The 63,509-nt window shown below is 47.8% G+C and overlaps 21 protein-coding genes across 21 annotated transcripts; 10 read left to right on the forward strand and 11 right to left on the reverse strand.

The window, feature by feature from the left end:
- Positions 1-6,326: 6,326 nt before the first annotated feature.
- F5J12DRAFT_781660 (uncharacterized protein) lies at positions 6,327-7,423 on the reverse strand (the record flags this gene model as incomplete). Its single annotated transcript, XM_051742581.1, has 4 exons — positions 6,327-6,589; positions 6,631-6,844; positions 6,909-7,189; positions 7,291-7,423. 4 exons carry the CDS (start codon positions 7,421-7,423, stop codon positions 6,327-6,329), a joined length of 891 nt encoding a protein of 296 aa, XP_051601992.1.
- Positions 7,424-8,530: 1,107 nt separating this feature from the next.
- Positions 8,531-9,410, forward strand: F5J12DRAFT_781661 (uncharacterized protein; the record flags this gene model as incomplete). Its single annotated transcript, XM_051742582.1, has 4 exons — positions 8,531-8,752; positions 8,805-9,122; positions 9,154-9,231; positions 9,333-9,410. 4 exons carry the CDS (start codon positions 8,531-8,533, stop codon positions 9,408-9,410), a joined length of 696 nt encoding a protein of 231 aa, XP_051601993.1.
- A 274-nt stretch (positions 9,411-9,684) lies between these two features.
- Positions 9,685-11,075, reverse strand: F5J12DRAFT_781662 (uncharacterized protein; the record flags this gene model as incomplete). Its single annotated transcript, XM_051742583.1, has 6 exons — positions 9,685-9,851; positions 9,873-10,245; positions 10,298-10,390; positions 10,508-10,656; positions 10,703-10,729; positions 11,048-11,075. 6 exons carry the CDS (start codon positions 11,073-11,075, stop codon positions 9,685-9,687), a joined length of 837 nt encoding a protein of 278 aa, XP_051601994.1.
- A 2,069-nt stretch (positions 11,076-13,144) lies between these two features.
- F5J12DRAFT_717904 (uncharacterized protein) lies at positions 13,145-13,579 on the reverse strand (the record flags this gene model as incomplete). The annotated part of the gene is made up of 1 exon (XM_051741093.1): positions 13,145-13,579. A coding segment is annotated over one exon (435 nt), but the record flags the coding sequence as incomplete, so codon positions are not given.
- Positions 13,580-14,102: 523 nt separating this feature from the next.
- On the forward strand, positions 14,103-14,693 carry F5J12DRAFT_820845 (uncharacterized protein). The gene is made up of 2 exons (XM_051745279.1): positions 14,103-14,325; positions 14,439-14,693. Exons 1-2 carry the CDS (start codon positions 14,319-14,321, stop codon positions 14,654-14,656), a joined length of 225 nt encoding a protein of 74 aa, XP_051601996.1. The 5' UTR covers positions 14,103-14,318; the 3' UTR covers positions 14,657-14,693.
- A 492-nt stretch (positions 14,694-15,185) lies between these two features.
- On the forward strand, positions 15,186-16,643 carry F5J12DRAFT_820847 (uncharacterized protein). Its single transcript, XM_051745280.1, is given in 6 exon segments — positions 15,186-15,428; positions 15,480-15,707; positions 15,765-15,797; positions 15,877-15,957; positions 15,970-16,017; positions 16,068-16,643. 6 exon segments carry the CDS (start codon positions 15,412-15,414, stop codon positions 16,252-16,254), a joined length of 594 nt encoding a protein of 197 aa, XP_051601997.1. The 5' UTR covers positions 15,186-15,411; the 3' UTR covers positions 16,255-16,643.
- Positions 16,644-16,880: 237 nt separating this feature from the next.
- F5J12DRAFT_690392 (uncharacterized protein) lies at positions 16,881-18,960 on the reverse strand (the record flags this gene model as incomplete). Its single annotated transcript, XM_051740371.1, has 8 exons — positions 16,881-17,399; positions 17,454-17,717; positions 17,770-17,848; positions 17,903-18,262; positions 18,318-18,369; positions 18,424-18,722; positions 18,781-18,871; positions 18,927-18,960. Coding segments are annotated over 8 exons (1,698 nt in total), but the record flags the coding sequence as incomplete, so codon positions are not given.
- A 59-nt stretch (positions 18,961-19,019) lies between these two features.
- F5J12DRAFT_820854 (uncharacterized protein) lies at positions 19,020-19,784 on the reverse strand. The gene is made up of 2 exons (XM_051745281.1): positions 19,120-19,784; positions 19,020-19,042 (listed from the first exon to the last, which is right to left on the reverse strand). Exon 1 carries the CDS (start codon positions 19,445-19,447, stop codon positions 19,232-19,234), a length of 216 nt encoding a protein of 71 aa, XP_051601999.1. The 5' UTR covers positions 19,448-19,784; the 3' UTR covers positions 19,020-19,042; positions 19,120-19,231.
- Positions 19,785-19,913: 129 nt separating this feature from the next.
- F5J12DRAFT_820855 (uncharacterized protein) lies at positions 19,914-24,541 on the reverse strand. Its single transcript, XM_051745282.1, has 9 exons — positions 24,457-24,541; positions 24,252-24,390; positions 24,059-24,195; positions 23,798-24,003; positions 23,700-23,750; positions 23,452-23,650; positions 23,249-23,395; positions 21,690-23,203; positions 19,914-21,632 (listed from the first exon to the last, which is right to left on the reverse strand). Exons 1-9 carry the CDS (start codon positions 24,473-24,475, stop codon positions 20,016-20,018), a joined length of 4,029 nt encoding a protein of 1,342 aa, XP_051602000.1. The 5' UTR covers positions 24,476-24,541; the 3' UTR covers positions 19,914-20,015.
- Positions 24,542-24,807: 266 nt separating this feature from the next.
- On the forward strand, positions 24,808-25,104 carry F5J12DRAFT_717855 (uncharacterized protein; the record flags this gene model as incomplete). The annotated part of the gene is made up of 1 exon (XM_051741091.1): positions 24,808-25,104. A coding segment is annotated over one exon (297 nt), but the record flags the coding sequence as incomplete, so codon positions are not given.
- Positions 25,105-26,141: 1,037 nt separating this feature from the next.
- Positions 26,142-26,583, forward strand: F5J12DRAFT_766712 (uncharacterized protein; the record flags this gene model as incomplete). Its single annotated transcript, XM_051742197.1, has 2 exons — positions 26,142-26,265; positions 26,329-26,583. Exons 1-2 carry the CDS (start codon positions 26,161-26,163, stop codon positions 26,581-26,583), a joined length of 360 nt encoding a protein of 119 aa, XP_051602002.1. The 5' UTR covers positions 26,142-26,160.
- Positions 26,584-27,149: 566 nt separating this feature from the next.
- F5J12DRAFT_781666 (uncharacterized protein) lies at positions 27,150-29,147 on the reverse strand (the record flags this gene model as incomplete). The annotated part of the gene is made up of 5 exons (XM_051742584.1): positions 27,150-27,729; positions 27,852-28,038; positions 28,095-28,367; positions 28,617-28,742; positions 28,808-29,147. 5 exons carry the CDS (start codon positions 29,145-29,147, stop codon positions 27,150-27,152), a joined length of 1,506 nt encoding a protein of 501 aa, XP_051602003.1.
- Positions 29,148-29,383: 236 nt separating this feature from the next.
- F5J12DRAFT_972210 (uncharacterized protein) lies at positions 29,384-30,071 on the forward strand (the record flags this gene model as incomplete). The annotated part of the gene is made up of 1 exon (XM_051750106.1): positions 29,384-30,071. A coding segment is annotated over one exon (684 nt), but the record flags the coding sequence as incomplete, so codon positions are not given.
- Positions 30,072-30,168: 97 nt separating this feature from the next.
- On the forward strand, positions 30,169-33,293 carry F5J12DRAFT_820877 (uncharacterized protein). The gene is made up of 6 exons (XM_051745283.1): positions 30,169-30,605; positions 30,808-31,614; positions 31,679-31,880; positions 31,938-32,053; positions 32,169-32,874; positions 32,964-33,293. The coding sequence occupies exons 1-6, from the start codon at positions 30,201-30,203 to the stop codon at positions 33,062-33,064; spliced, it is 2,337 nt and encodes a 778-aa protein (XP_051602005.1). The 5' UTR covers positions 30,169-30,200; the 3' UTR covers positions 33,065-33,293.
- Positions 33,294-35,020: 1,727 nt separating this feature from the next.
- Positions 35,021-36,048, forward strand: F5J12DRAFT_972215 (GTP-binding protein; the record flags this gene model as incomplete). The annotated part of the gene is made up of 5 exons (XM_051750107.1): positions 35,021-35,176; positions 35,266-35,438; positions 35,500-35,582; positions 35,640-35,809; positions 35,896-36,048. Coding segments are annotated over 5 exons (735 nt in total), but the record flags the coding sequence as incomplete, so codon positions are not given.
- A 7,278-nt stretch (positions 36,049-43,326) lies between these two features.
- On the forward strand, positions 43,327-44,447 carry F5J12DRAFT_781669 (uncharacterized protein; the record flags this gene model as incomplete). Its single annotated transcript, XM_051742585.1, has 6 exons — positions 43,327-43,381; positions 43,460-43,588; positions 43,807-44,000; positions 44,079-44,181; positions 44,244-44,305; positions 44,358-44,447. The coding sequence occupies 6 exons, from the start codon at positions 43,327-43,329 to the stop codon at positions 44,445-44,447; spliced, it is 633 nt and encodes a 210-aa protein (XP_051602007.1).
- A 3,332-nt stretch (positions 44,448-47,779) lies between these two features.
- Positions 47,780-48,139, reverse strand: F5J12DRAFT_717832 (uncharacterized protein; the record flags this gene model as incomplete). Its single annotated transcript, XM_051741087.1, has 1 exon — positions 47,780-48,139. A coding segment is annotated over one exon (360 nt), but the record flags the coding sequence as incomplete, so codon positions are not given.
- A 988-nt stretch (positions 48,140-49,127) lies between these two features.
- F5J12DRAFT_904852 (uncharacterized protein) lies at positions 49,128-51,410 on the reverse strand (the record flags this gene model as incomplete). Its single annotated transcript, XM_051748585.1, has 4 exons — positions 49,128-49,367; positions 49,416-49,544; positions 51,107-51,209; positions 51,376-51,410. The coding sequence occupies 4 exons, from the start codon at positions 51,408-51,410 to the stop codon at positions 49,128-49,130; spliced, it is 507 nt and encodes a 168-aa protein (XP_051602009.1).
- A 6,270-nt stretch (positions 51,411-57,680) lies between these two features.
- On the reverse strand, positions 57,681-58,891 carry F5J12DRAFT_781672 (uncharacterized protein; the record flags this gene model as incomplete). The annotated part of the gene is made up of 5 exons (XM_051742586.1): positions 57,681-57,925; positions 57,990-58,407; positions 58,468-58,545; positions 58,593-58,846; positions 58,876-58,891. 5 exons carry the CDS (start codon positions 58,889-58,891, stop codon positions 57,681-57,683), a joined length of 1,011 nt encoding a protein of 336 aa, XP_051602010.1.
- Positions 58,892-59,780: 889 nt separating this feature from the next.
- F5J12DRAFT_781673 (uncharacterized protein) lies at positions 59,781-60,674 on the forward strand (the record flags this gene model as incomplete). The annotated part of the gene is made up of 3 exons (XM_051742587.1): positions 59,781-59,827; positions 60,156-60,244; positions 60,271-60,674. 3 exons carry the CDS (start codon positions 59,781-59,783, stop codon positions 60,672-60,674), a joined length of 540 nt encoding a protein of 179 aa, XP_051602011.1.
- Positions 60,675-62,455: 1,781 nt separating this feature from the next.
- Positions 62,456-63,469, reverse strand: F5J12DRAFT_891126 (uncharacterized protein; the record flags this gene model as incomplete). The annotated part of the gene is made up of 4 exons (XM_051747455.1): positions 62,456-62,643; positions 62,693-62,705; positions 62,750-63,291; positions 63,349-63,469. 4 exons carry the CDS (start codon positions 63,467-63,469, stop codon positions 62,456-62,458), a joined length of 864 nt encoding a protein of 287 aa, XP_051602012.1.
- Between the last annotated feature and the right edge of the window lie 40 nt (positions 63,470-63,509).

The following is a 63,509-nucleotide window of genomic DNA, read 5'->3' on the forward strand; positions in this document are numbered from 1 at the left end:
AGAAGTAATGAATTGGGACTAGAGAGAGGGATGCATTGAGTTGGATGTCCAGTTGTGCACAGTTGGGGTCAATGCTTCCCCCAGGCTGTGCAAGCTCCCTGGAGGAGTGGACTAATTTTTTGGCTCTGCCTTCTCCATGGGCAGAGGAGGCAGAGTTCCAGCTGTAGCCACATGCACTTTAGCTGTGTGAGAGGTAGACTTGGGACAGTCCTTAGTGGAGTGGCCAGCCTCGCCACAGAAGAGGCAGAGGTTGTTCTTCATCCTACACTGGCATTCAGTGGAGGTGAATTTGCCATCCTTGCCCAGAAGATGGGCAATATCAGACTTGGGCAGATCTTTCTGTTTGACCTTGCCCTTGGCATCGGACTTCAGAGTGGAGGCAGAGGATGATGATTTAGACTTGTTGTTGGAGCTGGAAGGCTGTGACTTGTCAGTGGTGGACCTGGTGGTGTGTGAGATCTCCACTTTATGCTCCAAGTAGTGTGCATTGATGGTCTGAGCAAGCTTGCAGAGTTGTGCAAGGGTAGAAGGTTTTCCTACATGGGCAATCTCATCCTTGATGCAGTCTGGAAGTCTGCTATAAAAGTGGTGGCAGAGTGCACCAACACCATAGTCTTTGACCTGTGAAGCCCAGTGATTGAACTCCACAACATATTTGGTAATTCAAGAACTGTCTTTCATAGTGAGGTTTTTGAGTTGTTGGACAGCATCCGCTATGGCATCATGCAGACCAAAATTAGTTGTGAGCTCTTATAAGAACTCATGATGGTCATCCATCCAGAGTGGGCAGTCATAATTGTTGGGGTTTAGTAGGTCTGGCTCAAACCAAGCCAAAGCCATACCCTTAAGACTGAGCAAAAGTAACCTTCACTCTGTTGGAGCAGAATGTGTGGGGGTGGTCTTGGAAGTTCAGCTTCCATTGTATGAGGAACTCACAGAGTTTCTTAGGGTCAGAGCCACTGAAAGTGTCAGGCTCACAGACTTTGGTTTTTGGAGCAGAGTCCCCAGTGTGTGAACTAGACCATGCAAGTGCATGGACAGCTCTAGCAAGAGCTATGAGGGGATCCTCTGGTGGCTCAGCTGGGTCTTTGGGGATATCCCCATCACCACTGCCCCTGCCATTGGGATCACCATCAGGGTCATCAAGGTCGGGGTCAGGTCCATCATCTCAGTCACAAGGAGACAGAGTATGGACAGTGGTTGGGTGGAGGTCAGAGTGACCAGCTTGCAAAGCACTTTCACCTTCAGCACAAGAGCAGCATTGAGTGGAGAATGATTGGAACTGTTCAATGATGGAAGGGAGTTGATGCAGATTAGCTAGTGCAACAGCGAGGTTCTCAGTGACCTCTCTCTGGGATTGAGCTCAAGTTCTCATAATGGTGTAAGTTTGTTGGAAGACAGAAAACAAGATTGTACAAGTGCAAGTACAAATATACTGTCAAGTCCAGGCCTACTCTGACCAACTCTGATGCTAGGCAAGGGCTGGGGAGAGGTTCAGAAGCAAGTCTGACAGAAAGAACTGAACTCTGACTGGCAGAGTGTTGGCAGGAACAAAGTCTGCCAAGATAAAGGCAGAGCAGAGTGAGGGCATTGGGTTTAGCTTGTGTGCTACCCCCTTGCATGATCTCAGCCCTCATATTTCAGAGGGAGAGTACAGATGGACAGATGGAGGTAACTCCAACAGACAGAAGATGGAGACAGAGGGAGTAGGAACTAAGTCAATATTCATACCAAGGAACAGCAGAGTATGGTACATGCTTTTATACTACTATGGAGGTACAGTAATCAGAATCAGAACTGACATATGGAGACCCAGAAATTTTCAAATAAAACTTCCTAGATGACAATTGAAGGGTAGATGGAGGACATACAAATGGGTAACATAGAAGATCCAGAAAAGGAAACAGTCCAGGTGCTGGACCATGCAGTGCACACACTGTGGAGTACCTGACTGCATGCTGTCAGGGAGGAGTCTGAAGGTAGTCACATGACCCCTCAGAGAATGGTCCATTCAGTCCAGTAGGAGAGCAACACAAGTCCAACAGCCATTGGAGTGGAGATGGTTTGTAACCGACAGAAGTTGGGTGAGTTGGTGTGGAGTGAGTGAATGACCAGTGGAAGAGGGTGCAGAGTGAGTAAGGACTTAGAGTGAACACATGGTTATGACACCCATGACCTCACCACCTTTGGTACCCTGCTCAGACTGCATCAGCTTACTACTCTGCTGCAAGGTCATGCAAATGCAGTCTAGGTATACCAGGGAGCTGCCACATTCATGCTTCAGGATGAGATCCCACATCATACCTTACCCTTTATAGATGATGTCCCCATAAAATCCAAGACCACCTGCTATCAGTGCACAGATGGTTCCTATGAGACTATCCCAGAGAACCCTGGGATTCAGAAATTTATCTGGAATCACTGTATAGTCATTAACCACATCCTTCAGCATTTGCAGAACATCAGAGCTACCATCTCAGCAAAGAAGTTCATCCTAGCCACTCCCTCTGCTGTGATCATTGGCCACAAGTGCACCTTTGAAGGTTGTGTTCCTGAAGAAAGCAAAGTGCAGAAGATCCATGACTGGCCCAAGTGCTGCAACCTGACTCAGGTTCACAGTTTCCTCAGTGTCTGCAGTGTCCTCTGCATCTTCATCAAAGACTCTGCCAAGATTGCCTGGCCACTAGTTGCTCTCACTTGGAAAGACATACCATTCACATGGGACAAGCCACAATGCACTGCCATGCAATGACTCAAGGATGAAATCATAAAGTCCCCTGCACTCCAGCAGATTGACTATGAGTGCAGTCACAAAGTAATTTTAGCAGTTGACACTTCAGTCATTGTAGTTGGCTACATCCTCTACCAGCTTGGCAAAGATGGTAAATGGTACCCTAGTTGCTTCAGATCCATCACCCTCAACAAAGTGGAAAGCCACTACTCCCAGGCAAAGCTTGAGTTGTACAGCCTCTTCTGTGCATTGCGTGCAGTACACATATACATCTTCAGTCTCACTAACTTCACCATGGAGGTGGATGCAAAGTATATTAAGGGCATGATAAATAACCCAGATCCACAGCCTAACATGACAATCAATTGCTGGATTGCTGGCATCCTCCTCTTTTCATTCAAACTTGTACACATTCCCATGGATAGGCATGCCAGCCCTGACAGCTTGTCCTGCCATCCATGGCTGGAACTCAACCCACCCAAGGATGACAACCACAAGGATTGGTTAGACCCTTTTTACTCTTTCTCTACAGAGACTGTCAATGACTGCCTACCTCCTACATCTTTTTCTAATCAAGATCATCATTACTTGCCACCACCTGCTTTCCATCAGGCAAGCCTCCTGCCACCTACATCCTTCTACCTCACATTCTCTGTGACTGTCCATGCTGATAACCCTTCCAATACCCCTGATGACCCTGCCATCCTGCAGTCTGCAAAAGCTTGGGCACATGAGGCAAAGATAGAAATGATCTGCACATTCCTCATGACCCACAAATGGCCTCCTGACTTTACTGATGCACAGTACTCCTCCTTCTTTAATTCTGCCAGCCACTTCTTCCTTCTAGATGGCAACTTATGGCATAGGGAACTGCATGGATGGCACCAGCTAGTTGTCAATGAGTCCAAGCAGTATCACCTCATCAAAGAAGCACATGATGACCTCAGACACAAAGGTGTTTTCATGGTCCATACCCACCTTCTCCTCTGCTTTTGGTGGCCTCTGCTTGTTGAGGATGTGAAATGGTATGTTTGCACTTGTCACAAATGTCAGATCTGCCAGACACAAAAGCTTCACATACCTCCCACTGTGCCCATGATAGGGGGCCTCTTTCATAGAGCTCACATTGACATGATGCTAATGCCCAAAGCTGGCAGCTACCACTATGTAGTACAGGCTAGATGCGCACTCACCTCATATCCAGAGTGGTGCATGTTGTGTGCGGAAAATAGTACCATGCTCACATCCTTCATCTTTGAGGACATCCTATGCCACTGGGGTCTGCTCACCAAAATCATCACTGACAATGGTCCAGCATTCATTCAAGCCTTGGATGCCCTAGCCATGCAATATCATATCTGTCACATCTGAATCTCTCCCTACAACTCTCAGGCTAATGGCATTGTAGAGTGTTGCCACTATGATGTCCCCAAGGCTATCATGAAGAGCTGCAAGAACAACAACTGCCACTGGCACACTGTTGCACACTCTGTGTTCTGGGCCAAGTGAGTCACAATCCTGAAGTCCACAGGTTTATCCCTTTACTTCATGGTGCATGGTGTTGAGCCACTATTCCCATTCGACCTCACTGAGGCCACTTTCCTTTTGCCACTATCCCACAATGATGCAACACTGCTGACTACCACAGAACTGATTGCCTGGCATGCACACCAGTTGCAGAAGTGTCAGGATGACCTAGACAAGGTCCTCTGTGCACATTTCCAGTCTGTCCAGCAGTTCAAAGCTGCCTTCTCCACTCACATCAAAGACTATAACTTTGCTCCCAGTACCCTCATACTTGTTTGCAACTCCCACATAGAGAAAGAACTGAACTGGAAGACAAAGCCACAGTACACTGGTCCCATGGTCATTCTTTGTCAGACCACTGGGGGCTTGTACCTGCTGGCTGAGTTGGATGGCTCCATCTCCAAGCTCCACTTTGCTGCATTCTGCCTCCTTCCATATCACCTGCAGTCTCAAACCCATGCAACTGTCACTCACATTACTGGGTTGGACAATGAAGAACTAGACCACCTTCTTGAGGAGGCTGAGGATGACCCCACTGATGACAAGGTAGAGGCTTTTGCCTCAGACAGCTGACTTTCCACCCTTTCCAGCACCCACAGCCTGTCCATTGTGCCCTCCCCTTCTTTCCTTCCTACTTGCCTCCATACCCTCTCCCTTGATACCCCTACCTCCTTCTGCAGCTTCACCCTCCTCTCTGCAGCTTCTTCCACTGCCCTTGTTCCTTCTCCTGTGCTGACTGGGGACAGTCAGCATTCAAAGTCCCCCACAGGGGTGACCCACATACCACTCAATACCAAACATAGTTCATTTCTCCTTATTTGTTTTACCCTGTGTTTCATCTGGAGACCTCTGTTCCACCCTGGGTTTCATCCAGTGATCCTACTGATAGCTATTCCTCACTCAAAAAAACATAAAAACTGCTAACAAACAGTCAAAAACCATCCAGAAAAATAACAAAAATAAGTATATAGCTAAAATAATGTTTCTCCTATCTCTCTTACTAGTCTTGCTGATACCATCCTTGGCCACTCTATACTGCAGATACTCACAACTAAGCCATGCATTCCCTCTTTGATTGCACAGTCAGTGTGCACCCCTTGATCCTTTTTCCTTTCAGTTTATTCTCCATCTCTGTCATGACCATGTCCAGACTACTCTAGACTGGCTCTACCCTGGTCTCAACCAGTCTCATCCAATCCTTGCCCTGGTCCCAGCCTTTACCCTTAGACCCAGAAATGTGTTAGCTTGTGAGGCACTGCAAGGCAGTGCCCAGTCAAGTTGTCTGCTCAGTTGATACCAGACCAGTGTAACACCTGGCCCAGCCACAAGTCCTGCCCTGGTTCCTGGTAATCCCTTTGTTCATACTTTTGCTTGATAATATTCTTTGTAACATTACTTACCAGTCAGTTTACCAATCATCACTGTACTGGTGCAAACTGGTCTCTGGTGCTATGTTACACCCAGGTTACTTCTAGTATTTAAGCCATAGGGTAATCTGTTTTAGCCTCAGTCTGAAATCAACTTAGTCTTGTCTAGCCCAGTCTCTCTAATCTCTGACTTCTGCCTCTCAACCAGACTACAGTCCACACAAGGGAATAGCACTGCAACCCCAGTCACTAAGTCCAGCAGTCCAACCTCCTAGTTCCTAGTCTACCCCCCTGACCCCAGACCAGACTCCAGACCAGCCTTGGACCAGTGAAGACCCAGACTTAACAGTCTCCTTACATTTAATACCCAAAGACTGTCCCAGTTACCCAATAAACAGTCCTTTTGTTCTCTCTTCAAGACATTGTCACATCTTACTGTCAACACCATACTATGAGGACTCATCACTAAGAGAAGTTGAAAGTTGCACAAAGAAGACAAGTTGGGCAGTACCCCATGCACTCTATGATACCACAGCCAGTCCAAGGCCAGTTCTTCACTAAGTGAACACCAGTTGTTTACAGTTCCTTACATTGCAACCACATGGGACAAGAGCAGGTGTGACATTCTCCCATGCATAAGGTGCAAGGCAGATGGAGTACAAAGGTGGATGCAGAAACAAATGAGTATACTATGCAATTAGCTATTCTACCCCCAGCTTTGCCAAGGCCTCTGCCAGCTGCTCAACATGGACCTGCAGATGGAGGTTGGCCACATGTGCAGCCATGGCCTCAGCCCTTACCAACCCAAGTGCCTGTGACAGACCTGTGGCAGTCTTCTCATCTACCCCACCATGCATGGGGGCCTTACCCTTCCCACATGCATGGGTCTCAACCACCTCCACATCATTGTCATGGGCCCATTTGGATGGACTGGCCTTCAGTACCTTGGTTGATTGTGCTGCACCTTGTTAACATTGGATGTGTCAAAATGAGGTCACTACCCACCTGTTGATGCACCGGCCTGCAACCTTTTGCCAGCTCCCTTGCTGGACTTCTCACATCCTTGCTTCATCTTTGTGCATCTGTCACACATCTTGCTGCTTGGCCCAATGCATGGCATTCCCTTAATGGTACACTGTGCACAGGGCACCACATGCAGTACTGACCCAGGGGGGATGGATATCTTTGGCCTGTCATCATCATCACCCCCAGCAACAGCCTGCTGAGATCACTATATTGCCATAGTGTCAGTAAAACTATCCAGTGAACCTGCAGAGACCTACCTTGTGTGCCAGCTGAGGGACCTCCACATGCATCATCCTTTCCATTGCAACTGGCACAGCAGCACTAACCCCCTGCCCCTCAATGCCCTGCGAAGTCTCCTCCTTCATCCACACATCCTTGTCAACCCTGAGCCACATGACCTCCTCTGCCACCCACCACTCATATGCCTCATCTGCCTCTGCTACCACTGGCCCATCTGCCACATCTATCTTCATGTCGATGTCAAGCTCTCTGCTGCACTCAACAAGTGGGAACACCTCACCCTGGAAAATGATCAATGCTGTGAGTCTCCATCAAACTGAGCACTTACTGATCACTTCTCCCACCATTGCAGCCACATTATTTTCTCCTCTCACAGGTCCTTTCTGTCATCTGGCATACATTTGGCCTTGGTGACCAGTGCCATGGATGCAGCAACAAACTTCACCTTCAGAGCAGCCTTCTCTGCTTCAATTGGGTTGGGGGTGGCTGCACATATGAGTTGGGAGAGACAAGGGGCACAGTTGGCAGACATGATGAGAGTAAGAAAGACAATTGATGGGGGGGGAAGAATCAAATCAATGCAAAGGTTTGAGCCATGCACTACCAATTATATACTTAGCAGCCATGAGGCACTTATGTCACCAGTCTGGACACCTATACATGGCACTCAATGGTCTTCTCATGTTCCTTGGCTCCATGCTTCCTTTGCTTCTACATGGAATCCTCTGGTGTCCTCAAACCCTCAGCACCACACCTTTGCTATCACCATGCAGCAAAGCTATTTACATCCTCCACACCATGTGGCTGACCAGGGACAGTCAGCATCTAAGTCCCCCACAGGTGTAAGGAATCTGCATTCCTTGGACATGTAAGCCCCTATCATTGACCAATCTGTGACTATCATTATGTCCCCAGACCACTCACATCCACTGCTGTTTGCATGCTGTCTTTCTGCTTACCTCACTACCTTCCCACACCCTCACTCCCTCCTGCACAATGCTATACCTGCAGCCACTATGCTCCAGTCACTTCCTTTCCTTCAGACTCTTTCTTTTACCATGGTCTTTGTTCCTTTTGCACTTGTAGTATACCTTTGGCCTCTGTTCCAGCCTGTCTTATGTGTATGCACTGTTGCACAGTTTTCCCTTACTCATACTCTGTCTTACTTAGGTTCCAGGTTTGCCTGGACTGTAAAGCCCTGTACTTAGGTACAGAATGATACCTTTTGGCACTTGGAAGGTCACTATGAGTTTCTCTTTCACTTTGTCTACACCACATGCCTCACAACAATCATGCACAAACTACATATACCACTCACAACTCTTGCACTGCCAGTACTACACTGCAGACCATGCCACACATGTCACAAATCGCTACTGCTACAAAGTGCTGAGTCCTGCCTTCTAGTTTCAACAGTCCAGAATCCCTTGGGATGAGCAATTCATTCCCTTCATTTTATTGTTGTTTCCTAAAGCCATCTAGCTCATATCATACAGCTACTTGGACTTTTCCTACACTGCTGTTTGATCCCACCCTCAATAGGCACCTTGTGTGGGCTGCAAATTCCATTGCAAGAGAATCAGGAACAGCTGCAAGGGACCAGTATGATGCAGCCTCCCAGGGCCTTTGACTCATCAATATGCTTGATTTGATGGAAGTCATTCAATATCTGCATTCTGCCTTTGAAAATTGTCCCAAGCCATTCATTTCCAGCCAATCACACCCATCTCACCAGTGTGTGGTAGAGATGGGTATCCTCTACTTGGGGTGCCAGATTGAGGTGGCCTCTGTACATCTGAAGCAGACTGCCAATATCACAGGATGGCCTGCACATTGGTTCACAAACCTAGCAATGGACTTGGTAGGTTTTACATTGATTTTTCACAATGTGGGACTGATACATATTCCTTCAGAATCAGCTTAATACCTTGATCCTGGTGATGGTGTCATGTGCCAATTATACTCCTCCCCTCCCAGCATGTTACCATGCATACCTCAGACACCAACATGATGAGGATAGCTTCCACAATCAAATGCAGCTAATTCCCCTTAGTGCATTTTGCATAATCAACAATATCAGTGCCATCATCCTGCATTGGACCCCACATGCAGCTGATCCCAATTCTGGCTTTGCATTCCCTTGGTGGCTATATTGTTCTGAGGAATACAAAGCAGATTCCCAAAGATTGCAAGGCAAGGGATTGTTTTCCATGGCCTGGGATTTTTTTAAGGTATGCCACTTATTCTTGTCACTGAAAATAGTTGATGATGGCCCAGGGCTTATGGCCATTGCCTGAGGTGCCAATTGCAGACTGGCTCAATGGCCATATCAAGGAGCAGGTAAACTACTGCATTGAAAATATTTGGAAATATGCTGATGTTGTCAATGGTTGGGGTCAACAAATTGACCATTTCTATGCTATGTGGTGGTTATTGCACAGGTTGTTGGGTATGCCACTTCAATAGTTTACATGTTTTTGACTGTGGAATACATTGCTGTGAATGTTGATCATTTATGAGATCCCACCCATTTGCATGATGTCTGAACTCCCACCCATCTGCATGATTTCTGAAAACCTGCCCATTGGCATGATGGTATGTGTGGTTTTGCTTTTGTTTTTGTTTCTGATACACACCCTTTAGCTCTGAGTATCCATCCATCTATAATGTCTAAGCACCTGCCCATCTGCAAAATCTCACAAATGCTGCCTGTCCAAAGCTTGAGAGCAAGCATATCCTAATAAAATATGCAATCTGCATTGCCTAATAAATTTTACATTAAATTTTGCAGTGTCAAATTAACAGCTCTCCAGTTGGAACTGGTGTAGGTAGTAGGTCATCCATCCACAGTGATTGACACATAGGAACATGCACTGACTGATGTACATTGGCATGCATGTAGTACACCAGGCATGCTCTGTCACTGTCTACAGCACCCACCCCATGCTCCAATGCTGAACCTGAAAATGCAATGATCATACCAGGGTTGTAGTGCAGCTGCAGATTCAATGTTGGAATGACAAAGTCCAAGGGCATGTAGTTGCCCACAGTTACCAGCATGTCATACCATGGATCCTGTCCATTGATATCCCTGTGATAACAAGTTGCCTGATTCACCATCATGGACATGCTGCTATACATGGAGCTCATATCTGAATCTGCCTGCTGTTCCACCTGTTTGCCAAGGCAGATCAATGCTTCCCTGCCACCTGCATACATTTGTGGATGGATGACATGCAGGATCACAGATAACAGGGCATTGGTGTCAGAGATTTGGTTGACCCATTCCCTTGCAGAAGTGTTTTCCATCCTGGATTTGAGCAGCCATGAGACCTCCAGGAAGCCATTTTGGAGCTTCAAGACAGATATGAGTGCTTTATTCACAAGGCAGGAAATGATCACCCACCCCATGACCCTGTTGAAACCATGTGGGTGACAGGTTGATGGCACCCTTCAACTGAGCAGTATTGTGGAAATATGACTTGTCAGTCTGCCATACCTGTGGGGAAGCCTTTATGCTCTCTCACAGTGGTTCCCTCAGAAGATGAAGGCAGTTCCATATGTCAGCCTACCATTCCATTAAGTCAGTAAAATATGAGATTCTGCATTTCCTTACCCTTCTTTTTGGGCTGAGAGCATCCAGCAAATACCATATGCAGATGGTGTTTGAGTTGATCACCAGAATGGATGGCTCAGTCACTTCTGTGTATCTCTCTGCAGCTTCTGCATTGCAGGTTTTTCCACCCCAATTTTTCCTGATGTTGACTGCAGAAAGATGAAAATTTCCATTGGACCATTATGATGGACTTACTTGGGCAACAATAGGTCTGTGAGATCACTGACAATATGTGATCCACTTCACATAACACTGGAAATGGAATTGATATATCTGGAAGGGTGCAAGGTCCACTGAATACCTCTTCTTAAAATCTGGCTTTCATGTATGATGCAATGCAATCTGTTAGTTCCACTCTCTATCCATGGGGGGGTTTAGATGTGTCTTGTGTAGTGTTCATGCTTGGGGTGGATGAGGTGGGAGTTGTATAGTGGTGTAGGGAACAAGTTCAAATTCCCTATGAGAAGTCATCTTGGTCAGAAGAAAATAGGGGTTGGGGGACTTGTGTTTTATTTCTTGCTTTTGTTTTTGTGTTTGTACCACTGGACTTAGTGGCAAGCAGCTGCATTGCTGACTAAGCATGCATGCTGTGTTCATGTGAGTTCAGTTTACCATGGAAGCAATTCATGTCAGAGGCCCTCAGTAGTAGGGTGATTTCATCTTGCATTTTCAGTGGGTTTTTGAAGTTAGAATTATTACTTCAGGGAGTACCCAAAGGGCCAGGAGGACTGGCAAGAAGTATTGGACAAACAGAGCTAAGTATTCTTTTCAGTTCGCATTTTTCACCTTTTTACTACACTTCTTTTCTCCAGTGAGAACCTCCCTTTTGGGTCAAGCACAAATCTTGTCCATCACTGACAATTACTAATTCTAGGAAACATCTATTACCTATTCCTACAGTGGGCAAGCTGCTTGCAGCTTGTTGGAAAATTATGGCATATCAGGAAGCTTGTGGCAATATTTTACTGTGATCTGAGTGTGAGTGGATTATCATATTATGTTTGGGCTTGTCTATATGTTGTGATGCTATAAGTGCTATTGCTGATGGGCCCATCTTATGTTGTGATGGGGGTGCATCTTACCAGATGGACCTGTCCATGTGTTGTGGCAATATAAAAGACATTGCTGAAGGGCCTGTCCATACTTTGTGACCATATAAATGATACTGCTGAAGGGCCCTTCCATATGTTGTGACACTATAAATGATATTACTGACAGGCCCATGTTCAGGTTGTGACAGGGGTGTATCTTACTAGATGGGCCTGTCCATGCATCGCAATGCCATAAATGATATTACTGACTGGCCTGTCTTTATGTTGTGACAGGCATGCATCTTGCTATGGATGAGCCAGTCCATGTGTTGTGATGATGCAATTGATATTACTGACAGGCCCATCTTTATGTTGTGACAGGGGTACATCTTGCTAGACAGGCCCATCTATGTGTTGTGATGATGTAATTGATATTACTAACAGGCCCATCTTTATGTTGTGACAAGGGTGTATCTTACTAGACAGGCCCATCCATCTGTTGTGACAATGTAATTGATATTACTGACAGGCCCACCTTTATGTTGTGAAAAGGGTATATTATCCCATAGATGGGCCTGTCCATATGTTGCCAACTCTGTAATCTATCATAGAGGGGCCCCTCTTTATGTTGTGACCCTATACAGCATATGATGGATGGGCCCATCCATATATTGTGACCTTCTTCATGATACAATAGGCAGGCCTGTCCTGATATTGTGACTGGGGTGCACCCTACCATGGACAGGCCCATCCATGTTTTACAGTAGCTCAGCATACTTACTTGGTCATGGGCCCATCTATATGTTGCAGCATCCTTACCCTCCACAGGCCCTCACATATGTTGTGGCATTGCACTTATGGGCCCATACATATGTTGCTCTCACTATAGGCCCTCAGGCCTGTCCATGTGTCACAGCTAATCTATTTAGACAGGCCCATCTTGGGGTCTATATAAGTGTTGGCATTTTGGTGTGCAGGCTACCTATATGTTGTGACTAAATGGACTACATGGGGTCCATACACAGTGTGGTGCCCCCAGCACAACCCACCCCAGTCTGGTCCAGTGTGCACAGCTCATGCACCTCTCCAGACTCCCAGGGTTCCAGAACTTCCCTGTGCATACAGTCAGGAACAGCCTGGCTGAGCTTGACCCAGCTCCCACAGCCTAGAGACTTCTTTGCAAACAATAACTGGTTCCACACATTATGTATGCAGGCACTCTATGGTGGTGGCTGCTACATTCATGCCCAGGCTTGAGCTCTTAGAAATACCATCCACCGGGTTAAAATCACCGTATGATTCGAAGTTGCATAGCTCCCCCTGTGGAGAAGAAAGGTACGCCACTTGTTCCCTGCGAAGATGCCCGTTACACTCGTGTCATATCACCACCGATGATAAGTATTGCACCAATACCCCTGATGGATGCTTGAACTGCGTGAGTTCACGGCGGCGTTGGTTCTTTCTTACAGATCCAGCGCAGCACAAGGCAGACCAAATCCGATGGAAAACAACCGTTCTCTCCGACTAACTGGTGGTTGCTGTGGTCTTCAGAGCTGAATGTTGCCTACATTGTCTTTTGACGCTGTCGTTGTAGTCATCGTCCCACTCATTCCGCCCTGGGTGACCTCCGTCTCAGCGTTAACGACCAGTCATCGCGATACACCGCGTCTTGAGAAGGGGAGCCCACGGCTTCTCTGGCTAACGTAACGTGATAGAGCAGGCGTGTGATGCCGCTCTGGGATGAAGGGAGACCTAGGTTCCCCTCTGTCCCGTCTCTCTCCCTTCCGCATCCCGTGCTCTCGGTCGAAACTGGAGCCAAATGGACCTCGTATACTGAAACCACTTGCCAAGAAATCGTAGATCCTGCCTCTGGCAGAATCAAGAGTAGCGGGTGGGCTGTTACGCTCATGCTCATCGCTGCCAGCTTTAGAAGCGAGGCTTGAGGCGGGTTGGCGGGCGTGAGCGAGCAGAGGGGTTTGAAGATGGGTGGATGGTAGGAGATGACAAAGGCTGTGGATGGATGGAGGGCTTCTTCTAACACGAGATTGATGCGTACGGGTGTACGGAGGGATGAAAAGGAACAAGTAGCAAGTCGGAAGTATGAACAAGTCAGTTAGAAGGTTGAAAACCAAACCGAGAGACGCACTCGATAGTCAGCAGGACTCTGTTTGCTCCACGGCATGCAACAGGGATTCTCGAATAACTAGTCACCACACAGGTGTGTGTTCGCGTTCGTTTGCCCCCGCATATGTACGCACCATGAGCAGTGGGAGCACTTGCTATAATTCAAGTCAATGTCAATGTTCAAATTTCAGAGTCTTCGACCACGTTACGGTCACAGAAGCCCGAGGACGAGATGGCCACTCGGTGGATTATCAGTATCCTAGTAGCGGCACTAGCATTATCCCACTTCTCTGCCAGTCGTACGGTCGCACACCCAATTGCTCCCACAATCGGCTCCAGCAACGAGCCCTTTCGAGCTTCACGCGTCTCGAAGGCGGCTCAAAAAAGCATCTCTCGTTACTAGTCTTGGGCTGACCCCGGAAGAACGCGACATTATTACCTTGAGGAACAAACACACGCTCGCTGCGAGAAATGGCAGACCGAGCTTCCGGACCCGAACTACAGTCTGTTCGTCTCATTGCTTCTGCGTGTATGACACCTTTATCTGATTGTTCCCCCCTTTAGGCTTTGGCGCTTTCACTGGTTGACGCCGTGTCGTGAATTGACTGCTGAGCTCCTGAACTATAGTCTCCGACTGTCTCGTTGTTTCCGCGTGTATGATACGTATGTCTGATATTTCCTTCTTTGGTGCTTTCACTGATAGACACCGCGGTATCGTGAACATCGGGTGGTTATGACCCACTACTTCATTGTGCCGAACGTGCGGACGCATGCAGGCCTTTCTGTCTTGTTCATGACGCTCAAACATCTTCGGCTATCCGGCTGGCATGTACCGCCCTCCAATATCGTGTTTGGTCTATGCGATTCCACACGTTCCAGTGGATTCCATTTTTCTAGTGTAATCGTTTTATGTCAAGACATTCCGGGAGCAAGCGACGCATACAGGATACCTGGCACACAAGCTGATACACATGTATGGCCATTGCAAATTTAGCTTTGATAGGTATGATTTGAGACACTATGCGTGCAGCGAGGTAAGTGCACCCCTTGAAATTAAGGATGAATGTGGTGGAGGGACTTTTGCTGACAAATGACTGTCTCTTGCAAGAATCGTGCCGATAGCCTGAGTGTGGACTGCAGGGTCGTGCGTGGAATAGGAAGAAGAAACGTGTCCTATTCGGAACAGTTCCTCTGAGTGGGTCTGATCCGTGGAGAACTCGTGCTCGCTTCTTTTCTTTTTCCTAGCGAGGCATGCGTACGGCGAACCGCTATACTGTCCGTACGGGAGAATCCGAAGTGTCCGCACGAAGCTGTAGCGGAAAGTGAAAGTGCAGTGAATGAGGTCTGGGAGAGCTGTTTTAATGACGTGAGGCCGTTCTATGAGCCGAGCATTTCGGCTGCCTGGATATGTGGCAGAGAGCTGGTCAAAAGCGTTCCAGATCTAGGCGCGTTTATGGGCGGTAGACTTTCCTTGCATGGAAAGAAAGATAAAGTTCAAGCGCTCAAATCAACGTTCCATCCTGTGGTGGTGGTGGCAGAGGCGCTCATCCTCGTTCCCCATCTATTCTAGCGTACTCATGCTAGAGGTTGGCAGCCGAATGGAATGGAAGATCAAGGAGAGATCATGTAGCCCTTCCAGGGCCCAGCTGGGGTCTGTGCAGTATTTCGACCGATAAATTGAAAGAAAAAGTGTTGGGACCCGCAGGTTCATTTTCGTCCTCATTCCCCTCTGTTTCCCTCTCCTCGGCCATGTTCGCCCAGATTCTGTGTGTTATTTTCTTTCCTTCTAGTCCAACTCTTTGTTGACGCGTTTCTAGTGCCGTTGCCGTTGCTCTTCCTTTTGTTTCCGCACTCTCCCTTGACGCTCTGACCGATGCTGTAACTGGCGGAGATGTCACATTGAACTGGCAGACTGAATCCTCAGACCCTTCGTACTTCTCTGTCCTACTGGCCAACCCCATCTTCCACGACACGTTTGCCATCGCGAACAACGTTGGGAGTGCCTTGACTACGCTGACGCTCCAGCTTCCTCAAGTCCCTGTCGGGTAAGTATTCCTCATGTTGCGTGTTTTTCCATGCATAATTCTGATGTCGTTGCGCAGTACCAGCTACCAGCTTCAAGGCATCAACGTAAGGTACTGCTTTGCATTTTTTCTTCACAACACCCCACAAAACAGTAACCCTAACAATCGCCCTTCCCGTTTCGTACCGTAGTGACGTGAACGACGTGTACGCTACCAGCCCATCATTCAGCATCGGACCTGCCCCCTCTTCGAACACGACAACAACCACGACAACAACCACGACAACAACCACGACTACGCCTGGTGCTACGACTTCCTCTTCTTCCTCAATGTGAGTTATTTTTAGCCGCTGAATTCGACCATTGATGGCGCTATGTTAAGCGCTTCTGGCACCGTCACACCTGTCGGTACGGCCACTACACCTGCTCCTGCTGGAGCTACCACGACCGCATCCTCCACGACGTCATCTACCAGCTCCAATGGCGTTCCCTACAAGTTCAACTTCGCTGCAGCTCCCGCTGCCGTTGTTGTACTCTCTGCCGTTGCTGGTGTTGCTATGCTTTTCTAAGCAGGACCTTCGTCCTCGCCGTGGATCGATATCCTGTCCTTTCCCGGCAGATTGAAGTTTCCGACTTGGTGGTGTTGGTGGGGTATGAGTGTTACTCTACTTCAAACAGCGATTTTTGTTTTGTCATTGTCATCATGCTCGATTTGTTTACCCGCTATAGGGATCATGTTGGATGGAAAACTTGGGAAAGATATTTGGAAGAGTGTATGAGCACGAAAAGAATGGGACCATATCGATGAGCCTTGCCCGTAACAGCTAAATGCCTGATAGGAAACTGTTTAGGTTTGGAAGAAGACCACGAACCTGTGGCCCTGGCAAGCAATGCAGATGTGTGTGCACGTCGGTCAATCGACTTGGCGCACCAGGTTCTTGTACTCCTCGGCACCACGGTCAAGCGCGGTTTGAACCTCGTACGTTCGTAAGCAGTATTGTAACTTGGATTGATGATCATGGGAGAAGTGAGGAACGACTCGCGGTGCCATTAACCAAGGTAGGTTCTGAGAAATAAGTATTATTATGGCTTAGCTTCATCAGTCGATTGAATACATGAAGCTACTCGTGCAAGGCAGTACCTCGCAAGCAGAGTTGTACAGCACCCCATATCGAGCTTATTATTTCATCGAAGAATGGCCCTTCACAATCATATCTGCGCATTTCTCTGCGACCGCATAAACGAGCGCCTGAGGATGCGTAGCAGGGACTGCAGGGAAGATGCTGGCATCAACAATCCGTAAGTTGGTTGTTCCGTGTACCCGAAGATCGTTGTCGACCACCCCTGGGAGAGTATCATCCAGAGGTGCCATGCGACACGTGCTGGAGTAATGATACATCGAGTCCGCCCTTTCCTGAATGAAAACATCGAGATCGGCATCTTCCAAAGATTTCGGAACATAAGTCTCTTTGAGGGGGTATCCGGCATCGCACATCTTCCGCGCAATTTCTGCTGAGAGTCGTAACGCTGCACGCATTGCATTTCGGTCCTCTGGAGTGTTTAGGTAATTCAGGTTACAAAGCGGAGCGTCCTTTGGGTCCAGTGAGCGCAGACGGAGGGAACCACGCGAGGTCACTTTAAGCAAGGCTGGGTTTAAACCGAACAGCCCCTGCCACTTGTTAGCCCCCTCTACCCGTGGGTCTGAGAGAGGGGACTTTGTCATCGTTCCTCAGAAGGATCTAGTCAAACAGATATCTGATCCACTTACAGGCAGAACTGCGATGTCCGGGATATTCTCGGGATTGAAAGGGTCCTCGCGTTCCTTCGAGATGGGTTTCACTCGACCGTCTTTCTCGACCAGGGAAGAGAGAAAGAAAATCTCCAATTCTACCAGCGTTCCCAAGAACCAGCCAGTTCCGTACCGCAAGTAATTGTACAGTTCTCGTATCAAGACAGTCGGTCGCACGAGCATGGCCCAGATTGAGTCGATTAAAGGGCAGTTGTAACCTGTAAGCACTATCAGGTGGTCTTGCTACAAAACATAAATGAGGTGTTTGCATGGGCAAGTCAATGTATTCGCGTACCAGGTGCTCTCCCACACCAGGCGAATCCAAGACGACGTCGACGTTCATCTCCTGAAGGTGTTTCCTAGGGCCAACCCCGCTATGGTCCAAGACGTTAGCTCGGGGTCAAATGCACCAGATCGCAAACACGCACCTGAGCAGTAAAAGCTGCGGCGTTCGCAGAGCACCACAACACAATATCACTTCGCATTTAGCTCGTACATTGACAGAGATGCTATCGGAGTTGGTTCCTTGTATCTCAACGCCACGTACACATATTGGTCCGTCACCATTCCTATCAAAAATCAGTTTGCGAGCCAGGGCGCCTGTGTATACGTGAAGCCTATCCTTCCTAGAAGCAAGGATTTCCATGGGCAGGTAAGCTCTATACGAGGACGAACGACATCCAGAGGAGTCCATCGTATATTGCATTTTGCACCATCCGATGCTAGGGTCAGTCGGAGAATGCATGTCTTCGATAGTGGGGAGAATGCGTCGGCAAGTCTTTTCAACCCTGAAGAAAGGTGGCATCGGGGGAAGGGAGAGATAGTCGGTGTTCTACGACTTACGCTTCGAAAGACTTGAAGTAATACCCTTCATAAGACTCTACGTAGAGAGGACCTGAGCAAAACTCTAGTGAGCAACATCAAAAGGGCACCTCTGTTAACCACGCACCGCTATAGCCGTGGTATTCTCGTCGATCTCGCCCCAGCCATGTCTCTGATTTTTTGAAAAACGGTTTCAACTCTGCATAAGACCAACCGTGTCTACCATCTCGACTCCAAGAGTCAAACTCGGCAGGTGCCCCGCAAGTATACTGACAACCGTTGATGCGGGTGCAGCCACCGAGGCCCAAACCAGTTACACAGGTGACTGAACGGCCAATGTGTTCTTCGTACACGCTTGAAAATACATTGCTATGTTTTCCGTCCGAAAATTGGTACGTCGATGTGAGTGGGACGCGTGTTAACCAACTGTATAATGCTATAAGCCAAGGAGAGCAAGTGGGATGTGCAACGTAACATGACTTACGAGTCGTCGCCATCACCCCGTTCGACGAGCAACACGGTCTTGGATGGGTCTTCACTCAGACGGCGTGCAAGCACGCACCCTGCGTTGCCACCTATCGGTATTGGTTCAACTTCTCACCGATTACTTGTTTAGCTAGTGTGGCTCACCACCAATTACGATGAAGTCATACTCAGCGCTCAGGTCTTCCAGGGCTACGAATGGAGAAGGCGCAGTGGTGAAAGGCCACATCTTGTATCGAGTTTTGAGGCGACAGGACTCGTTACTTAAATATTCCGCAGTAGGTGACCGGTGAAGGCTGTGAGTGAGCCATGGCGAATAAGGAAGCGAAACAACATGTACAGAATGATAGGAACACCAACCAATCAATTAGTTGGTGGCTGGGAGAGCCTCCTCACAGACACGTTCACCCCGTACAGATTGATCCAATTTGTGCTGCTACTAGCATACTCTATCATACATGTGCCCTCGTACACCGTGTTGAGAAGCTTGTATAGGGACCAAAATAGTTGCGTGGGTGGAAGGGTGTCAAACTGGTAGGCAACTTGTTCCGGCCATATGGTGGTGGATAGCGGACGTTGACAGAAGCGGCGACAGCGAGGTGGCAGGCCAAAGTCCCAACGTGAGCTTGAAAAACAAGCGGAGTTCGGACTCTGTGGCAGAAGTACATTAGTCGAGAGGGAACGTCTTCCTTCGAGGCTTCGGTTTGTCTAGAGGAGACTGGAAATACATGCCGTTGGCATCCATTCCGGTGTTGTTAGCTCTTTACCATCCCCGTTTACATGCACTGTATTTGTTTCTGGAACTTGCGCTGAGAGCTTCTTTCTTTTTTCGATGATGGATGCCGCTACCGCATTGCTCTGCATCGTCCTTATTTTCCATCTGGTGGTCAGTACACTTCCGACACATACCCCTTCCATAAAGCCGCTTGCTGGGCGCTGTGGTTACCAATCATCATGCGCCTTCTTACCGGAATCCCACCGCTGCATGTTCTTGGGTCCCTTACAAGCACAGCTCACTCGGGCGAAGGCCGACGAGTCTCCATCGGAAAGGTATAGAACACGAATACTGCTGCGACGTGATGGGAGAGCTTGTAATACCGTTTGGGCTTGCGAGTTTTGGATTACGAATAGAGGATCGCTTAACGAGATATTTCTTTCTTTTCCGGTACTATTCTGCGAAATGCAAGTACAAGCTGGTAAGTGATTGTTCGCAGAATTCCAAAGGTATAGCAAACGTCAAAGTTTACGTTCAGCCTCCACGCCATGAAATCTCACAATGACGACACCGCCGTTCGCCGTCCCAACTGCAAACCTATGTCCACACGATGCTTTCGCCATGATAGGCGACATGTTTGGGAACATCAACAGCACCTCCTCTGTCCGTGCATTGACAATCCACTGATTCCTGATGATGGAAAGAGGCCCCCTATACCCTTCCAGTCGCGGCGCATCGCCAGGAGTGGCCATTAATGGTTCATGGGTGTCTGACTTCCAAGCGAATACCGCCCTCGCATCGTCCAAAGCTAAAATTTTCGAACCATCCGTAGAGAACCCCACCCGGTAAACCTCACGCTCCAAAAAAAGTTCCGCAGTCATCGCCCCTGTCTCCGCGTCCCACACTCGCACCCGACAGTCTTTCCCCCCCGATACGAGCCGTTGCCCATCAGATGAAAATGACACATATCCAACGAGGCCCTTATGACGTCGCGTAATACCCATGCTCCCAGTAGATTCAGTGTCCCAGAGACGCAGAATGGGATCGTTAAAAGAGCTCGTTACGATGCGTCGGCCGTCGGCCGTAAACGTGGCACAGCGTACCGGAAGACGATGCTGCCGCACCAGAGCGGGGAGTTCCATACCTGCTTGGATGTCCCAGAGGCGTGCGGTGGTATCCCTGGATGCCGACACGAGCAATGTGCTATCAGGTGAGATAGAAAGAGAGTAAATGGCGCTACTGTGTCCGCGAAGAATGAAAGGTACATTGAGCGTTCCAGGCAATCGTTGCAGTGTACCGCTGTTCGCGTCCCAGACACAGATTACTTTGTCATCAGAAGCAGAGATCAGTCGCCGTCCATCTGGGGTATAAACTAGTGCATTAACCGCTCCGGCATGATATAGTATGGGTGGCAGGACTTCCTTGCCGGTCCCTGCGTCCCAAATCCGTATGAATCGGTCACGAGAACCTGAGGCGAATCGGGTTCCACTGTGTGCGAAGCAGAGACAAAGAACCGTTTTCGTGTGTCCACTCAATGGTTCCCGATGCATTTCGCCCGTCCGTACATCCCACAGGACGATATTTTTGTCCTGCCCAGCAGACACCAGTTGTGTGCCGTCTTCGGAGAAATCGAGCGCATACACACTCCCACCGTGACCTTTCATTGTTGGTAATATCTCCTCCCCCGAGAGTGCGTCCCATAGTCGCACAGATCCGTCCATATGGCCGCTTGCAATGTGCTGACTATCCCGTGAGAACTTGACAACGTTGGTGGTGTTGCGAGCGCCAGGCAGCATAGTCGTAACCAGTTCGTAAGAGGTATGATCCCACAGAGAAATCGAGCGAGTGCCGGAGGACACGATGTAACGTCCGTCTTTGGAACAGGAAACAGACGTTACGTCCTCTCCTGGTTTGCTAAACTCGGTGAGCAGGGGTGACCACTGGTCGCGGAACCCGTCAACCTGCGGCAGAGTGGGTTCGTTGAAAGTTTTGTATATCACAGACGAAGTAGGGGTGAATGGGAGTGCGCTCTGGTAGACGAGGAGTGGATGTCGTTCGAATACGTGTGCATATGCTTGGCAGAAGCGTTCAGCGTCCTTGACAAACGAACGCAACGAGTCATCATGGTTGTAATTGGCCTGAAAGAAACATTTTTAGAACACGAAGAAAACACACGTATGAAGGACGACACTGACATCAACCCATTCCCTGAGTTTATCCATTAACGTGATCGTCTGCCTTGGCCGCCCAATTGCTGACATCGCTTCCACCCAATGCAAGAAATGCTGGCGCAAGAAACCATCAATCTCCCGGCTAAGTGAGTGCTCGCTGCGCTGGACCTCACATAGATGGTCGATCCAATGTGTGCAGGGATAAGCAGTGGCATCCGGGAGGTTTTGCACCTCGAAAGACCGCGACAACGTTATTTGGCAGATATTCTTCTGCAGGGCTACGGCCAGGCGAGCGATGCATTGGCGTGCGAGACGGAGGTGATGATGCGATTTATTGATATGCCAAGCATCACGCCCACACCGCCTACGCTCTGTGATGAAATCTGCGAACGAAGGGTGGAAAACACGAACGGGCTTATCAGCTGCCCACTGCAAAAGGCAGCTCAAGTGCTGGATGGTATGCAAACAGGGCCGCTTCTTTCTCCCGCCCGTAAAATCGGCATTAAGGATATCGATCGTTGGGGGTGTCAATGGGTTCTCGGCTACGATTACGATACCCAAAATTTCCTGGAAGTCAGCAGCGAACGCACTGTCGTTCCACTTCCCTGCAGATTCCAGGGCAGTGATGTAGATATTATCAAGGGCGGACTCAGAATCTGCTTGTACCTCGGAGCGCAGGAGCTGGGAAAGGCGTTCCTCAGGATCCTGTGCGTTCTCCACGTACCTGCAGGCAGTCGCAGCCCAGACAAATAGCCCGGATGCACGCAAGGTCAGTGCATCCACCCTAGACGCACCTGGCCAGTCAGGTGGGAGATCGAGGTATTCATTCTGAAGACGGATGGCTACCATCTTGTGGTGAATATACGTTTTGACATCACGCTCGTTAGTTTCAGATGCAAGGTCGAGCTCGCGTGAGATTATGTGTGAATGTGTTGAAATGGCGCTGTGGATGTCCTTCTCTGTACGGCTAGTGATGAAGATGCGCAGTGTTGGTGGGAGGAGCATGCTCTCTCTGACAAGGGCAGTCAAGAGGTCATTCCGTGCACCAGTGCGACCACATTCGTCAAGGGCGTCGATGACCACGAGGACAGGTCCCTCGTGTTGGATATCTTCCAGAGATCGAAACGGGTCGGCAAGCAATCGTTGAAACTGCCAGTGCAAAGGTGCTTGCTTGATGCTAGGGGTCTCTTCAATGACCTGAGAGATTGCATCGCAGATTCGAGGGTCAAATTCTCCAAGTTGATATGCGATCGTCCGAATGAGCGACGCTGGATCGCTCCGAGCTTCTACTCCGCGTGTGAAAAAGGTGAAAGCACCGAGGCGGCGTTGTTGCCTAAACAGATTTGCAACAGAAGTGGCTATTGTGCTCTTGCCAGCTCCGGGGAAACCATGAAGCCAAAAGACATTGGATCTAGTCGGGGTCGCTGCCCAATCATATATATCACCTATGACGTCCATGCGTGTGTTTGGCAGGCACTCTGGTCGCGATGGGTCGTCCATGTCAACCGGGTTAAGCTTCATCAAGTTTTGGATGTTGACTAGCACGATTGTTAAAAGTGAAAATGGAACAGAACAGTACTCACCAATGCGCTTGATGGTTTCGTCGATACGAAAAGAGACAATAGTGGTCTGCACTGCTACGCCGGACTCCAAAGCCCGCTTGAGAGATGTAAAGCTGTCCGTGAAATCGTTGATCCGCCTATCCACCCACGCAGTAGACACCAGCCTCTCTGTTAAATGGAGATCACTCATCAAGGACATAGAGAAACAAGTGAGCGAAACATACTAGCAAACCCGTGGCCGCTGCATTCTTGGACAAACATGATGCACTCAGAAGTTTGGACAAGGAGTTTGCGTATGGTTTCCTCAAGCATGGGAATCTTCTCGGGAAACGGTTTAATATCCTCAACGAACAAGTATGCATCTTTCATAAGAGATCCCAGAGCATCGAGTCTGGCGTCTTGGCCGAGTTGGGTTTTTAAGATCTCAGCAGGACATCAGGAAACGTACTATTCGGAAAGCGTAAGGAAATACCGTGTAAACGGCAGTTGCAGTCCTCCACGCGATGAAGGCGTAAGGATGAAGCTGCATGAATTGAGTTGTAAGTAAGGCACGAGAGTGGCAACACGCACTTGTGCAAGGGCATCCCCAAGCTGCATGAAGGCTTCGAGCTTAGCAACAACCTCTGAAAGAGAATGCGAAATCCGTGGGTGCTCGACTTTAGCAACATGAGGCACGTCCTGAACCACGAGCCGGACGAAGAGATTCCAGGCCCCGTCGTGGCCCGAGAGCTTACCCTTCGATGGCTGAAGAGGCAAGGACATATTTTGACCAAGATCTGCGGATGTACGTAGCAGCTTCGCCTTTTGGCGTAGTGCTCACAGGTTACTCACGGCTGGCTTTCTGCGCTCTCAGTAAAAGTTCAGACAAGGACATCTCTGTGGAGGCTAGCAGCTGATGTCCGAGGAAAGATACTGTGCTTTTCTTCCTCAGTTCGAATCGGTAGACAGTTTCGTCAGCTTCCGATGCTCTAACCAATGCGTAAATCCGATCGACTTTTCTCAAATGCTCAGAGACGGGACATACAGTACGAAGTGTTCCTGCCACTCGAACACTCCCGGCTTTTTTGTTGATTTTGTCTTGGCCACATCATTACCATCAACGACGATTAGCACAAAACATTTGGTCCAATCGTTGGCGAGCGCTGGCAGTTCGGCTTTGACGACTGTCCTACGAAGTTAGACAGGCCTATCGCGACGGGCGTTGACATTTGTCAGTTTGAACTTCTCACCGGTAACTTCGAAGATCATGATTCAATATTCATCAACGATTTTGAGAGTTGAAAATGGCAAATGCTCAAATGCGATGGAGAAGAATACCAATATTATTGCTATAAACCCCGAACTTAGTTCCAGCTTCGAAACACGTAAATATCACGCCGTTGAGGTCATTCAGCTATGCACGACGTAGTAGGCGAGGTCATACACTCTTGCAGTATGACCAGGCCAGGGCGTCCCGATTTCCGGGCTCCTCTAAGAGTCATACTTCGACACCCGGAATTCCCCAAGAGCAGGCGTTAGAAACACTGGAGTGGGAATGGGAGGCTCGGGTAAGGCTCCAACCAAGCCCACCCCAGCTAACCTTCGATACAGGCAAAATGGTGCCAACAGTACCATGGATACGGCCCTCGGAGTACGTGATCAATCGCCTTGAAGCTTTCAAACATGCTTCCTTACGGTTCTTTACACGCGAGGGACTAAAAGGCGCGGCAGGGCTAGTGGACTCGAAACATGTCAAACTCGACTACGATCTCTCTTTCATCGAGTTCTTGATCGCGAAGAACTATTTCCTGGCTCAGCTCCAATTGACCAAGTGGCCCGCCAGAGTTATAGGTGCCTTCCATCGATTCTTTTTCTACATAGAAACGCACGAGCTATGACTGGGAGAAGAGCGTGGTGAACGAGTCTTTTTGCACTATGCAAGTTGAGTTAGGGCCGACTGGCACAACTGCCCGCCTACGGAGCATTTTAATATCCAATCATCAATGACTCGCTGATCAGTGCGATAGCTAGATAGCTAGACTTCAAGGACAACAGACGAGACATAGAACGGTGAGTGTCGTTTCACATGGAGTCCTAACAACGTTTAACATTAACCTAACCGCACGGTGCTATTGATGCCGCGCGAACATCACCTTTGCCTGAACACACCTTCGTGCTCCCATATTCACGTAAAATAAATGAACCACCAAATTTGAAAGGGCCCTCAGGCCGAACAATACCTCGAACTTCGGCAAGTGAAGAACCGGCGAACGCTACTCAATCCAGGTGATATGACGCGAGCGTGGACGCCCATCTCAAGAAGGCTGGAAGATCTCGCGCGTAACCAGACCAAAATATCTCAGCGGAGGTGCATGATTTGGCACAGGTCATCCAGCGCCCCCGACTTTCACCAGTGCGTGCAGCCCAATCCTAGACTAGTGACACAGCCCGCCTGGGACACCATATCACCGTGGCGAGACACTCCCTGCTATGGTCACATACCTGACTCACTACCTAATAGCTTTCAACGCGCATACCCTCCAAGTGACGTCCACATTCAGTCCCCGGAGTCACCTATTCGCTCCTTAGAACCCTGGTTCATATAGTCGATAGAGAATTCATTATCTGGAACCTTTTTTATGCAATCTACTCGGACGCACCTTAGCCCTCTTTCTATTTTTACCTTTGACCATCATTAACCTGTTGTCTCGTTCTTGTATCCACATATACCCTCCAATCGATAGTATCAGGTCAATAAGTGTATAAATTAACCCCTATGTACATAGATGGGGAGCGAAGTACTCCATATGCTTCCGCTACGGACCCGGTGATCGACTGCAATACTACGCATTCCATAGATGGCAATAAAGATGGACCCCTATTCGATCTGCGATCACTCGGCAACACCTAGGGTAAGTAACGACAGCCGTGTCGAGGAAGGGATATGATATGTGATGGACCCATACGACGACCCACACATTCGCGACATTCTCTTACCATATGCACGTGCACATCTCACTACTGACTATGTCGAATACACGGAACAGGGAGTGGAGCAGGTATGTGTTATCATCGCTCTGTACATAAAAACACCCGCTAATACACTGAGCACGCACGCATAGATCCTGCTCGAGACGCTGGCCTCCGTGCCATTGGCAGACGCCACGTCTTTCTTACTCCCTACAGACCCGTTCGAGGCGCTCGCCAAGCACTTGGACTCGCTCAACCTTACACCGTATCAAGAACGATGGCCTGCCCCACAAGGCGCAATCGACCTCATCAGAGATGTCTTTCCGCCGCTCACCGAACTCAGATCCGAGAAATGCTGTTTCGAACCACAAAGTGATCCTTGTAAGTCGGCAGGCACCCGCATATAGTCATACACGAATATTACACGATACACAGACAACAAACTTTCCGAGTTGTGTAGACCAATGTCACCCTGTAATTCCTGAACGATGGCGCGTCTTTGAATCATCAATAAAGATGCCATGTATCGATGAGCTGTCGTCGCATCGATCCAGTGTGGTGGGAGTATAACCGTGTTTTGATCGATGACCTCGTCAGCGATTATTTTCGGTGGTGACTCTGCGAGGACTAGCGGCGCTTGCATGTGTGGTGTCTCAGGACGATCTGGCAACGACGCAGGTAAGGGCACGATACCCTTATTGCGAAGTCCGATGAATGTCACGAAGAGGCCTCTTGTAGAGATAGGGACGAGGCGATCAAGTTTACGTCGTTTTGTAGCACGGGTCGAATTGATTTTTTCGCGAGAAATTTCTGGCGTATAGTTGGAAGATCGGTTTTCTGGATTTGTACTACTAAGATGTTGCCGGTCTTCCACGAAACTGTGTATGATATCCTCAGCAACGTGATCGACGAATCCAACGGAATCCATTGGTCCTTCCGGATGAGGCGTGCTCGCGGGTGACTGGGACATGAACTACGGGTGAAACTCAGTACCGTGCGTGCTCCTATCTCTGTGGACACCACCGAAGCGACTGATATCTTCCATGTTGACACCGTCTGTTTTGCCCCGGTAATGATCTCCATACCCCACGTTGTAGGACGGATTCGCAGTTATGACTCGAGGCGCCGCGCATTCAACCGAACCAGAGCATTGGTCTGCATCAAGGCATGAATTCATGTCGTTATCTTCCACGGCTTGACATTCATCGAGCTCCTCGTTATACCAGTTCATCTCCGCCTTTTCGGCACTGGTGCCATCTGTTTCCCTATTCTCATTCCGAACCTCTTTATTTGGCCCTCCCCCTGCAATCTTATCCCTCTCCCACCGAGCAAGCACGTACTCCACTTCCTCGTCTTTGGATTGTCTGCATGCTGGGGTAGGACTCGCACCCAACCCTTCGAATCCTCGTAAAACTTTGGCTGCGCTCGCCCTGTCTTCTTGGACATCCAAAGCACTGATAGCACCCGTTGTACCGGCCTTGATCCCATCCAACGCGTCATCGACCCCTGCAACTTCTTCGTCTGTAGGGATCGATGGTCCGAATTTAAATGGCCTATCAAACTTTCAGCATTTCGCATTCATCGGAAAGAAATTACTAGTAGGAGGCGCTTGCGATGCCAATAGCGAAAGCGACGACCCACAATTGCAGAAACCATCGATCGAAAGGAAACGCACACCCGTGATAGATTAAGTGACAAGGCCTTCAATCCCTTCACAGGTTCCAAAAATAGCGACATGCCGGCGGTCTTTTCTTCCACGACACCAGTGACTACTTTAGTTCCCCTCTCTGATGCCACCAGGTTCGCCATCCGTTGTGGAAAGTCCGTTCTTGGACGTTTCGTAGGTGGCTGGAGAGCTGGCACTGTGTGTGCAAAGGTTAGGAATCACAGCAGGAACACAAGTAGCCAGAGGCCTCACCATCCATCAACAGTACATCTTTTTCGTCCAGTTTCTCCTCCAAAATATAAGCCACTGGGTCACGAGGCAACGCACAAATCTTCGTTAGGGTGGCGTCGAGACCCGCTTCCGAATCTGCGTCTACAACTGCGTCGATGACGGGAGGTATCTTTACATCCACGATTTGATCATGCTCTGCGGTGGTTGATGGAGGTTGCCCGAGCATCGAATTGGCGGGACTGAGAGGGGGGACCCTGTATGTCTTGGCCGCCGGAACGGGCGTAGGTGAGATGACTAATGTGATGAAAGACCCAGCGCTACAACCGAACAGATAAGTATATAAAGACGCATGACAAAATGCGCGCTGTGCAACGAGAGGAAAGGTGAATGCACCTCTATCCAACGACATCAGGTATTGCATTCCTATGGCTTTCGCTTCCACGCCCAAACATCCTAGTCCTGGGTATTTCGATCTCTTCTAAAAGGGGGGAGCGTCACGGATATGTCGCAACGTTCCGGCCGCAGAAAAAATGAGTAACATACCCATCTTATCAGCAGCCAACGAGGTGGGCGGTGATTGTGGTGGTGACATGTCCCATAGCTCGTCCACGTCGTTATCCGACGGTGAATCCGAGCGGTAGGGCAGCGGCGAAGAAACAACGTATGCACCTATCAAGAGAGATGTCATTTTCCAATGTCGGGTACGCAGCAACACAACGTTGGTATCGACGCACACCATCCGTTCACTACCTCCATGTGCTGTCCATGCAAACCGCCTTCCTCCTCTTCGATGACTTGTTCAACCGCGTGCTCAAGTGTAGGTACTATGGCGCCGTCAGCCGCGCAATTGAGGCCAGGAGTCCTCTCACATATTTTTTCGTGTTTCCGTGCTAATTGATTGTCCGTTCCACTGTCGCGCGGAAAGAGTGGGGGCGAATCTAAGGGAGAAATGTGGCGGGTTGGTGACTCGGACCTCAAGAAGTTGGCAACATGCAGTCCGTCTGATGCATTTTCGTGAGGCTTGGATATTGCTTGTAACAAAGACCGGACGTTCGCCTGTGTTGCTGCATCCATCTTGTACCGAACGTCCCCAGGCAACAATGCGTCGGTAAACAAGGTCACTCCGACTACACTTTACTCACAAGACCTCATTTATATCCGGAGTAGGAAGCTCTGTGATCACCTCGTTGGCGACGGGTTTTAGGATCAAATGATCCTGCAACGACGACCTAGTCCGCGGGATGGAGGCCAGGGCTCCTGTACAACCGAATTTGGGCGTTTTGTGTCTCGCTAGCTGAGTTATCACGGGCGACGCGTGTAGAGTGTTTGTAGCCGAACGGTATTCCCTCGGGTGGTGCGATATCATCGTCGATCCGGGCCGGGCAATCATCTTTGCGCCCTTGTTTGCCTTGCCTGCGCAAATTGAGGCATTCGCAGAGAGGATATCGAGTGAGTCATGGCGATACGATGAGATTCTTGTCGTGTTCGAGGCATATCCGAGCGCAAGAAGCTACCGAGCGAATGATAAGAGTGGAGATCGAGGTGGCTTGGGGCTGAACGCATATACTCCTCCGATCCTCAAAGCTATTAGAAGGTTGAGAAGGATTGTGAGTATTGCGGAGGGGTGCGGGACAAAAGATAATAGGTGTTCGGTTATATGGGCATTTGCAAATGCAATCGAAGAAGCCGCAAAGGTGGTAAGATGTTTCGGCAAGGAAGCCTGTGCGAGGGCTGAGCAAGGGGGAGCAGGCGTGCTATGGGGAGACAGGGAGTGGCTGGAAGAAGAGGAAATGGAAGGCGAAGGAGATCTTGTGGGGGTGGATGGTATGAATGCCTTTGCAGCATTTGTAATGTTGTGTGGGAGGACGTTGGAAGATGTGCTTGATATGTCACCCGAGAACAGGGCGGAGGAATTCGCGGCATTGGTAGGGCAGAAGTGTGTGGTACGTGTGTGTAGATTCGTTGCTGTTATTTTGCTAATAGACGTGCACTAGGAGGGGCTGAATAGGATGCTTGAATGTTGGAATTGGGATCTGAGATCTGAGATCTGAGCCTATGACGCGACATGTCACACTTCGTAATTAGTCGTGTCACGCGTCAGTAGTCACACTCCACCTCATTACTCTCATGGTCGACATAAACCCAAGGCCGCAGAAAAGACTGCGCACGGACCCAAATCTCGTAGATTCTCCGGAACAAGCGTCAGATACACACTGTCCATCAGTGTTGTTGTCATCTGCTTCTGTACCACTGTCTCGACCTCCGCCGTCGCCGGGCTTGAAGCCTCTGCCACCCCATGTGTTACTCCTGGCCTTGCCAGCGCTTCTCTTGCATCCCCCGGCACACGAAAAATATGCCTTGTCCCTTTTCTTGTCTCTAAAGTCAATACGGTTGTGTTTGCAACTGCCAGCTCTGGCCCCTGACGTGGAGTGCTATGCGTGGACAGCTCTCGCAGAGGTGGGTATGCGGGTTATCAGGAGCGGGTTTTGTAAGACAGCTGAACATGATTGGACAATGGGACTCGAAGAAGAAGTGAGTGTGTTTATCTGAAGAGGATCGTGTCCGCTTCCACTATTCACCATCTCACGAAGGTCGAGAAAGCAATTGGGAAGGGGGTAAGTTCGGATCTCTGTCCCTCTCTTATCTCTCTTACTCGGGTTCCCGAAGCTCTTACTTGCACAGAAGGTATGGAAGATGCGCATATATACGAGTATCTTGTTCATTGCTTCTCCAGCACCCCATTCTTAGACATCTCCGTCACCATCTCTCGCTACTAAACGCCCACTTTGCATTTTGGCGATCCAATACGAGGTTTGCACGTGCTGTGCTCCGTAGATTGATATCCACCTTCGTTCCATCGGACCCTCCTACAATCGTATATGCGGCCCATCTCGCCCTCATAACCCAGCTTACATCCTCCCCGCCCGCATCTCCATTTTCTCATGGCAAGGGTGCGGATTCGTCTGTTTCCATCCAGCCACATACGAATCCTCCAGAAGTACAGGCTGCTCTAACTGCTTTGATAAACCTCTCAGCAATCGCTGCACAGAACCAGCACTTCTCGATGTTGAAGCTAGTCGCCGTGTTGCGCCTACGAGTGTTGGTTGCGGCTGAGATGTGGGACATGGTAGGAGATGCGCTAGAAGGTGCCGAGAAACTGTTGTCGTTGGTTTTCGACGATGGCGACGGTACTAAGGAAGGTGGTCAGGAACGTGGGATGAAGAGGGAGGCTTCTGAATTTTTGACGCGCTCGTACTCGATAACTGCTCAGGAAGTGCACGATAGTGTGGCATCGCAGTCAAGGCCTCAGACGGAGTCTGACAACAAAACATTGACGGAACAACAGCCACCCGCAGACGTACAGGACGCCGAGGAAGATCCCTTGACTGCTGCACTTACCGTTCACACGCTTATGCTCGGCATCGTCTACCATACACATGGCGGACGTGCGCGAGCTACTGAACCTCGCCTGGCTGCCCTCCATTTTCTAATGGATAGCGGTGCACCAGTCGGAGGTGTCGGCTCTGACGGTCTCGTGGAGGTTGGTGTTTGGCCCGTTAACTTCCTAGTATGACATCTAAATTCGTGGTTGCTGATTACTATAGGTTCCCCTCTCTCCGTGCCCTCCGATACACCTCCGAGTCAGCCACCCTCGAGTGATCTTCCTACTTACGTTCCTCATCTCCGCTGTGGCGAAGCGTGATCCCGTCGGGCGACGTCCAAAGAAGAAAGTGTTTGCCGAGTCTGGCATGGTTCAATGTAAAGCGGGATGTGATGAAGATGGGGGCAGCGGAATCGAGATAAATGGTAAAGTTCTTTCGTTCTCTGTTCATTTTGAGATGCACTTGCGCTTACGCTATCAAGTCCCGCCTTGGTCTTCATATGGAGATGTGGAGAATATCGATCAGAGTACGCTCAGGATCGAAGCGGATTTGCTGTGCGAACTGGCTGCTGTAAGGCTGCCCTCGTGTCAACTAAACGTGTCCTATTCTGACGTATACTAGGTATCGATACAACGATGCGAATTCGACGCTGCTGAAAAGGTATGTAACGCGTTCAAAGTTACTTGACTATTATGCACCTACGTCATCGCAGTATCTCGACACCGTCGTAGCCCATACCCGGACACATGGATTCTTCACGGAATATGCGCCCCGCATAATGCTCCACTATGCCCATCTCGCCCACGGAATCGGGGACACTGCCCGAGCTGGTACGTGCTACCGCGTTGCTGCTTATATTGCCGATGCAGGACCTATTGGTGTGGCCAATGTAAATACGGGTGGGTTCGTAGCTGCCGCTGCAAGAGCTGGCGAAGCACTTCTCCGTATCGGGCTTGTTGCTAAACAGGCGGCACCGAATATGGCTTCCGATTCTCCTATTGTGATGGGCGAAGAATCACACGCGCCTTACCTGGACGAATCGACAATAGCGCTCACAAAAGATGCCATCGCACGTTGTTCAGCGAGCGCTTCCGCACCTCTCCCTGCCCTTGCGGAGCTTCTCTCAGCAGCACTCTCACCTTCTCAAATCATTCGATCCAAATCGCTTCTGAAACATGCTCTCGCGCTATCTGGTTCTGCAGGCGACAATCACATGCGTGCACTCGTGCTTGCGGTTGTAGGTGCGCAATACGTACATACGGCGCCGGAGCACGCTATGGAGGTTTTAGCTGTTTGCGAGACGTTAGGTGCGGGTATGGGTGCGAGCGAGAAGAAACCTGCTGGAACGGAGTCCGAGCCAAGTGTATGTGGAGTAGGGAATGCGGCGTTGCGGCTATGGGTGGGGGAAAGGTTTCTCGGTGAGCGCATCGCATCTGGCTGCTGCTATCCCAGTTTGACATTGACAACAACAACTTTGGCGGGTCGTTGACCTGTTTCGGTTTTGTAGAATTATTCAAGCGCGCGGGTAAGGAAAAACGGGTACAGAAACAGGGAGAGTTTAACGCGTTGTATCGATCTGCAGTCGATGCTGTTCGGATGGGTAACTGATGTATTATAGTCATAAGGGCTCTTTTCGGACTTGGAAGGCGCATTGCTTGCACTGCTGTGCCACATAGACGATCGATGCTTTGCTATCTTATCAAACAACTTCCCCCCTTCCCTTCGCAATCGCACTCATTGACATCTAGGCATCCGTGAAAGTGTAGGATAACCGGTTTGGACATTACGATCACTATTGCATTGGTAGTGCTTACTGCTTACTGTACGGTGGTGGTTTTAACCGCGTAGAAGTGTCCCTTGCCTCCAACGAGTTCCCTCCTGAACGTGTGGTATCGCAGAGACTCTGCATTCGGATCGAAATCTAGGCGGTGAACGAATACGCAGCTAACGAATTAGGGCACTAGAGCTGGAAGCTATAAATATACAGCCTGGAACGTCTGAGGCAATGATGAAGTCTCAGTGCGCAGGAGGGACGTGGTAGATGGAGAATGTGGCTGCGAAGAATAAGGAAGAGTAGTGAGTCGACCGAATGGGATGCCGTATGGCAGCGAGAGCGTTTCAAATTACTCCCATTCCCTTTCTTGTGTGTCCGTTTCTCTGGGTGCGACTTGGAACACGCGAGCGGAAACGATAGAGTGCGTTTGCATCCTCCATTGTTCAAGATTGTCGCGTTCCTCGAGAACTCTGATCATCTCATCAAGAAACGGAGTCGAGACACAGACAAAAAAGCACGTACGTTGTAAACATGGGTGGGTGGTAGGCTAGACAACGGTAGTCCTGCTTGACCACGGGGGCCACCTGGATCATCCACCACGGACGCGGGTCGGCAAACCGTCCCGAGGAGTACCCAAAGCAGAAGCCAGTACCCGAGCATCTGTGCGTTCTGGGAGAGAACTGGCCATTGATAGGAGGGGATCTGCGACTAGCGTGTTACCTCGAGACTGCGTCAAGGCGTAGTAGGGTGATACCACTTCCATGATGGGCCATCAGCAGCAGTATGAATATGAATATGGGAGTACATGGAGGATCGGTAACCGATTGACTCGTCCTTAGTGGACCGGCGCGTCAGAGTGATTGGCATACTCTAGTCTTCAGAACTGAACACTGACTTCACATTGGCACTATCATCGTGGTCAACGTCAGGCGGTGCTGTTTTCAGCATTGAAACCAGTCCTCAAGGCCTCCCGCGCGATATCTGTCCAACGTAACGTGACAGGCAGGCGTGCGATGCCGTCACTTTCAAACTGCTGGATGAACTATAGCTACCTCTCTCAGGTTCCCATCTTTTTGGCCCCCGGGTTCCCTTTCTCGGTCTGACAGTAAAATCGGAGTCAAATGCATCCGATACACTGAAACACGATATCGTTTTTAAGGGACATACTTTTTTTTGCGCATACCTCCTTGTTTTAACAATATGCGTCGCCATCGGATCTCTTGTATTCCTTCGTCGACAGTGAGAACCCTGCTACTGCGAACTTGGATTTCGCATTTGTGCGCGGTGTTTCTGGTCTTGTATATCCAGGGAGCACGGCGCAGCGCAGTACAGCGAGGGGTAGGTGGGGGGACACCGAACAGTGAAAGGGTTGCTAACTGTTGCAGCACTGCGGTCCATTCAGTTCGGGATGACTCAGGTTTTCACCTGTAGTGCCCACCTTCATATCGATAGGCGCGCTGTCGCACCTTGTCACACTCGCCCACCATCGACACCGTTCTCTGCAGCCCAGGACGTTCGACGACTTCGTTTTCAGCTGTCATTTCTCATTTCCGTATCGTTCATGGTTCCCGGGTGTTTCAGCGCATTATGGTGCTCATGGCGGCGTCCACGTGCGCATTTTCCCCAAGACAGTGTGGATGATGCTGCTCCGGCATCAACTGAAGGGGTACCCACCGGTATGTGTGTTCCTTGTGATGGTGGGGGAAATCTAACAGTATCAATAACTGGTAACAGCTTCTACTTATCGCTTGAATCCCACCCAAGCTAGAGAGAGAATCAATCACATCCATCGTTTTCGTATCCTTGTCGTGGGCAGAGCAAATGCAGGTAAAACAACTATCCTGCAGAGGCTCTGCAACACCACAGATCAACCAGAGGTTTTTGATGGTGAAGGAAGGTATGTGGAATGTACTGTAATTCCTTGTGCCTTGTCAATGTGGTTGGCTGTGTTTAGGTTGATGCTGCTCGAGTTGAAGGTTCACTGGGGGTGAGATTTTGCTCAAGATTGCATGCAACATGCTATTGATGGTTTCAGCGTGGACACCACAACATTGAGTATGAGATGGTGTTTAAGAGTAATCCTCACTTTGTTTTTCATGACTCCTGTGGTTTTGAATCTGGCAGTGAGGCACAGTTTGAGAAGATGAGAGAATTTGTAATGGATTGTGCCAAGACCCCCAAGCTGGAGAAGAGGATACATGCTATCTGGTGAGAGTTTCATGACTGACCCAGGGTAGAGTGATGTGTTCTTCATGAATTGATGATCCAGGTTTTGCATTCCATTGAATGAGTGCCACAGGATGGTCTTAGCTGCTGAAAGGAAGTTTTTTAATGAATGTGGCACAGGCCATGGTATGTCTATATGGTGTCTTGTTATGCATCCTTGTGTAGAATTGAGGGCTCCCATAGTGCCTGTGATTGTGCTGTTAACAAAGGCAGACACTTTGGAGCTTGATGCCATTCAGGAGATTGAGGGGCTACAGTTAGAGATAGGTGAAGCAGATAGAAGGATAAGGGTTGCTGAGATACAGGGAAGGATGGTGGATGAGAATCTTGCAAAGGTGAAAAAGTGGTTGAATGTTTTGAAGTTTCCACCACATGACATCCTGCCATTGACAGGGAAGTGCTCTATCATTGCCCTGATATGTTGCAGACCTAATCAAAGGACAATACAGGAATGCAGCAAGAAGGAGCAGATTTTACTTCCCTGCTGAAATGTACAGCAAATGCCCTGAATGAAGAAAGCCAGCAAAAGCTTCTTATATCAACACAACAGTCTGGTTTGGCACTCTGCATTGAGTTTGCTGTAATGAAGTAAGTGTTGAAGTGGAAGCTCTGACTTGTATTGACATGATGAAGGACATTGAAAGGATGCATGGAGCAGAGATTAGGTCATTGGGAGCCAGCAAAACTGGCTGCTGCTCTGGCAACTTGGTTTCCATATGTATGAATGAGAGGTTCATTCTTGGAAGTGATGAATGTATGCTGACCCATTTCCATCCTCTGGGGGTGATAGTATGTGAGTGGAGCCATGGCAGGTTATGTAATTGCATACTGATGATGTTGTTCCCACCCTTGGGGACATGGGATCATAGCATGTGAGTGGAGTCATTGCAGGTGATGGAGAAGCATGCTGATGTTGCTTGCTCTCACCCTTGCTGACATGGGTTGATAGCAAGTGGGTAGATTCATGAAGGTGAATATGGATGCATGCTGACATATTTACTCCCACCCTTGTGGATGTGGGTGGATAGTTGGTGAGTGGAACCATGAAAAGGTGGCAGTGTATGCATACTAACCATGTTTGCTCCCACCCATGGTAACATGGTGTCATGGGTTGATAGGGAGTGAGTGGAATGATAGTGGATGGCTGTGGATGCATGCTGATCAAGTTTGTCCTACCCCTGTGGCCATGGGTGGATAGAAAGTGGGTGGAGTCATGGTAGGTGGTGGTGGATGGATGCTGATGATATTGGCTCCCATCCTTCTGGACATGGTTGACAGCATGTGAGTGGAATCATGGCAGATGGTGGTGGATGCATGCTTACTATGCTCACTACTGCCCTTGTGACATGGGTTGATAGAAAGTGAGTGGAGTCATAGCTGGTGGTGGATGCATGCTGACTATGTTTGTTCCCACTATTATGGATTTGGGTTTTTTAGGGAGTGAGTAGAGCCATGGCAGGTTGAAGATGCATGCTGATGATATTGGCTCCCACCCTTGTGGACATGGGTTGATAGTATGTGAGTGGAGTCAGGGCAGGTAATGGTGCATATATGATGACCATTTTTGCTCCCATCCTGTTGGATATGGGTTGATAGTATGTGAGTGAAGTTGTGTCTGATGGTAGTGGATACACACTGAAGATGTGTACTCCCACCCTTGTGACCTTGGTTGATAGGGAGTGAGTGGAGTCATGACAAGTGGTGGTTGATGCATGCATGCAGACTATGTTTCCTCCCACCTTTTTATTAGGATGTGAGTAGAGTCATTTCAGGTGGAGGAGGATGGGTGACCATATTTGCTCACATCCTTGTGGACATTGGTGGATAGGTGGTGAGTGGAATGGCAGGTGGAGGAGGATGAATGCTGACTATGTTTTCTCCCACCCTTGTGGACATGGGATAATAGCAAGTGAGTGGAGTCATTGCAGGTATGAAGTAGTGGATACATGCTGACCATATCTTCCCTGCCTTTGTGGTCATGGGTTGATAGGCAGTGAGTGGAGATGTGGTAGGTGGAAGATGCAAGCTGATGATTTTCTCCCACCCTTGTGGACTTGGGTTGACTGTTGGTAGTATGTGAGTGGAGTGATGGTGACAAAGGATGCATGCTGACCCTTGTGGATAGGGACTGAGTGGAGTCATGAAAGATGACAGTGAATCCATTCTGATGGTGTTTGCACTCACCCTTGCAAACATGGGTTGATAGTTGGTGAGTGAAATCATAACAGGCTTATGGGGTGGATTGATAATGATGCTTTCACCCATCTTTGTGGACATGCACTGATAGGGAGTGAGTTCAATGTTGAATCATGGCAGGTGGTGATGCACACATGCTGACTCTCTTCTGCCACACTTGTGGATGTGGGCTAATAGGGAGTGGGTGGAGTCATGTCAGGTGGTGGTGAATATATGCTGACCATGTGTGCTTTCACCCTTCATGGTTTAATAGGATGTGAGTGGAGTCATGGCAGGTGGAGGAGAGTGCTTGCTAAACATATTTCTTTCACCCTTGTGGTTATGGGCTGATAGTTGGTGAGTGGAGTCATGGGAGGAGGAGGTGGATGCTGATGGTGTTTATTCCCACCCTTGTGGATATGGATTCACAGTGAGTGAGTGGGATTATTGCAAGTGGGGGAGGATGCATGCTGATGTTTGCTCTCACCCTGGTGGACATGGGTTGATAGGATGTGAGTCAGTCAGGGCTGGTGGAGGAGGATGCATGTTGACAGTGTTTGCTCCTGGCCTTGTTGATATGGGTTGATAGGATGTGAGTGGTATCATGGTAGGTGGTGGCAGATGCATGCTGACCGTGTTTTCCCCCACCCTCCTGGGCATGGGTTGATAGTTGGTGAGTGGAATCATAGTAGGTGGTAATGAATGCATGCTGACACTGTCTGCTCCCATCCTTGTGGATGTGGATTGACAGCAAGTGGGTGGAGTCATTGCAGGTGATAGTGAATATGTACATGCTGATGATATTTGTTCCTGCCTTTGTGGACATGGGTTCACAGTATGTGAGTGGAGTCATGGCTGGTGAAGGTAGATCCCCTGCTGACAATGTCTGCTCCAACTCACATCAACATGGGTTGATAGCAAGTGAGTCAAGGTACAGGACAGTGGAGGATGCATGCTCACCATGGTTGCTCTGTCTCTGGTGGACATGGGTTAACAGCCAGTGAGTGCAGTTATGTCAGCTGGTGGTGGATGCATCATGCTGACCTAGTTTGCTCCTATCCTTGTAAATATTGGATGGCTGATAGCAGGTGAGTAGAATCATTTCAATTGTTGGTGGATGCATGATGACCATGTTTGCTCCAATTGTCATGGGTGGGCTGACAGGTAGTGAGTGAGGTCATAGCAAGTTGTGGTAGATGGATGTTGACAGTTTTTCCTCCCACCACTGTGAACATGCATCAATAGGGAGTAAGTTGAGTCATGGCTTGTGGTGGAGGATGAATGTTGACCATATTTGCTCTCACACTTGTGGACATGGGCTGATAGCAAGTGAGTTGAGTCAAGGCAGGCAGTACTGAATGCATGCTGATTATGTTTTTTTTCACCATCATGGACATGAGAGTTGCTAGTATGTAAGTACAGTCATGGCAGGTGGTGGTAGATGCTGACCATATTTGCTCCCCCCTTTGTGGACTTGGGTTGATAGGGAGTGAGTGGAGTCATAGCAGGTGTTGGACAATACATACTGACTGTGTTTGCTCTTGTCCTTGTGGACATGGGTTGATAGGAAGTGAGTGGAATCATGGTAGATGGTGGTGGATATGTGCTTACAACAGTTTTTCAAATGTCCTGGGTTTGGCTTGATAGCAGGTGAATTTTATCCACTGTGCACATTGAATGGTTTCTTCATCCTGTATAGTTTGTGAGTGTGTTTCATGCAACCTTGCTACAGGTGTCAATGATCTACACTCAGGATGTAAGTTCCCACACAATGGAATTCACCTTCACCCTCATTCTTCTCCATGAAACCATCAGCATGTCAGTTCCTCTCAATTTAAGTTGGTGCCCCTCCTGATATTACCTGTTACAGCATGTATGAGTCCTTAATTCAGTATTTGTAGCCAGCAGTTACCAATGACATTTCCAGCTGGTTTGTGTCCATCACTTCTTACCAGCATTGAAAGCCATAATTATGTATTTCAGGTGGTAGGTTTCATTGTTGGTCTGATAACCACTCATTCCATGACAATTATGTATATCTACCACAGCCTCATCTTTTGCATGAATCAGCTTTAGTATCAATACCTATACTGTCATCATCCTTGAAAACCTCAATGGCATTCATTGTGGAACATGGCATAGGTGATTTATATTTTTGCCAATCTCTTTATGACATGAATGGATTTATCCCTGCAGGGTCTATTTTGGTGTTTGAGTATTTCTACTTCTTGTTGCAGGTCAATCAAGAAAATCAAGCTGGTGTCAAAAAATGCATGTCATTGGCTGTCAAGGAGTATCAGATGTCAGGTGTCCAAGCTACTGTCATTGATCTTATTGCATCAGCTCTTCAAACACATGGTGAGAATGTAGATTTTATGTCCCATACTTGTGGACATTGCAACAGCAAATCAGATGTGTAAGCTGTGATTTCTTTGTAGGTTGGATGCATTCAATTTGTATTTTTTAGCAAAGAAGCTGTTAAAGTAGGGGTCAATTGTAAAGGTCATGTTTATCAAGTGCTTGACAGGGGACATGTATTGTGAGTTCATATGTATGTCACACTCCAAAAATCATGCCCAATCCTGTTGGATCCATGTGGCATGCATTATTACATCTCTCTCAAAAGGCCAATGCAGTTATCTTCCTTTAAAGACTTCAGTGGTGGGGATGTGTCCTGCAAAGGATGGAACTCATAGGTTGTGTGTGCCCTCATCTTCCCCACAACTTGACAATCCCAATGATGTTCACATGCATACATAATTTGAATGTATAATAATGATCCACCAGCAGTGAAATGTTTACCTTCTAATGCATTCAATGCAGTCAGGGGGGGCACACAACTGAGATTAGGGCAGCTTCATCCAATGTACTGGTACTTAGGAAGGCCTGGCCAGTGTTAGACAAATATGGGTTTGCTGCTCTTTGGACTAATCCTGTATAGTCTGGAATTGTCAAGTCTTAATCTTCTCAGGATGAGTCTGGTCCAGAGTCTGACTGGTGTGTAGCAGGATAGTTATGTACAGGGACAAGAGGGATGGATCGATTGGGTTCAATTACAAGGGCACAGCATTGCACCCTTGCATGGGATCCAGTCCAGTTGAGAGAACAGGAATGAGTCCAGAGAGAGAAGTAACTCAATCAATTTCTGACTAGAGAGACAATGAAACACAGTACATATGTATTTACACTCCAATTTTTAGTAATGTATTAGTGAGTAACTGATTACAACCAAGGTGACAAAGAGAAAGGAAACCAGGACAGGAAATGTAAGAGGCCAGATCTTGACTGGGTTGGGCTGAACTGGGATAGCACTCAAAAAAAAACTCAAAAAATGATATAGTTACCAAAAACTCATAGTTTTTGCACAGAAGCCAAACTACAACTGCATTTCTATGGGGGAGTGGGTTTCATTAATATATTGGATCAAACAGCATAGTCATTAGCACAAGTGTAGTAGTGTTTGGTTTTGCATATGTATGGCTTGAAATGCACCCATCAGACTCAAGTGTGCGATCTAAGCAACAAGAGTGGCATATGAGAATATGGCAACTGTGATTAATTACTAAAGATTTGTGATTAACTATATACTGTAGCTCTATACAGTGGGAGCTTGTCTACTAATAGTTGGTCAGTGCTGGGACAGTCTGAACAAATTTACCCAGTTATGTACATATGTACCTTGTTGGGGGGGTGTTAGATCCTTGACAGGGCTGAGATATACTTCTGGTGGGCTCCACAGAGCTCTGGAGGTCAGAGGTGATGTAAGATAGAAAAGTGGAACTGGGAGGGAAGTAGCAAGGATCCAAGAGAAGTGAGTAAGTCCAGAGGGTCCTCCATGACCTGAATTGTCAAGTATGGGCATCCTTGGGTGACCAGGCACTGAGTCTGGGTAACAGGGGCTGAGTCCAGGGGGTCCAGAGTCAAGTCCAGGTGTGTCTGAACAATTCCAGTAGCATGGGAACTTGACTGGTCCAAAGGTGCACACAAAGGGAAGTTGGTCCAGGGGTGGATTACCTCCCTTGGTCTCAGCTTATGTATGTGCTGTACCCTTATGCAAGCCAGGGGAGAAGTCTGAGACAGGAGGGGGGATAGCCCAAAGGATCTGCCTTAGCTATCAAGAGAGGTTCAGGGAATTCAACCTAGTTAATATTCTGACTGGGTTGCTACAGAGTTTGTACATTGGTTAAACATGTGAGTCTGGTCCAGAGTAGTGAGTACAAAACCAGACAGATTGCTAAGCTATTAATAAAATGATTAGCAGGAAGTGGATAGCTACAGAGGCTATGCTGAGACTAAAGTCAAAGTCTGGGTAGCTGGAGTTGGACACAGATTTTGTATTATAAGTACAGATCAGGAACAGGGTGGAAGAGCTAAACTAAATATAGGTCAAGTGAAGGGGAACAGACCAGAGCTGAGTCTGGATGGACTGGACATGGACACAGGGGGTTCAGAGTGAGTCATAACATGAAGCAGGGGTTGGGTGAGTCCAGACTTGAATAGGGGTCTGGGGGTGTGGAAGTCATGTATGTGACATGAATTGTCAAGATGCACATATCCATGAGGATCTCCAGGAGTGGAAAGGAAGCAGAAGGACTTTCAGAGTAGAGTGGACAAAAGTCCAATACCTATCTGACTGCTGGGAGTCAAGATAGTTGAAGTCCAATGGAGGAGAGGGGTAGGACAATGGAAGTCTGACAGAAGGTGCTGGAGTTGGAGGACAGGCAAGAGGGCATTGGGTTCAGCTAGTGTGCACCCCCTTGCACAAGCTTGGCCCTTGTATTTCAGAGGTGGAGACCAAACTTAGGGAGGTGAAGGCAAAACCCTGAAAGTGGAAGAGCTTAGGAACTAAGGGGGACTCAGAGGTGGGGACTTCAGTTGATATTCATACTGAACTACATCAGAGTAAAGTATGACCATTTATATGATATTGTTCAAAGGTGTGACAGCATAATATGCATACCAATAAACAAATAAAGGGTCAACAGGCACTTCTGAAATAAGGAATAGAGGTGTAAGTATGTATGACAGGGATCTCATCTGAGGCAGATGAGCTACAACAATGATGGGAAGAGGGTAATACAAAAAGTGTGGAGGAATGGAAAGAACCCAGTACAATGCAGACCTGCAATCAGGCATCCAAGGTGGTGAGCTTGACATCCCACTCACTGTGGAAACAAAAAATGGTGCAGATCCATTTATGGTCAGAAAAGGTTCCTAAACCTAGGTAAAGGTGGACTTGGCCCAGCTGATATGGTTGGTTGGCCTATAGTCACAAAAGGTGACCAAAACAGACCAAAATCGAAGTTGGTGTTGCTAGGAAACACAGGGTTACCTCAGAATAGATGATTAATTTTTCTAATCAGACCTGTTTTTGGAATCAACACAAATCTGATTTGCATTGGATTTGCATGCCTAGTAGCTGTATGTTGTATATGCATGCATGCCCACCCACCTGCCCAGTAGCTACTAATCCTTTCCTTCCCTCCTCCCCCTCCTTCCCCCCTTCCCTCCAGTACACATAGCACACATGTATCCATCCTTGACACCACAGAGACAACCATCTGGCCCTCAAAATCACCCTGGATTCAATATGCATAATACAAATGATAATGGGGGTATGTACAATCCCACCCAAACCTGCATATATGCAGTAACCTGAACAAATAGAGAGCTGTGACAAGGCTTTCATGCATCCATGACAGCTCCACATGCATGGGGGTGTTTCTCCTATGACAGGAATGAGTTCAGGGGTAGGCAGGATGAAGTATGACCACAAACAATTAGCACTTACTTTACCAGCTGTTTGAGAACAATTTCATGTTCTCAAGTTCTACCCAGCTTCCTAGCCAGCCTTCACTCCTTGATGACAGTAGCTCAGAATTCTCAGACTTCCATTGAGGTGTCACCTATTCCCATGGATGCCCTAAGAATGCTAGCTTCCATCCAACAATGCCAATGTATGCAGACTTGAGGGGGGCTCCATTGCAACAAGGGAGCTTTGAACATCATGGGAACATGCTGCACTCAGAATAAGGGCCTCCCTTTGAAGAATTTCGGTCAAGCTGGCAGCAAAAGAATCAGACACCATACCAATCACAATTGATGCCACATGGATGGACCTCTACTAGTAGATCTGTGAGTTCTGGTTCACTTTGATATGGCACACCAACTCCAGATATTGCTGGCATTCAAAATGGCAGCTCTGAGTTGAGAGCACTTTCCAAGACTGTGGGCCAGCAATCAGTAACTATAGAAAAACTGACAACTCGCCTTCAAACTGTTGAGGAAGAGGTTGCTATTCTCCATGCATGGATGGAGACACAGCAAGATGATTGTCTGGGATCAAGTAGAGGGAGGAGAGTGATGAAAGTGAGTTCAAATGAGCACTCCACACTCAAGGTTCATCAGCTCATTCATGAACAGAACTATGTATCATACCATTTACAGCTATACATACATCCTCTATTTGCTGATCTTTGTGGCATTGAAAGAAGTCTTGAGCATGGTGTGAGAGCACTTGCTCTGACACATGTTAAGCCTTTGGACACATGTGAGCCATTTGAGCAGATCGACCAGAAGACTCATGTGTGGCACTCAAACTTGGCCAAGTAGATGATGCCCTGAATGCCAAATTCATACAGGAGGTTTCTCAGCAAATCTGGGATGATGAGATGGTATCAGAGATTACTGAATGGTGTCCCAATCGATTCACTTATTGCATTGTAGACTCAGTGCCAGCAAACAGGCAAGGGAGAACTTCCTGACAGTGATTACAGCATGCCTATCATCAAGGAATGCATGAAGACATACTTTTGAAACATCCATAAGTTAGCAAGTGAATTAAATGACCTGTGCAAACTGCAAAAAGCAAATGATCAGAAAACTATTACCTGCCAACACACATGATGTCAGGGAGTGGGTAACAATACTACTAGTGAAAAGAGGACTTGCCACAAGGCATTAAGGTTGCAAAGATACATCAAGCTGCTGCTAAAGCCTTTGAAAAAGATACTGAACACAAGGATGCAATGGCATTGATTGATACAGACTTCAGCACAGATATCTTGACATGTGATGAAGAAAGAGCTAATGAAATGCTTGATTGATGAAGAAGAGAGGCAGATCTTGGTAGGGAAGCAAAAGTTGGGATCAGGTACACCTGGCAATCCATTAATGAAAGTCACTTGATCTTCATGAGAAAATGCTTACCACTTGAAACTGTTCAACAGTATATCACATTCCTTTGTCATCTCACACTCAAGTCCACAAAAAATTTGATGGCACATAGTGATGGTATGGTCGACCCTGATATAGCTGCATCTACCTTGAATGCACCCCCAAGAAAATGCAGAAAGTCTGACAAGAAAACATGGAAAAGAAATGCTCCACCTGGGATAATGTATGATCAAGGCCTGCAATTGCATGAGAAGAAACCTGTCTTATCATTCAAAAATATGGTTGATGATGCTTGGCAAAGAAGTCATCCAGGTGTAAAACTGCTTGATGGTGCTGACTGGCTGGATGGCTTCTACACTCAGCTGCAAGAAGGAGACCTGTTGAAGGAGGATGGCAAATACCTCAGTGAGTTGGTAAAGTGGAAGGAGCACAAGGAAATGAAAGCAATGCAGATCAGAGTGATGTAGAATAAGAGAGATCATCTACCATAATCCATGAACACTGGGTTTTCAATGGGAACCCAGAAGGTTACTATGATTTGTGTTGTCAAATCTGTGTGAAGATGGAGATGAAATATGAACCTTTGCAAGATCAACCATTTCCCAGAGCTTGTGCTGATGGTTCCCAATAGTAATCATAGTTCAAGCAACATGTCCTACTATCCAGTTGGGGTCAATCAATGCCAGTAGCATTTGCATGTCCCAGTCAAGGTACTCTCCAAGATACCACACCTTGACACCAACCATGGAGCTATACATGTGGAATTTGCTAGTGCTTCATTGAATGAAAGGAAAAAAAAAACACATAACTTGTCCACTTCAGGTAACCAATTTTCATAAGCATTTAGGCTGAAGTTTTTCTACAAATCATCCAAGCTAAAAGCCACTCAGACCAGGTCATCCCAGGGACATCTGGCCATGTCCCAGGGCTATTTGCAGTGTGCAGGACCTGGGATGTCCCATAATCCCAGCCCCCTGGTAATATATTTTGGGCTGTCCTGTGGCTGCCTTAAGTGTCAGGGGTCCTCAACTGCAAAAGTGCAGCTCACACCCACATTGGAATGCCAGCTTTCAATCACAAACACATTGCTGTTATGATCATCATCCAGACAATGAGCATACCTATCAAACTGGGGGGATGGATGAAAACATTACCCTCCCAAAAAAACACTTGCTATACATATTAAGTGATATATGAAGGCTACTGGGCAATGAGTGTGTTTGTGTGATGCCATCTGCAGAATTGTACAATGTGGATGAAGGTGAACCTGTCAATTACTAAAGGTTAATGGATTCAGAATCCCCCCAATAGTATTGTAAGTTCTTGCATTTGTTACAACAGTCACTCCTTTCTAGGATCACTACTTTTGTTTCCAACTTACAGTTGAGGTGCATACATACATACATAGTATCAAAATGATTCTATTGTGGGGGATGAGCATGTGAGTGCCCCACTGGCATAGGATGCCATATGATCTAATTGGCATGGGGCCCCATGCCCAGGACAATGAGATGCCCCTTGATAGCTTTGGAGGCCACTGTGAGACATCCCACCCCCCCTTCCATAGGCCAGTGGGATGTCCCATGATAGCTTCAGAGGCTACTGTGGGACATCCCACCCTCCCTTCCAGAGGGCAGTGGGATGTCCCATGATAGCTTCAGAGGTTACTGTGGGACATCCCACCCCTCCTTCCAGAGGCCAGTGGGATGTCCCATGATAGCTTCAGAGGGTTACTGTGGGACATCCCACCCCTCCTTCCAGAGGCCAGTGGGATGTCCCATGATAGCTTCAGAGGTTAGCTGTGGGACATCCCACCCCTCCTTCCAGAGGCCAGTGGGATGTCCCATGATAGCTTCAGAGGCTACTGTGGGACATCCCACCCCCCTTCCATAGGCCAATGGGATGTCCCATGGTGGCTTTGGAAGCTACTGTGGGCACATCCCATCCCTCCTTCCAGAGGTCAATGGGATGTCCCATGATAGCTTCAGAGGCTACTATGGGACATCCCACCCCCCCTTCCTATAGGCCAATGGGATGTCCCATGGTAGGCTTTGGAAGCTACAGTGGGATGTCCCACCACCCCTTCCAGAGGGCCAGTGGGATGTCCCATCATAGCTTGCAGAGCCTACTGTGGGACATCCCATCCCTCTTCCATAGGCCAATGGGATGTCCCATGGTAGCTTTGGAAGCTACTGTGGGACATCCCACCCCCCCTTCCATAGGCCAATGGGATGTCCCATGGTAGCTTTGGAAGTTACTGTGGGACATCCCATCCCCCCTTCCAGAGGTCAATGGGATGTCCAATGGTAGCTTTGGAAGCTACTGTGGGATGTCCAATGAAGCTTCAGAGGCTACTGTGGGACATCCCACCCCCTTTCTTGAGGCCAGTAGCATGTTTCATCATAGCTTTGGAGGTTACTGGGGGCCACCCCCCAATTCTGCATACTCCTGGTATATTAAAATACCTCAGATGCCATGGACCTCATCTAATGAATTTTTCAGAGACATACAAGACTAGCTTTACTATCTACATGGTCTTTTACTTGGAGATGATGGGAGATCCATATCCAATACATCTAATTCCCAGTCATCTGTCCATGAGAACTCTGTCAATGACATCTCACTGAACTGTTGGTGATATTCATCTGCAGAGCAAATTCCTCAGCAAGACACAGCAAGTCATCATCAAGCACTTCATCATCCCCATCATCATTTTCAGATTCCAAGTTCTCCCATCCCACCTCTTCATTTCTGTCCATGTCCATGATGAGTGGTGCATAATCCATATTCCTCCATTCTTCAACCCTTGCCTCCCAGCTCTCATCAGCACCTCCTGGAAAGTCCCTCAATTTTTCCTGCCACAGGAGACTCAGACTTGCTAATGCTGAAGCCCTGCAGTCCAGTTCATATGCAAGATCTGCACCTGATTTTCATTCAAGTATCTTAATACATTCAATGACACAACAGCTCTCTTACCTGCATCCATTGCATTTCTCTAGCCATCTCCATTCTTCTGAGTGCCATTCCATCATGCTTTTTCTTTCATACAGGAGCCTCCTTTCCTCCTCACACCTCTTCAGCTCAAGGAGTGTCCTGATCCCCAAGCACACCCTTTCATCAGCTAACCAAGCTGGTGGCAATCCAACAGAATCATCCTCAAGACCAATATCCTGCCAGATATCATCATCTACATCTAGTTTGAACAAACCATCCCTTTGGATCAGTATAGGTGCTATGGCCCCTCGAGGGGCTTTCCCCTGGTGGATGAGAGCTACCAACTGCAAACACAAATTATTGTAGGAGGTAGAAAGCTTGACAATTCCAGGTTCTTGTCACTGGACAGATCCTTCCACATGGATTTGAAGTTTTTGTTCTGCAAAGCAGTCAACCACAAGAGGCAAATGCTTAAGAGCACCACTTACCACTAACTGTCTGGTGGTAAGACCATTCTAGTCTCTCTAATTCAAACTTTTGTTGACACAGACAGTCTCAGATATGCTTCTTGATTGCCAATACATGCATATGCAGCTGAATGCTTTGAATTCAATCAACTTATAAATCTAGAAGAGGAAGAACCACCAGCCTGAAGAAAGGAACTATTCTGGAGCCTGGAAAGCTCTGCAAGCCCATCTATTCCAAGGCTTGCCCTCTGTCCTTTGTGAAGCTTGTTTGAAACACATATCTTTTGTGACATTCAGCTAACTGTATATTTAAATTTGTCATATCAGCCCCTCCTCAGAGAAGACCCTTCTCCAGTTCATCTAGCCTGGCATCATAAGTTTCCAGTGATTTCTGAGTTGCCATCATTTGCATTATAACATTTTCTGTGGTTTTTGCAGAGTACCCTTAATTTACTGTCACCTCACAGCAAGAGGAATCACTTATACAGGAAGCTTATGAGATGCTGGCTTGGTTTGTACTGAAACCTGAGCCTCCCATTCAGCTTGAAGTGTCTGAATATTGATTCCAGATTTTCTTAGACCCTTTTTGCAGAAGCCTTTTTTTCTTGACAGTGGTTCCAGCACCACAAAAGCCACTGGGCAAGACCAGTAAGACTCTTCATGTCAAGAGAGTGCACCTGGGAGTCAATGACAAAGAGGCATTGAGGATACTGAATAAAATATTAGCCCATTTTGTGACACAATTAATGCATACCCCAGAAACTTGCAGAGATGGTATTAGTGGCTTAATTGAACTCCAAAATTGCTCACAACCCTCTCCATCAGAAAGTCCAAACCCTTCTCATTTCTGAGGGTGATAGATGAGCTGGCAAGCCCATTGATGACCAAAAGCATGAAAGACTGATATAGCAAAAGAAATTCAAGGCAGAAATGGCTCAAGGTAGCCCCATTTTCTGCAGCTCTGTTCAAGCTGACAGCCTATGTCATATAACAGCCCAATGTGACAATCATCAGGGAGGTGACTGAATAATGATTTGATAAGGGCAAGTGCATAGTTTTGCTTCTCCCCTGCTGAAGTCATGTTGGCAAGGTGAATAACATGATCATGATGACACAGTAGGGCCATAACTCCAGTATCTGAAAAGAATTGGGTACTTGCCTATACCACCATCAGAATATTGCAGACAGGTTAAATGATTAAGCTCACTTTCTGATGTCTCTCATCAGCTGCAGTGAAGGATTCATTACAACCCTTGAGGACTGATGGTGGTATCCTCATACCCTGCTCAAATCTATCCTCATCTCCACAATTCTTCTTAGAAGACTGACCACTCCTCTTTTGCATTGATGCCTTTGTCCTTCTCAAACCTTCAACCTCACATTCCATAGTATCAATGTCTTCTTGTGACAGAAAAACTGAACCTGTGGGGTTTACTGGATCATCCTGTTGACTTCTTCTATGTTTCTGGGTAAAGCAAGCATCAGTGCAAACAATTGCATCAGGATCAGAGGAGCTAGGACCCAAGACTATTTAGTAACATAGGATTATGTATGTGCACCAAGAAACATACCTATTATTATTTTTCCAGTTGCAACTACCAAAGCACAATGGAAAATGCTTTTGTAGGTATTCCAAAGGCTATGTCCTTGAGCTTGAGACATCTGGAGGGTGGTGAGAGGATGATGGAACTGCAGGGAGGATGTCAGCTGGTGGGGTTGCAGCACTTTCCAGGTGTTGTTGAACATATTCATCAACTGAGATGCAATACCAGTGGTATGCATTACTAAACCTTTGATGTATACCTTCCTGTAAGTATCATTAGCAAACATCATTAATAGATATGGATGGAAATAGTTAAAAGCATGCATTGACTTGATAAACACAGCACAGGATCAGATCTGCAGACATGTGCACATTCATACAACCACAGTGCAATCATTCATTAGACACAAACAAAGTCCAAATAGGTTAGACATGCACAAAACTGTAGTCTCATAATCACAACATAAATGAAAACAGTGGATACAGATAATATAATCATTGGGACAGAATTCAGACACAAACCTTTGTGTCTACCTTGCAGCCCATTCTAGCAAGATATGCTTCAAGGGACTCACACCATGCAGAAATGTTTGGGAGCATGTGCATAAAGACCTGCCTGACCAGACTCAGAAGCTGTAAACTGACAGCAAGGGTTGGCCCCAGTGGCACAGATGGAAGGTACCCCATCTGCAGGAACTGAAGTGCCACTGGTGCACATGGACAGATGGCAAGATCAACCATTTGCAAACCTGGCACAAGACATATGTCTAAGTAGAGAGGAAAACATGCAATAAAATCTTACCATTGAAACTAACACAAAGAACCTTCAACCATTGAGAAACACAACTACACTCTGGTCACTCATAGTCAACATGGTGCTGGAAATTTCTGGAGAGCCATCAATATGCAAGATAGGGCTCAATAAGTGAGGGGATGGCTTCAGATGACCACTGCTGCCATTGTCTCATTTTCTTGTGAGCATTGCAGGCTGGTGAGGATGGTGGGGCAAAAAAGTCATTGTGACTGACATGTAGCCCCTCCATTAGACAATTCAAATGGGCAGGGGCAAGCTTGTCCACAGATGGGAGGCAAGCTCCCATGAGTGGAGGGGAGTTTGTAGCAGAAGCAGTGCAGAGGGCTGAAGTCCCCTGAGGCAGCTGTGTGAAACTGCAACCCCCAGGCAAAGTGACCAGACATTCGATGGGAAGGTAAAAATTGGCTGTGCCTGGTGTAGGGAATGTAATTTCCCTACTAGGGGATTTGCTTTATTTTGTTTGTTTTATTTAGTTTTCATTCTGTGTTTTTCTGATAAACATACTTAGAATTTCGCTTTTTTGTTGCTTAGTCAGCCCTACCCAGTACTTGATGTAGTTAGTTTTTTTTAACAAGAGACGAGTTACCACAGACGAGAGACGAGTTCGAGCAGGTTGTTCCCTGCACCAAGACAGCCTTAGAAGCCTTCAGATGACTACCAGGATCCAGTCCCAGGCCATAGAAGCCCCTTTTGGCCTACTCATTCCCCTCAGATATCCCTACTATAAACCTCTCTCCTCATTTAAATCCTCTTCCTACAACTGGAGCCCACCATGAGGGGCTTCTGTCTTAGCCTGGCACCCATCCCAACCTTCCCAGATTCGCTTTCGTAGTTTCCAGCTTCATTTTCGCAATTTTTAGGCTCGGTTTAGCAGATTTCGCCTTTCGGTCTCATTTTCGCAGTCACTTCGCTCGCATTTTCGTGTTCTCCCACTCGCGCACACTCACATATCAAGCACTCGCACTCGTATTACCTACAAACTTCATGCTCGGCCTCAAAATTCTGTGTCGAGGCTCGCATGAAGCGCCAAGCTTCTCTGGGCACCCCGAGGACTTAGAATATTATTTCGATGTCATAATTGACTTCTGTGATGGATTTGGGTTCTCAGATGGGCCCATGCGAATCAAGTTTGCTCTCAAATATGCGCCGTTCGAGTCAGCTGACCTCTGGTCACATTTTGTGGATAGTAATGATGGAGATTGGGCTCATTTTACCTAGGCCGTAGTCCAGCTGTACCCAGAGCTGGAGGAATCCGGCAGGGACCGGTTTTTCTCATTATTTGGCGTCGCTCGAAAAGCAGAAGAAGCCATCATTCCATGTAGCTTCAGCTTTTTTTAGTGGGTTCCCGCCCAAGTTCAGATGCGAGGTATTCAGGTATCTTGACCCGCCAAGTCGAAGGGTTACTGTGTCTAGCCTTATGGCTTCAGTTAAACAGGTTCTCGCACTCGGCAATGGCCTCTGGAAGAGCCGCGAGGCCAACAGTTCACGCGCGCAGCCATCGTGCGCCTCAGGCGATCATTCCCCCCGCCGATCGTACTCGTTCTGCTTCCTCTGCGGACTTTCGGGCCATATTCGGGCAGGTTGCCATTCATTCAAGTTGTATTTAGCTTCGGGAAAGTGTCTACTTGTCGACGGCCGCGTTGTTCTACCTACAGGACAGGAAATCCCGCATGAAGTTGCCGGACGGACTCTACGAGACCGTCTCGACAACTGGTCTTCATTGACAAGCCAGTTTGAGACTCGTAGGGGCTCATTGCCCGCTCGCTCGCATTCACCCACAGCCACACCATCGCGCATACCCGCTTAGACGAGCATCATGTATCCTCAGTCCCTACCTACTGTCCAGCCCGAGCCAGCAGTACCCAACCCGCCAGCCATTCCATCTCGTCGCTCGTCAGCCGAGCGCTCTCGTAGCTCACCGCACGCGCAACCACAGTCGAGGTGGCCATGTGGCCGAGGCCAATCACCCTCGCGTCCTCGTTCACGGTCGCGCTCGCAGACTCGAATGGGTTCGTACACACATTTGAAAGATAAATTCATACCAGTCCGGTCGTATGCCTGCAGCTCGAAGCAGTATCGCGCTCGAAGGCGCTCGTATTCATACTCGACCGGTAGCTCACTCTATTCTTCTTCCTCGTCCTCATCCTCGCGCTCAAGGAAAGTGCATTCACGCACCCGCTCCAAGCCGAAGCGGTTGCGCAGCCGCAGTCGCACACCCCAGCGCTCTCGAAGAGCGCGTTAATGCTCTGTGTCACAGGAGTTCTTTTATGTTTTTCATTTCATTTTTTGCTTATGGATCCTACAGTGTCTGGTATGGATTGACCTATGTCGTTATGCAGAGTTTTCGGTACCTTATACATGTTTAGTTTTTCTTTTCTTTTGTTCTGCGTTTTACCCCCCAGGCTCGAGTTCCCCGCAGAACACCATTTCGCAACGCACCTAGCGCCTTCCCGCTCCCTACACAACGCCTCACATCCGTGGATCCAGTTCTGACGAAATTACTGCCGACACCGCTCGTCGCTCGTCAATGTGAACTCCCTCATACTGAGCACGTATCCAGCGCATATCTCGCTCGTTTTTGCGCCGTCTCTCTCGCGTTTTGGCAGGCTTATTACACTCGACGTCAGCTCTCTGTCGGTGCCAAGCTCGTTTGCATGCGCCCAGCCGTTCGGGAGATATTCGCATTTTTGTGGATAGGTCCATTCTCAAGGTCCTGTGGTTGTATCTCGCTCGTTTCCGCGTCGCGCCTCTCGCTTTTTGGGAAGATTGTAGTCCTCCACGAATTATCCGTGTGGATGTCTGGACTTTTCTGATAGGTCGAGTAGCTCCGGAGATATTTGCGTTTCTGTGCGAAGGCCCATCCTCGAGGTCTTGCTGTAGTCATTCACGCAGTTCTGCGTCGCTCCTCTCGCTTTTCGGGTCGTTCATCCCGCTCGCTGAACCCTTCCTGGGGACATCTACTTTGTAAAATTCTGCACCACCATTATCGAGATATCCGCGTTTTCGTATCCAGAGGGCTTCGAGACGGTTTCGCATATAACTCAGGATCGGGTGGTCCAATCGGCGTATTTATGCATTCTCCCTGTTCGTCCGGAGGTCCCATACTGCCTCCCGGAACTTCGTGTTGATCGTCCCAGCCGTTGTTGTGCGAGTCGACCCCTTCTCCCTGCCCTTGAGGTCCTCTTGTCGTATCTCGCGCATCCGACCACTGCTCCTCTCGCTTTCCTGGCAGTCCGTTCCCCCTGCATGGACCTTTCTGGGGACATTTCTTCTGTCAAATTCCGCGCAGTTATTGTCGAGATATGCCCATTTTTGTGGTTAGAGATACTTTCGGACGACTCTTTGAGTATCTCGCCCGTTTCTCGACCGGATCTCTCGCTTTTCTGGATCCCGATGCTACCGTTCGACAGCTTTAGAATGGTACCTTTTCCGTCGTCATCGCTGCAGAACTCGTGGCTACATTTGGCTTTTGGTGAATGGGGGTACCCTTGGGCAGATTTGTGGATATCTCAGGATCGGGCGGGCATGTGGATTCTCTCCGCTCATTTTGCAAGGTACTTGCCGCATTCCCTTCTGTCATCATATCTCGTATCGCGGCATTCAGAGCACCCGTTTTTTTTGTCGACGAGTCGTTGTCTCGCCCCCTCCCTCGTGACTTTGGATGCTTGTGTAGTCGAGTCACCTTCGGGTTGACTGGGGACAGTCAATATCTCAAGTACCCCTGGGATGTAGGGAATGTAATTTCCCTACTAGGGGATTTGCTTTATTTTGTTTGTTTTATTTAGTTTTCATTCTGTGTTTTCCTGTTAGTGGTACTTAGAATTTCGCTTTTTTGTTGCTTAGTCAGCCCTACCCAGTACTTGATGTAGTTAGTTTTTTTTAACAAGAGATGAGTTACCACAGATGAGAGATGAGTTTGAGCAGGTTGTTCCCTGCACCAAGACAGCCTTAGAAGCCTTCAGATGACTACCAGGATCCAGTCCCAGGCTATAGAAGCCCCTTTTGGCCTACTCATTCCCCTCAGATATCCCTACTAAACCTCTCTCCTCATTTAAATCCTCTTCCTACACCAGTGCACAGCACAGTAGCTCAACCCAGTCATGGTCAACAAGTACTGCTTGACCCCCAGAGGAATGCAAGTTGGAGACTGGTATGGGGGGAGGATGACTCCCAGAGGAATGCAAGTTGGAGGTCACAGGAATCAAGGAATGGTGATTCAAAAACTTCCTTGGGCAATGAAATGACATCTGGAATGTTGATCAGTTCTCTAGCCAGGGAGAGATGACAATCCAGCAACACCAAGTTGGAGGACTGTGACCAGAACACCTAATTCTAGTCCACTGGTCATCAACACCAAGCTGCCATGAGCACATCCAGTTAGCTGGCAGTGATAGATGAAAGCTGACCTTTTGATACACAATAGGCAAGAACAATGACACAGACAAGGGGTGAAAATGATGCAGATTTTATGGTAACTACAAGTACATAGCCACATAATTATGCTTGTGGGGGAAGTGCAGATGATGATGCAGATGATAATGCAGATGATGGGATTAAGCAGTTATTGCCCAAGCCATAAATACTGCAAGGATTTTTTGGAATAAGATGGAGGACAATAGGCAAATGACTGAAGTTATTGAAGAATGACTGCACATAAAATAATGCAAGCCATTTTTCCACTGCCAAAACATGCACTGGTGAGGCTGATGATGGAAGTGAGGTTCCCAAATCTGGTGGAAAACCTGGCCACAAAGTGAGCAACATCCAGAACCTCTTGACATATTCCAGCTTCATTTGGGGTTCTAGTGAGGCCAGACCTTGATCCATAACTGGGAATGGTTTGGTGAACATGGTAAGCTCTGAATCTCCCAGGAAGATCTGCATAAAAATTTAGTAAATGGATTCTTTTGAGGTGCAAGGCAAAAACTTACCTGACAGACTTGGTCCAGCCACTCAGGTTCCACACTCAACCAGAGGGTGGGCACCAGCAGACAGTCCAGGGCAACCAGCTCAAAGCAGAAATTGTACTCATACAGGTCCCAAAGAATCTTGCCCTTTGTTGCCAAGTCAGTGGTAGCAAGGTCTGTGAGATCAATTGTAATGTTGCAGTGTGAGTCAAAGTGTGGTTCAGTGGTGAAAACCAACCAAAACTAACACAAAAGACAAAAAGAGTGAGTGGTGGTGTGCCTATGCAGTACCTAGATGGTAGAACCTGTTCTTTGGGAGGGTTTTTGTGAGCTACAACACTCAAAGACGAGTGCTGAGGGTTGGGGGTGCTCCTGATGAAGAAGGAGCAGGAATGCGAGAGAATGCAATAGGGTAGACTGCTGTCAGCCTACAGAAGGATGGATGATGACTTAATTCGATGTCCTAAGCTGCACTGAGCTCAGGGAGGGCTTGGAGCAAAGTATATTGATGATAGACAAGGATAATCAAAGTAGATGATAGTTAGACCCTTAATAAAGTCTCAACTATCGAAGCTGCTGAATGAATTACTGAGTGATGATAAAATGCAAGCAAGAGGGGCTCTCTGATGTCTTCTTCTTTTGCTATCTAAGTACAGTGATTTATATACAGTACAGGGGTGTTGCCCTTGGAAAACAAGGTGCAAACACTTGGTAAGTGATTGGTAACTGATGAGTAAGGAATGTAAGTGATGCGTAATTGTCTTGGAAAGCATTGGTAAGCATTGGTAAGGATTAGCAAGCCAAAAAGCAAAGAATCAGTAAGCAAAGTCAAAAGATTGGTAAGTATTGGCAATAGGTGAGTCAAAGACAGTCAGAATGTCAAAGTATGAGTCAAGTGATGTCAGGAACTGGGAAAGCACACTGGAATCACATTAGGGGGAGGCTGTGCATGTCACATCTCAAAGAGATCACTTCTAGGCCAAGGTGGGATGACAGAGAGGCAGCACTGATCTGATGCTGATATAGTGCATCCAAAAGTGGACAGGGTGAGTCAGATGTCAACAGGGGTCAAGCTTTGGGGGTCTGTGGGGTGACAGGAGCATAGGGGATCACAACTTTCCCCCCCAAACCATCCTCTCAGTGAAGCAAATAAAAACTTCATGAATGAGGCTCTGTTGGAAGAGAGGATGAAGGGGGAGTGTCTTCTGCTGTATCTTGCAACAAGGAGGCAAGATGTGCATCATACTCATCATGGATGCAATCAGGGAGAGCGGAGAACAGTAGATTAAACTGTAGCTGTCACAATCTTGGAAGAATGATGGACAAGACCAGTATGAAGACATTGCAGGGAGCAGGGAGGAAGGATCCATATGCTTCTTGGACTGGAGAGACTGAAATGACCACATAAGACCTTTCCAAGCAAATGACAGACCTGAGGCAACCAAAGAACATCCTCCTAGAGGTCATACTGACAAAAAGAACACACTGTCCAAGCTGGATGGGCTGAGAGGGCACAGATGAGGGTGGGATGTACCAGGATGCTTCAGGATGGAAGCTGGTAGGAACTCCTGGTAGATATATGTAGCCATGGTCCCTAGCAAAGGGGACAAGTGAAATGATTGATGTAGAGGCAGCCATATCAGAAGAATTTAACGAAATGAGCATCTTTTGGAGGGAGTGCTGTAGAAATGTGTGGAGTGTGCAAATCCTTTCCAATTTTGGAAGGTAATATTGTGTGGCTGAGCACTACAAGCAAGTGTGGGAATGGTCTCTGTATCTGCAGAAATGGTGGAGATATGTTGAAAACCAGAATGCCATACATGGGCACTTAAGAATTTTAGCCAGCACTTAACTCGCTCCCTTTCTTTTTCTCTGGCACTGATGACTTGTTCTTGTGTGAGGGATGACTGCCAAAATTCCTGGCTGTCCTTCTTCACATGAGGGCTATGGTCTTCATCTCCATTCATCAGCTGTATCCATGTCCACCTCACCAAACACCTTTGGTGTGTGACAGCAGAACTGCACATGACTCAGTACATCATGCTGAATTTTCACAAACTCTGGACCAAAGATATCAGCAACTTCACATATTTGGTTCCCAGAAAAACTGGTTGAAATGCAGTCAGGAATTGTGTTAAGATAATCATGTCACAAACAGGGAATGACAGGAGATGCATCTGAAGCAGCAAGTTGCATGATCCAACCTGTTCAGGCCACCAACCAATTCTGGAGGTACCTCTGCCTCTGCTCCAAGGAATCACCTCTCATAAATAGTGCAGGGTGAGGGAAAAAATATGTGATTTTGGGCACACTGGCACAAATTCTCTTGGGGTCCTTGTTGACATCAGTAAGTGTGGCATTCCACAAGTAAATGTGAGTGGGGAAGGCAGGATCATCAAAATCCTGCAGCAAGTTGATGTTCAGAGTGGTGGAAGTCTTGGCCTTCTTTGAACCTGCAGAATTATCTGAGCAGATGGTTGTAAGTGTAAAGATCTTGATCAGTAATGAAACACCCACAAGGACTGCTGTGATGTTTAGCCCTATCTGTTCTGACAACTCCCAAGGCAGAGTCAGGTGTGCTGGAACTTGTGGTATTCAAGGCCACTGAGCCAGAGGTTGTGGAAGTTGACACTGCAGGAATTGGGTCTGGCCAAGGTGCCACAAATTGCTCAAGACCCACTACTGGAGCTTTGCAGGTGTGGACATGCATAGGATTGCCAGGGTAATACCACCTAGTGTTCCACTTGAGCATTTGGCCAACCTCAAACTCATCTGGGGTAGTGATAATGCCCTCTGGGCATGTAATGTTGACTTTGTGATGTATTTTCATATCCTTTGGCACTAAATCCAGCTTCCAGACTAGCCATACAGGGATGTGTGCTTCAAAGAGTTGCTCGCAGACATCAGGATCCATGGTAAATGCACCCATCCAACACTGTTTTGCATTAAAAAATGGGCCAGAAGGGGGGGTAATTTTTATCTCAAGGGAGTCTACCATAGTGTAAATATCCAGACAAAGATGTTGGAAGAGCACAACTAGGACCACTGTATCACAGAAGGTAAATGGGAGTTGCTACAGAATTGTCAACTATTGAAATATCAGACAATGAGATATCATACCTTCAGACACATGAGAGACCTTTGACATTGCCTAATCCATATGTGCACCCAGAGAGGTCCCTCATCACCAGGGTTCTTTGGTGGCCAGTTCTTCACCTGTTCTTCTAGTTGCTTATACACAAGTTCCAGATGCTTCCACTTGTTCAGATGAACCCTACCAACCCTGAATGCCAATCCTCTCTCCAAGGCAAAGTCTTCCAGCGCATTCCTGATGTTCCACCACATCCAAGACCATGTTGGGTCATCCTGATAGACTGCATGTCGAGGGATACATCTGGCTCACATATAACACTTGGCATATAGTTGAGGCCACTGGAAACAGTTGATGTGGCCAAATCAGCTGTCGCAGCAGAGTGTGATTATCCTCCCCTCAAAGAGAAATGGTTTGGGAATGAAGTCAGCATTAGGAGAGGTGATCCAGTGGTCATTATATTTCATGAGAATGCATGTGTTGAAGGCACCATAATTCTCTGAAAGAGAATGCATTGGTTATGAGCCACATTAGGTTAAATAATAGAGTGCACCATCACCTGGTTGGGTTGCTTCCATGACCTGTTGAGTGTGATCTTGAGGCATATCAATCCTATAAATGAAATAAGAACTGAAATATGTAGCACCTTAGTATGGATTCCACTACAGGGTCAATAAAAAAGTACCCAGGAGATAAGAGGCATTTGAAGGGGGGAGGAGATAAATAACGCAATATGGCTATAGTAGAATTGTTGAAGAATGCCCTGGCACTGAGTCAGAGTACCAGCCACAACATGGAGTCACATCATCCAATGTTCCTCTGACAACACTAGCATTGCTGGTATCTGTGAGACTGTCAAGGGGGAGATAAATGAGAAAACAAGTGGATCACACACCTACACAGTATATAGAACCTTGCACCTGGTGAAGATTTCATGCACTGACACTGGGCAAACAGTCTTCAATGCCCCAAGTTGCACTATGCAAGATAGCACCTCCATGAAATGGAGTCTCATCTGCATGACTGGTGCCATGAGCATGCCAAGTTTACTGAGATAGGCACCAAACCTATCTCAGCACTCGAAGGGCACCAAACCCTCCAAATCCTGGCAGAGGAATGTGCCAAACATTCCTCTCCATGACATGAATTGATAAAAAGAAAGAAGAAGAAAGAAGAACTCACCTTAGACAGTAGTGTGAAGGTGGTCATGGATTAAGATGCATGGATTGTTTGAAGGGCTTGCAAAAGAAGTGAAACAAGTGCAGTGAGCACATGATCATTACTGCATTAAGTCAGAGCTGACTTAGCATGAGAAATTTGCTGGCAGTGCATGCAGACTATTTGGTGGTGGCAATGTTATGATGCTGCCAGTATGCAGTCAGGTTCACACATGCAGGGCAGGCTAATTGGTGCCTGAACCTAATATATAACATATGTTGTAATGCCCCTGTGTTCAATTCAAACCAGAGTCCCAGAGGAAATACCGACAAATTAATTGTCATAGGTGTGTACTTAGTAACCAAATATACACAATGTTGACATGTTCACACACTTGTTTCCCTTCTCCACTCTCATCATCAATCCTACACCAGGGGAATGCTTGGTGCATCCCCTACCAAGCATCAGGGGCTTGGTGCCCTTGATGGCTCTCAAAGGCTTGGAGCCTTCAAGAGTTGTCTTGGTATGGATTGGCTGTTGGGTGCACAGATGAGACTCCATCTCATGGAGGTGCTACTTCATATAGTGCAACTTGGGGCATTGAAGACTGCCAGCTTTCCTTGGCTACCCTGGAGTCCATCTTTTACTTCCAAAATGAGACTCAGCTGTTCATGGGACATCCCATTGTCCTATGGAAAGGGGGCTGGGATGTCCCACAGCAGCTTCTGAAGCTATCATGGGACATCCCACTGGCCTCCAGAGAGGGGGTGGGATGTCCCACAGTAGCCTCCAAAGCTATCATGGGACCTCCCACTGGCCTCCAAAAATGGGGGGTGGGATGTCCCATCATTGCCTCTTGGTTGTTCTACATAGATGACCTTGATGAACATGTGACTAAAGGTGAGACTGAACCAGCACTCTCCTGGGTGTTGACCTTGTGGTTTAATCACTGAGCTATATGGTTTGAGTACTAATGTCAGTTACTTTGGGGTTAGATCAGAACTTTGGGAATAATTATCCATGAAGAGTAATACACAGAATGCACCATCTCCAACAGACTTCAGTGGTCTTTGGCAACACAAGTCCACCCTTCCTTTGAGAATCAACAAAGTTCAGTTTTCTGCCCATCCTGGCTGGATAGTTACTTGAAGCACATGGTGGTCCACTGCAGGGCCTTACAGCCCAGGGTCATAATGGGACAGTGGGGTTCTCACATGCTTGTGCCCCACAATTGTGTCATGTATTGTGCTACAATCTATTCCTTGGCTGGGAAGGTCTTCCACTCATCCTCATTCAATGCATTGAGTATGATCTTATTAATGTGTACTCCTTCTATAAGCAATGGAACTTACTCATAGGACAGTGCTGAACCTGTTAAAAATTATACAATGATGCAAGGCTCACTTCCCTCCAACCCACTCTGGAGACTCTCCAGGCAATGCTGGGGATTCTCCAACCCACTCTGGGGATTCTCCAAGCACTGCTGGGGATTCTCCAACCCACTCTGGGGATTCTCCAGGCAATGCTGGGGATTCTCCAACCCACTCTGGGGATTTTCCAAGCACTGCTAGGGATTCTCCAGGCAATGCTGGGGATTCTCCATGTTATGTCCAGGGGATTCTCTAACCAACTCTGGCATGTCTATGTTGGTAGCTACTGAGAACTCTTCCCCCTGAAGCCTAGGGCAGAGCCCCATGCCCTTCACATGGACATCATAGCTCTAGTGGATGTCTGGTTCCATGGATTTCACATTCCTATCTCACACATAGCAGTTTGCACCTAAATCCAATCTGTATTTATGATAGGGTATGCTATCAGATTGAATATGCATAGGTGTGAGGAGAAAATGAATGGTCTTGTAAGGGTATTGTAGTTATGATGGTAACAAAAAGACCATGGTGGATAATGGATGAAATGAATGATGGCAGACATTACACAAAGGAAGGATATGCAGGGGGAAGATGATACAGCCACAGGGTATCATAGTTACATGCTAACAATGCAAACATGTTGAACTGGTGTGTACATGAGCCAGTAGCAAGTGATTGATCAAGATGAAAACATGCCTAGTAGTGATTGTGTTGATCATGGGTGTGATAAGAATGTCCATCAGAGTCATCAGAGTCATGACAACAATGTCTCTTGTGGGGAGGGCTTCAATAAATGTATTCAACCACACTGTGCATGTTAGTCTCATTGTACATGTAGGCTACCCAGCATCATACCTTCAGTGAGTTCTTCCCTGTTGTGAAGGACCACCATGATCACTCTCATTGTCCTGATATCCTCTATAGTGCTTGAGTGACTCATGCTGAGGGTGGTGGCAAGGACATGGGGTCAGAGAGTAGTTATCAGAAGGGGGGTGACAATGATATGCAGCTGCTGGAGCAAGATATGTGTGATGATCACCATGCAATGATGGACCTTGTGGAGATGACTGCAGTGACTCCTTGACAGGGGATGAAGGAGGGAGAGGGGAGTGGTGGGATGCTGGCTGAGTGGAACAAGGTCCATAGGATGGCAATTGCCCTCACCTCAGGTGGTGTGATCCTGCAGGAGAGGGGTGATGTATGCAGGATGGTGATTGCTGTCATCGGGTGTGGTGGGATGTTGAGGGAGACACATGGTACCACACAGGTGGCTGGGGTAATCTATAAGCTGGGGATAAAGAAGGCACAGTCATATGGTGGGTGTTGGATGCTGCTGGAAAGGGGTGATGTCTGTTGGATGGCACTCATCCTTGCACAGGTTGGTCAGGGAAAGATGAAGGGGCACTTCTCTCCTTGAACTTGTCACCTTTAGGGAGGGCCTTAACAAATGCATCTGAATCAGAAAGAACATGGAGGTGCCAGTTCAATGTGTTCACCACAAGTGGGATGTCACACATCCTTGCATCACTGTGGTGAAATAGCTCAATCTGATCTGGATTATTCATGTCAGTGAGGGTGACCATTTCATGTCAACAACTCACCATCAGTCCACTTCTTGAGGTAAAATGATGAATTCAGCAAAGGGACAAGGTATTCACCATGGTTGACCAAAGAGTCTTGCCATACTCATCTGCAATCACCTGGGCTTCTTGAGTGGTGCACATGCCAAGTGCCTGTGCCTTTTGTATGGCTTCCAAGGGAAGCTGCCCTGGTTTGAAGTGTGGTAAGCCTGCTTCTGCACTGGATGCATCCTCACATTGACTGAGGTCACTGGCTAGGGTAGGTGCAGAGGGTGTGACTACTACCTTGCAGAAGGCATGATGTTGTCCTTTTGGTATCCTATGCATCCTGGTCATCTCCAAGCCATCAGGGAGGTCTCCAGTGTCACTAGGTCCATCCTCATCTTCAGAGGATGTGTTGGCTAGGGCATGAGATTTCCCTTTGGCTTCCCTATGCCTCCTGGTCACAGAGCTGTCAGTGTTGCCTTTGGTATCAGCAGCTCCATCTTCTTCTGATGAGGATGGAGAAGGGAGAGGGGGTGTGGAAGGATGGATATCAGTATCATAATTGCCAGCACAGATTTCTCTCAGGGTTTGTTTGCATTTAAGGTCATGCCTCTGGTCAGCTGACCAATCACTGTCTATTCAATGACACATGTAAATTATGTGAATAATGCAGTTTAATCAAATAAACAAACCTGATGCACTTTCATGCTCAACATCACCATGATGAATGGAGTCCATCATATTTTCAACAGCTTGGTGACCATCATGATCCACCAGGTTCTCTGAGACCAGATCACCTTCAGCTTTCACCATACTCTCAACAGCTTGTTCATCCTCTTCACTGTCATTGGGG

This window comes from Pisolithus orientalis (genome assembly GCF_024613125.1).
Source record: "Pisolithus orientalis strain OTSU chromosome Unknown F5J12scaffold_8, whole genome shotgun sequence".
Classification (NCBI taxonomy): Eukaryota; Fungi; Basidiomycota; class Agaricomycetes; order Boletales; family Pisolithaceae; genus Pisolithus; species Pisolithus orientalis.

What these genes read in the sequence shown, in the direction of transcription:
- F5J12DRAFT_820847 (XM_051745280.1), top strand. An exon ending in CTTCCTCAAGTCCCTGTCGG is followed by an intron (nt 15,708 to 15,764) that starts GTAAGTATTCCT and finishes GTCGTTGCGCAG; the next exon opens with TACCAGCTACCAGCTTCAAG. An exon ending in ACTTCCTCTTCTTCCTCAAT is followed by an intron (nt 16,018 to 16,067) that starts GTGAGTTATTTT and finishes CGCTATGTTAAG; the next exon opens with CGCTTCTGGCACCGTCACAC.
- F5J12DRAFT_820854 (XM_051745281.1), bottom strand. Translation starts at nt 19,447, where the DNA reads ATGTACTTCTGCCACAGAGTCCGAACTCCGCTTGTTTTTCAAGCTCAC.
- F5J12DRAFT_820855 (XM_051745282.1), bottom strand. An exon ending in TTGGGGATGCCCTTGCACAA is followed by an intron (nt 23,751 to 23,797) that starts GTGCGTGTTGCC and finishes CAATTCATGCAG; the next exon opens with CTTCATCCTTACGCCTTCAT. An exon ending in CAGCGGCCACGGGTTTGCTA is followed by an intron (nt 23,396 to 23,451) that starts GTATGTTTCGCT and finishes TCCATTTAACAG; the next exon opens with AGAGGCTGGTGTCTACTGCG.
- F5J12DRAFT_820877 (XM_051745283.1), top strand. Translation starts at nt 30,201, where the DNA reads ATGGTCGACATAAACCCAAGGCCGCAGAAAAGACTGCGCACGGACCCA. An exon ending in TGCCCTCGTGTCAACTAAAC is followed by an intron (nt 32,054 to 32,168) that starts GTGTCCTATTCT and finishes ACGTCATCGCAG; the next exon opens with TATCTCGACACCGTCGTAGC. An exon ending in GGTGGGGGAAAGGTTTCTCG is followed by an intron (nt 32,875 to 32,963) that starts GTGAGCGCATCG and finishes TCGGTTTTGTAG; the next exon opens with AATTATTCAAGCGCGCGGGT.